At 36.0% G+C, this 70,126-nt stretch overlaps 11 protein-coding genes and 1 pseudogene across 20 annotated transcripts in view; 3 read left to right on the top strand and 9 right to left on the bottom strand.

Annotated features, from left to right (window-relative positions):
- Positions 1–2,297: 2,297 nt before the first annotated feature.
- Positions 2,298–3,613, bottom strand: LOC116006282 (protein MIZU-KUSSEI 1). Its single transcript, XM_031246593.1, has one exon. The coding sequence runs from the start codon at positions 3,359–3,361 to the stop codon at positions 2,489–2,491; it is 873 nt and encodes a 290-aa protein (XP_031102453.1). The 5' UTR covers positions 3,362–3,613; the 3' UTR covers positions 2,298–2,488.
- Positions 3,614–16,943: 13,330 nt separating this feature from the next.
- Positions 16,944–22,676, top strand: LOC116006073 (kinesin-like protein KIN-14L). Of its 4 annotated transcripts, XM_031246336.1 has the most exons (20): positions 16,944–17,068; positions 17,240–17,314; positions 17,493–17,650; positions 17,735–17,881; positions 17,997–18,252; positions 18,352–18,443; positions 18,522–18,593; positions 18,699–18,806; positions 18,915–18,989; positions 19,284–19,365; positions 19,473–19,568; positions 19,806–19,979; positions 20,068–20,174; positions 20,318–20,496; positions 20,609–20,773; positions 20,867–21,117; positions 21,196–21,359; positions 21,438–21,708; positions 21,760–22,153; positions 22,248–22,676. In XM_031246336.1, exons 2-20 carry the CDS (start codon positions 17,257–17,259, stop codon positions 22,429–22,431), a joined length of 3,033 nt encoding a protein of 1,010 aa, XP_031102196.1. In that variant the 5' UTR covers positions 16,944–17,068; positions 17,240–17,256; the 3' UTR covers positions 22,432–22,676. The 4 variants fall into 4 exon arrangements, with proteins under 4 accessions (XP_031102196.1, XP_031102193.1, XP_031102194.1 ...); XM_031246333.1 differs by having other exon boundaries at positions 21,438–22,153; XM_031246334.1 differs by having other exon boundaries at positions 18,702–18,806; positions 21,438–22,153.
- Positions 22,677–23,321: 645 nt separating this feature from the next.
- LOC116006074 (alpha-1,3-arabinosyltransferase XAT3-like) lies at positions 23,322–26,237 on the bottom strand. 3 transcript variants are annotated; one of them, XM_031246339.1, is made up of 3 exons: positions 25,566–26,237; positions 25,457–25,474; positions 23,322–24,784 (listed from the first exon to the last, which is right to left on the bottom strand). In XM_031246339.1, the coding sequence occupies exons 1-3, from the start codon at positions 25,795–25,797 to the stop codon at positions 23,496–23,498; spliced, it is 1,539 nt and encodes a 512-aa protein (XP_031102199.1). In that variant the 5' UTR covers positions 25,798–26,237; the 3' UTR covers positions 23,322–23,495. The 3 variants fall into 3 exon arrangements, with proteins under 3 accessions (XP_031102199.1, XP_031102198.1, XP_031102200.1); XM_031246338.1 differs by having other exon boundaries at positions 25,397–25,474; positions 25,566–26,236; XM_031246340.1 differs by lacking the exon at positions 25,457–25,474.
- A 7,784-nt stretch (positions 26,238–34,021) lies between these two features.
- LOC116006790 (alpha-1,3-arabinosyltransferase XAT3-like) lies at positions 34,022–35,197 on the bottom strand. The gene has a single exon (XM_031247280.1). The coding sequence runs from the start codon at positions 35,195–35,197 to the stop codon at positions 34,022–34,024; it is 1,176 nt and encodes a 391-aa protein (XP_031103140.1).
- Positions 35,198–37,955: 2,758 nt separating this feature from the next.
- On the bottom strand, positions 37,956–39,713 carry LOC116006390 (zeatin O-glucosyltransferase-like). Its single transcript, XM_031246743.1, has 2 exons — positions 39,151–39,713; positions 37,956–39,005 (listed from the first exon to the last, which is right to left on the bottom strand). Exons 1-2 carry the CDS (start codon positions 39,672–39,674, stop codon positions 38,153–38,155), a joined length of 1,377 nt encoding a protein of 458 aa, XP_031102603.1. The 5' UTR covers positions 39,675–39,713; the 3' UTR covers positions 37,956–38,152.
- Positions 39,714–42,362: 2,649 nt separating this feature from the next.
- Positions 42,363–42,971, bottom strand: LOC116006791 (E3 ubiquitin-protein ligase RNF126-like). The gene has a single exon (XM_031247281.1). It carries the CDS (start codon positions 42,969–42,971, stop codon positions 42,363–42,365), a length of 609 nt encoding a protein of 202 aa, XP_031103141.1.
- A 2,233-nt stretch (positions 42,972–45,204) lies between these two features.
- LOC116007678 (zeatin O-xylosyltransferase-like) lies at positions 45,205–46,707 on the bottom strand. The gene has a single exon (XM_031248415.1). It carries the CDS (start codon positions 46,642–46,644, stop codon positions 45,205–45,207), a length of 1,440 nt encoding a protein of 479 aa, XP_031104275.1. The 5' UTR covers positions 46,645–46,707.
- A 1,102-nt stretch (positions 46,708–47,809) lies between these two features.
- Positions 47,810–48,457, bottom strand: LOC116006792 (E3 ubiquitin-protein ligase DZIP3-like). Its single transcript, XM_031247282.1, has one exon. It carries the CDS (start codon positions 48,455–48,457, stop codon positions 47,810–47,812), a length of 648 nt encoding a protein of 215 aa, XP_031103142.1.
- An 8,196-nt stretch (positions 48,458–56,653) lies between these two features.
- LOC116006793 lies at positions 56,654–57,364 on the top strand. The gene has a single exon (XM_031247284.1). The coding sequence runs from the start codon at positions 56,654–56,656 to the stop codon at positions 57,362–57,364; it is 711 nt and encodes a 236-aa protein (XP_031103144.1).
- A 2,066-nt stretch (positions 57,365–59,430) lies between these two features.
- LOC116006794 (E3 ubiquitin-protein ligase RNF181-like) lies at positions 59,431–60,072 on the top strand. Its single transcript, XM_031247285.1, has one exon. It carries the CDS (start codon positions 59,431–59,433, stop codon positions 60,070–60,072), a length of 642 nt encoding a protein of 213 aa, XP_031103145.1.
- A 4,412-nt stretch (positions 60,073–64,484) lies between these two features.
- LOC116006688 lies at positions 64,485–66,353 on the bottom strand (annotated as a pseudogene).
- Positions 66,354–68,969: 2,616 nt separating this feature from the next.
- The window catches only part of LOC116006690 (tRNA-splicing endonuclease subunit Sen54), a 2,965-nt gene continuing 1,808 nt past the window's right edge, over positions 68,970–70,126 (bottom strand). For 4 of the 5 annotated variants that reach the window (XM_031247165.1, XM_031247164.1, XM_031247162.1 and 1 more), the window contains 2 exons: positions 69,629–70,015; positions 68,970–69,525 (listed from right to left, as the gene is read on the bottom strand). In XM_031247165.1, the coding sequence (XP_031103025.1) occupies positions 69,387–69,525; positions 69,629–70,015 (526 nt within the window). In that variant the 3' untranslated portion in view covers positions 68,970–69,386. The remainder of the gene's footprint in view (positions 69,526–69,628; positions 70,016–70,126) is intronic. The other variant, XM_031247166.1, reaches the window with a different exon arrangement.

Raw genomic sequence — 70,126 nt, forward strand, 5'->3', positions numbered from 1 at the left:
TTCAATATGTGAAAGAATTAAGTTCTCACGAAATAATTCTCAACTAAGTTGGTTAGATAGTTGGATCGGTGACCACATAATTTCAAGTTTAATTACTTATAGAAGTTGTTTATTGATTTTCTTAAATTGAACCAGTTAACTAACTATGGACAATCTAAGTTGATTTACCTTCTTTTAGTTTTTTGCCAGCTACGATTTTGAGAGATTGTTGTTATTAAGTATCTAAAATTGTGTCCATTGGCAAGGGTATAAGAATCATATCTTCTTTAGTTATATTTGATCCTAAAAATCACCATCGATCCATGTGCATGCACTATGGATTATGGTTAGTTGCAATCCACCTAATTCCCACTTTTTGTCACCAATTTGGGCAAAAGATAACTAAACAGATCTCCTTCGTATCAGAATCCAACATGAGAGTTGCTATTCTTGCCTAAACTTATGCTGACAGCCTAAGCTCTTCCTCGTACTAATGTTATATACAAAAGTGTTTTTTTAATACATAGGTTTTACAGTCAGACTAGTCAAACTAATCATAGCCTCTAGTTCCCCACTCCAAGAGTCACTAGATGATACAAGTCCTAGTAGCATTTGCATCCTTTCAGTTATCAAGCGTTATTGCGTGGAGGTCTAAAAACACATAAAGTACATTATTAATTATAACTCATAAAATACATTATTCTAAATCATAAAATATATTATCTTACCCTCTAGAAATTTCATTATTCTAACACATAAAGTATATTATATGCGTACAAAGAGTCCAAACCAAAATAGGCTTGATTAGGACCATTTTAGTTAACAATTGCATAGTTGGAAATGAAATTAGACAAGTTTAAAATGAAGTCGATGACAAAAATAGTAAAATCATATATAATAGTCAAGAGACCAAATCGGGTATTAACTCAACTTATAAATAACAATAAAAACATATTCTATTGAAGGTACTAAAACACTAACTTGTAGTTAAAAATTATGTAGTGAAGACATTGATACTCTATAACCTTATTAGGGTCTTCCTTTTGAGTTTTGACCATTAAACATAAACGCCTATGAAGACTACACTACAACATGATTAAACTGTTACTATCCAAGCTTTAATAACCTTTTGAAAAAGCTACATAATGATTAATGATGCATTTGCTTCAACGCAATGTATACTAATTAAACACATTTATTTAATTGATTACCCAATTACATTACCTTTGAGAATATCATATCCATGCATATACATATATATATATACATCTATACATACATACATATATATTATCAAATCCTTGAAATGTTGCTACTAATAAACCAAAAAAAAAAAAGATTGAACCTGACCACGATGACTCCCCAATATTCTGCCCTTAGAATATTGTTGAGTAATTAAATAAATCTCAAAATGTGTTTCAATGATTAAAAGACATAGAGAGTGTGTATATATATAATTCAAATAAAATCCACCTGCAATGGCTTGTACTTCTCATATACATTTAAGTAATGAGCATTGGAGCATTGAATTGCAAAATAGGATCCATAGGTCCAATCGTAATGTTACATTTTCTTGGCTTGGAATTAAAATGATGTTGGCCTCCCCACATAATCATGATTAAGAAACTAACGCGTTTTCTTCAATAATACTAAACTTAGGATACAAGGATTAACTTCGTGAAAACCCATATTTTCGTCACCAAACAGGGATTAGACTTTAATTTTCCTAATGATACAATCACTTTTTAGAATTCCTAATTTTGTTTATGATAATGTGAAAAAATATATATATCAATTTTTTATTATCTAATATAAATTGTTCATATTAATTTTGGGATAGATTCATAGTTAATTAATAGATATTAACCCACATTTTCATTTTCCTAATTAGACGATGCATTTACTAGTTTTTTTTTCTTTCTAGAAAATTGGAAAAAGGTAAAATAAAAATTGAAAATAAAAAAATGATAGTAAATATATTTTCTAAATTGAAGAATAGAAAACAAATGATGAAAAAAAAAAAGATAATTGAAGTAAATGCAACCTAACAGTCCTTGCCACCATGTTGGACAACCCTCCAATATTCCACAATTTTTATTCAAGTTAATTCTAATTTTAAATCTTCAACTATTTCATTTTCTATTTTTAGTATTAACTTCAAAATAGATTAGATTCAATAACCAAATTGAAGACCTTACTAGAATTAAAAATGAAAAAAAAATAAAAATTAATATCGTATTATGGAAAGAATTTGCAAAGTACTTGTAAAGAATTAGGATGAGCACCAATAACAAGGAAGGAGATTAGTATGCATAAAATCCATGCAACAAAACTATTTATATATATAAAATAAAAATTACAGAAAATATAAAAATATTTTTCTTTATCATACACAAACAGAAAATCACTACTAATAATCATCATCGTCGTCAACATACGAAGACTGATTAAACAAGGTTTAAGAAAATATATTTTTTTTCTTTTTTCTTTTTGGTATTATTATTGATCATCATATCCTGAGTAAAAATATACTGAGTTCCGGCCCGCCGTTGCCGTCGGGGTTCATCATGTAAAACGCTTCCGAGTCACGGCTTCCCACAACTCGCTCAAACCGCGCCCTCATATACAGCAACTCTCCTTCCGACGCGCCGCCGTTTTTCTCGGCGTCCTCCACCACGGGAATCACTCCGGCGCCGACGGACACGCTCTGCACGGTGCTCAGCACGTGCCAGTCCGACGGCGAGCACGTCCGCGACTGCGCGTACCCGCACTTCCGCCCGTTGCAGTACATGGTCCACACCGGCTCTTGAAATAGCTTCACGTGCCGCCCACCGCCCCCGCCGGCGCGTGAGGGCGGAGGCGGAGCGGATTTCTCGCACTCGAGCGCGATCCTAACGAGCCCCGACGACATCTCCTTCACCAAGGCGGACGTGGAAACGGCCAGCTCGATCAGAACCGCCGGTTCGGACCGGGGATCGTCCTGGACCGCGAAGCTGACGTGGCCTCTCCTGTGGCCGAATAACGTCCCGGTAACCTTCCGGCCGAGCGCCGGCGCCGTTAAGGTCAACTGCGTCGGTATGTTAAGCCATCTACACGTCGGAAGGATTGCCGGAAACGATATAATACTCAAAAGCGACCGGAGAAGCGCGGAAACGCCGCCGCTCCTGGTCTTACCGAGCCGCCGGAGCTCCACCGGCGATCCCCCGCCGGCGCCGCCTTTCCGGACCAACAACCTATCGGAAAAATCCTCCGACGTATCATGATACACAGACGTGGATCGCTGGTAATGATTCGCCGGAATTATCTTCTTGGAGCTCTTGCAGCTGGTGGCTCTCGGCAAGGCGGCGGCGAGAGTAGTGGCGTGAAGGTGTTCGTGTTTCATATCTTCGAGATGATACTGTGAAAGAGAGATGTATGTATGTATGTATGTAATGGCGAGGAAGAAAGGAAGAGAGGTAATATGTGGGTGGGTGGGTGGGTGGGAGGGAAAGGGGAGACAGTGTAATGATAGTGTTCGAAGGTGGCTAATGAAAAGGGGAACTATGGATGCTTATGGTGCAGATGCTGATCATTTCATGCCTTCATGCTCTCTCATTTATATACACACGCAAAAATTTTGTTTTCACAATATATCCCTGCAAAAACCTGCAATCCTTACCCGAAGGTGCTGTGACCTATTTTAGAAATAAGTACTTAAGACATCAACCCTAGATATAACCTATAGAGTTAGGTTCGATTAAGATTGATGATTTGATGTATACCAATATAATTATACAGTTTGAAATGAATTCCTTATGAGTATTAGTATAATAAATTCTTAGTATCTCTTATCTCGCGATTTACCTTATTTACAAGGTCCCAAATACAAGAAGACCAATAGGGTTGGCAACTTTTTTTTAGAAAGGAGTTTGATTATTTCATTAATATTTGAAAAAAAATATTACTTTTCACCATTAAATTAAAGAAAATGACACTTTGTATTACTCAATTATTTGCGAAGTAACTTTTTATCCCTTTTTTTTAAACAAACTTTTTTATCCCTTAATTGTTTACAAAATGACTTTCTTAATCTAACTCTTACAGAATTTGAAAATGAAAAAATTACTTTGCATATAATTGATGGAAGAAACTCAATTGAGCAACTCAATTAGTCATAGAGGTGAAGATTGGGCGTAAAGACAATGGATTGAGTTGCGGCAATATAAATGCTTCTGAGGATGCTTTGTTAGGGCGTGGGGGCCATTAGAATAAGAGATAACAAGTATAATTTAGGAGTGAAAATTTGTTATTCCCATATATATAATTCAAGAAACTTTGTGAATAATCAATTAATCAACATAAAATTATAAACACCAAGAGTAAATTAAAAATTACACTTTTCAATAGCATAGAGTAGGTAAATAGAGGGGAATTATAGGGTGGTCCTGCGACGTATGATCAGAAATACACGTGCAACATCGGCGATGATTGTGATCTCAAAAGCGGCCGGGGTTGCCTTTGGTAGCGTGATTCCGACGAAAGACTCTACGTGGAGATGGACGGCCAAGATTAGTGGAAGAAGGTGCATGATTGTGGCAGAGCACGGGTGTTTCCGTGGACTCTCATTGTGTGCGGCTATGATTGCATGTTGACCGGCGGATGGGTGATTGGGTTTTCACAACGGCTCGGCTCGTTGACTGTTTAGCAGTAGTTCATACACACATGCCCCACACTCGCTCCAAACGAGTGGACAACACTTTTGAACGAGTTGGATGTATTGGCACCATTAGGGTAAAAAACACTCAATTGGGATTTATCTCCACAGATGATATTAGCTTGAAAATAGAATGAGATCTTCGTAGAATCAATAAGTATGAGTGGTGTGATGAATGAAGGAGCCAGGTGGCACACGGGGAGTTGAACGAGCAACCATAAAGAGGGGAAGTCAGGCGAAATGCCGGACAAGGGAGTCAGTTGCGTGACCGAGTGGAGGAGTTAGTTGGATGATCAAGTGGTGGAGTCAATTGGATGATTGAGTGGAGGAGTTAGTTGGATGAACGAGTGGAGGAGTTAGGCAAATGATCGAATGGGGGAGTTAGGCACATGGTTGAGCAGAGGAGTCAGACGAATCGTCAAATGAAGGAGTTGGGATGGTCAAGGGGAAGAGTCAGACGGTTGGAGGAAAGGATTTATTCAGCAAGGGACCATGCTAACCCGAAGTGAGAGTTAGCAGGTGGAGCACTGAGACGGCAGGTCTGTCATCCATAAAGGATTGGTTCATCTTCTAGCATAATAAGAAAATCACTAGATATGAAAAAACTTTTGTGACAATATTTTGAACAATTTTTTAATAGTGTTGACCTACCGATTAATTACCATATAGTCATAAAATCAACATAACTATTTAGATATCATCAACCCTCGACCATGGAGGTGGCGCGTGGGAAAGAAACCTTACTATTGGGAAGTAAGACAGCGATAGTGACATGCAGGTGACGAGCATGCGGATTAAGGTCAAATGTAAAATAATGTGCCCTTTTGTCTTTATCCATTTGGAGGAATGGGTAACCCCAAACCCGTATATGAACTAATCAAACTCATTAATAAATAAATAAGGCAATTAATTAATTAATACAAGTAATTAATATGGTTATCGTATGATTCGTATCAGCTTTGGTTGTTTTTGTGGTGCACATAATTAATGTAATTAATTAGGGACGGTTCCAAACACGAGGGCCCACGCCCACTGTGTTGTAGGGGTTATGGCAATCAGATTGGTGGCCTAACCATTTTAGACGGCCAGGATCGAGTTGACACTTGACCCTTTCACCACCTCTGACGGACACGATCTTTTTTTCTCACCGGGAAATGTTGTTTATATTTGCGGCGAGTATTATTCTTTTATAATCCAACTTTTGTGACTATGCCAAACTATATATTAGAGCCCATGAACTCATTCCTGACAAATAAAGTCCAAAAAAATTGTGAATTTTAGCATGTAAATTGTGAACATTCATAATGTAAATTGTATTAAATTTTAAGATTCAATACTAAATTGTACACTTTTATACATAATGTTACGAAAAGTCCAAACCAAGCATTCAATATTTGTGACAAAAATTGAGCTCACACATTGCTGCTGAAAGTAAGTTTTAAATGAGTATTATTTATGTTATGTGATCTATATTGGCTAAATTAAAAAGAAAGAAAAAGGCGGGTGACGCTTTATAATCAATAATTGATTAACTAGGAGTGTCAATACGAGTTGATTCGTTTTGTAATGAGTTGAAATTTTTGTAGGCTTTCATGAGCCGGCCCATTAGATCCACAAATAATTTTTCTTTTATCCTAACTTGCCTTATATGGGTTAGCTCGAGAGCTAATTTTAAAAGAAAAAACTAATAAATTTTTTTGTCCTACTCAAACTTAGTTTGAAGCTCTAAGCTGGTTAGCAATTTGTAGGCCTAATAATAATAGTATAATGTGCTTAGCAAACTAAACTATAACTGCCACAATGTATATTGGACTAATAATAATAATAATAATATAATATAATAATTCTGATAAAAAATCATACTCTACCAATTTAGTCACTCCTTTCAAATAATATAACTCGTTTTTACTGCACTCCTCATCACTCTCTTCATTCTTCACAATTCTATTTTATTGCATTATTTATTTATTTATTATTTACTTTGTTTAAGGGTGTTAAATACATAGCAGCATACCACAGTCGCAAATTTCATACATCATGATTAACAATCATGGAGATCAATATAAAAATTACTAGTTTAATATGGACGGGAGGGCAATAAATTAAAGATATCATCACTATATCTTACAAGCAAACAAATTACAAAAGAAGAAAATGTTGATCTTCTTTATTATTTTATTTATTTATTTATTTATTTTTGGGTGATATATAAACGGCACCACTCCTGCGGTGACTATCTAATCCTTGCTCCTTCTACGTCTGGAGAAATTCACTCATCCCTTCTGGTGAGTCCTCCAAGATCTTAGTCCCCTAAGTAACCATTTGCCCAAGATTGGCTAGGTAATTTGAACACTACACAGTCAAACTTTTAGCAAGGAACGTACCGTCCATGATGAGGCCGGGTAGAAATAATGTGAGTTTTAATTAAATTGGTTTCCACGTATTGGATATTGAATTGTATGACACATAATACTCCAAAAAACAAAACAAGGCTACAAAATTCCGAGTGAAGTTGTCTCTTCGAGGAGAAAGGGGCTACGTGTGTTTGCTTGGCCCTCCTTTCTTTGATGTGAAGAAGATTTATGATTCAAACCAAGAAAGTTAATAGGCATGATGATCATCTTAGATATACTTTGTGCACTAATATAATTATTTATAATACAAAAATTATATATAAATTGAAATGAAATTGTAATTTGATTTGTTTATGAAGCTCCATGTGGTTGGAATTATTACATAATATAATGGTATGCATATTGGGGCTAACTAAATCATGATCGATGGAGTTGACTAATAAATTAAAGAAAGGTAATAAAACTTTTAAATCTTTTTATATATAATTAAAATCAATAATCAATAATATCTTATAATAAAGAAAGATTAGCTTGTCTCTATGCAAATTATATATATTATGGACCAGAATTCATCATACGTGTTGTGTATCCTAATTCAAATTATCACATGTAATTAATATAGTTATGTACGTGCAGATAACAACCCAAATCAAGTTGGTAAGGCAATTAATTTGGTAATTACAAGGTTTCAAGTTTGAATTTACCAGGAAATTTATTGGTCTTTTTTATTTGAGCCAGTTAACCATGGACAACCTAGACACCTTCAAAAATAAACTAAAAATATATAATATCTTAACTATATATAGATAATTTAGACCAGTGTCCACAATACGCATGGTAAATCTAGGTCCCCGATATATCAATTGGTTGTCTATTTAATAAATTATTATTGGTTATTTTTTTATTAAAGACTTGAACGATGATGTATGAAATATCAATTTATTATTAAGAGACAAGACTAATTAGAGCTTGGGAGATTAACACTTAAGCATTTGATGACATCTCTATGGCATGAAATGACGCCATCATGATTATATAAACATCCAAGATGATATAACGTTGGACTGGTCCGATCAAATGATTGCCATTTTATTATTCATAATGTTGAAAATGGGAATTAATTACACAAAATCCTTATTATAATATATACACGTAGGCCTATGATCTAAGAGTGTTTTCTTTTTTTTAGAAAAAAAAAAATTATTACGAACATAAAAGATAAAACATCAATCATACTATTATTTTTATGAAAAATTCTAAAGTATCAATAGACCCCAATGCACCAGCTGGTAGTATGATACCACTCCAAAATAAATGAGGAAAGCTTTGTGTTTGTACCAAATATATTGTGGGGACAACGGGCACCACCGTAAACTTATTATTATTATTATTATTAGTATTATTATAAATCGTTTTTCTTTTCAAATTAAAATGCATCACACGTGAAAAACAAAGTTTAATAAAAAGTAATTATCTCTACATCTTTGAATTCTCTTAATTATATTGGCACTAAACTTTCATTGAGTAGCCATTTTCTATGAAGACAACGTAACCAAACAAATAAAAAAAGGATTATCAAACCGACCACCCTAAGACCTAAAGATATTGTAAATATTAAAACTTGGAACCCCCATGCAATATATATATATATATATATATATATATATATAATGTCAAGACAATCTAAATAAGTAATCATTTATATTATTCATCAGGATTTATCCGACATGAAGATTTACAGAGTTCATTATTTACGAAGATGTTATGAGAATCTTTCAGTGTTGGGTTGGGTTTCCCTCCTATGTGGTATATAGCTTATGTTTGGACCAAGTCTCGTTAGTGTTTGGACCAAATCGGGTGTGAACCCTATATATATTTGTACCAGACAATAGCCACTAAAAATGTCATATGCTATTTTTTCCAACATGTATATGTAAATATTATAAAGGTAAATAACTTGTTTATTCATTTATATTGTTAGTGTTTTAATGTATCGATCAAATGATTAATTGATTCAATAATAACACTGAGTGATTAATTAGGATGGAATATATGAAGGGAATGATGAATTTTTGTTTTATTGCTTACTCTTTATCATTGTGCCTGGAACTACCAAATGTCCAAATGTCATGTCCAGCTTGGTAATGGTGGGGAAAACAGTAACACCAACGAAGAACCTCAACATCATAAAGAAGGGACAACTCCTTCATCCTAATAGCCCTACGTTTTGATAATGTCATCACTTGATTGCTATATGTGTTTTCATCACGTTTGGATGACGAGGGAGAGGTAAATCACATTCGAAAAATAATTTGTGGCAGGCTCGATCCGAATATCAGACTTTCATGATCATGGTTATTACGACTTGAAGATTAGAGCCTAGACCTAGATCCACAAATTAAGGTCCAATCCAAAATAACGACAGAGAAGCCTCTTAATTAAATTTTGAAAAGAAAATCAATCAATTTCCTATCTTTTTTGTACTATTGACTCTGTTATAGACAATAGAGTAGGAACCACAATTATACAGCTTGACCACAAAGACTTTAGCATCAATTTCCTATCTTTTTTTTGAAGGAAAACCCAAAAACTTTTATTAAATCAAATGCTCAATACAAGATGGAATATAATAGAAGAAATCCAAACCAGGTTGAGAACAAGCAGCTCTAGCTAACGTATGAGCAAGCTTATTCACCGATCTAATATTACTAATATGTCCAATCAAACCACTCATATAATTTTATAAGTACAATAATCCTGGCTAGAGATTTGGTTATCCAATCCTTATGTGACAAGAGTATATTTTATACACAAATTTGATCACTTACATATTGCACTTAGTCGTCACTTATGTGAATTATTACCTATCTAAAGATCTATGAGTCAGTTTACACTATTAGATAAGAGTCAAAGATCATATCAAATTAATCTTATAATGAAATATTAAACACCGTATATATTGTCCTCTTAAACTAATTAACTAATTCCACGCGACATATTTTTTTCTCTATAGTCAATACAACTTCGTACCTTAGCTTGCAAGATCAATCTCTATCCTCCCTCTCCTTATCTCTTTCTTTGTTAGGTTTAGTTTTATTTAGGGCAAATTAAATATTTATAATGTGAAGGAAAAACAAGTGTATACAACTGTACTAGGAAGCTAAGAATGTTTTTCTAGCTACTATACTCTGAAAATGATGGTCGAATGGATTAAATATGATTGTTATACTTAAAAGTTATGAGTTTGATTCTTACCAACACTTTCTCGGTTAAACACTTAAACTTGTTGCTCAATATATTTTTAGTGTAATTTGCGGGCAATTACACGACACATATAATATGCTACAATATGGAGTAATTGAAATTCTCTAGAATAACTTTGTTCCAAGCTAGATTTTGATGAGAACAATTATGTTTGTATTAGAGTTCACAAAATATAACTGTAGGAATACAAGAGTATATATACAAGAGAATCATAAGTAAACTAGGACTGAGAATCATAAGTAAACTAGGACTGAGACTTATAGTATGACTCTATTATGTAGAGTCCTAATACTCCCCCTCAAGCGGATGGTACGGAAGTAACCTGTAGCTTGTCACGTAAGAAGCAGAACCGGGGACCTGCGAGTGACTTGGTGAAAATATCAGCTAGCTGATCCTTAGTAGAAATAAAGTGCACCTGAATGTCTCCTGCAGCTACTCTGTCTCTCACAAAGTGATAATCAATTTCGACATGCTTTGTGCGAGCATGAAAAATAGGATTAGCACACATATAAGTAGCTCCAAGATTGTCACACCAAAGTTTGGGCACTGGAAGAGGTGAAAGTCCTATTTCTCGCAGCAAAGAGAGGATCCACAGAACTTCAGCACATACATCTGCAAGAGCCTTGTACTCTGCTTCAGTAGAAGATCGAGCAACAGTCCTTTGTTTCTTGCATACCCAGGACACTAGATTGGTTCCAAGAAACACAGCATGCCCACTAGTAGACTTTCTATCCGTAGGACAACCAGCCTAGTCAGAATCCGAGAATGCATGAAGCTCACCTGAACTTGACTTTCTCAATCGCAGACCCAAAGACATAGTACCTTTAACATACCTTAACACACGTTTCAGTTGTTCCCAGTGTGCAGTGGTTGGAGCATGCATGTGCTGACAAAGCAGATTAACTGCAAAGGATAAATCTGGTCTCGTGATAGTTAGGTACTGTAGTGCACCTGCAATGCTCCGGTATTGCGTGGGATCATCATATGGATCTGTACAGGTAGATATTGTCTTTGAAGTCGTAGTAGGTGTAGACACAGGTTTGCAGTCTGTCATACCAGCTCGTTTAAGTATGTCAGTCATATACCTGCGCTGAGAAAGCAACACTCCATCTGCACACTTGACTGTTTCAATCCCAAGGAAAAACCCAGGCTCACCAAGATCTCTAATCTTGAAAGTACTAGAGAGCTTGGAGAGCAAAGCCTCCAATGCACCATGCTCATTGCTCATAACAAGAATATCATCCACATAAACAAGCAGGTAAACAGTAGCCGATCCACGAGAATAATAAAATAACGAAACATCAGTTTTAGAGGCATTAAAACCAGCAGATAACAGAAAAGTGTGCAAACGAGTGAACCAAGCCCGGGGAGCCTGCTTCAAACCATACAGGGAGCGTTTCAACAAGCAAACATGATCAGGGTGCTGAGAATCAACATACCCCGGAGGCTGATGCATGTAAACAGTTTCTGTAAGATTACCATTAAGGAATGCATTATGCACATCCAATTGCCTGACTAGCCAACCAGAAGAAAGAGCAAGAGAGAGCAACAACCTGACTGTAGTAGGTTTAACCACCGGGCTGAAAGTGTCAAAGAAATCTTGACCCGGGACCTGATTAAACCCTTTAGCCACGAGCCTGGCCTTGTAGCGCTCAACAGATCCATCAGCCTTCCTTTTCGTGCGAAACACCCACTTGCAGCCAATAATATTCATAGACGCAGTGGGAGGAACCAAGCACCATGTCTGATTCTACAACAAGGCATTGAACTCCTGATCCATTGCCTCCCTCCATTTAGAGTGTTTGACTGCCTGAGTATAACAAGTAGGATCAACAGAGGAAACTTGCATAGTCAAACCCGCAACCGGAGCCACAGACCGACTCCTAGTGGCCATGGAGTGAGACCTCTCCGTGGGACGCACAGTACGACCACGTGGCCGACCACGAGGCCTCTTCTGAGCCACATCAGCAGGAGGCGAGGGAGCTACCACAGATGGATCAGCCACAGGATGAAAAACAGATTCAGCCCAAGGTCGTGCAATAGATTCTGATGGAGCCTGCAAAACAGACTTAGCACCAAAAGGAAACACAGCTTCATTAAACCGCACATGACGGCACACAAAAACTTTATTAGTACGCAGGTCCATGCACCTATAACCCCGAAACGAATCAGGATAGCCCAGAAAGACACATGGAGAAGACCTGTAAGACAGTTTATGACGATTATATGGCCGTAAGTGCGGATAGCACAGACAGCCAAAGACACGAAGAAAGGAATATGATGGCTGAGATCTGTGCACTAAGACATGAGGACTAGAGTTATGGAGAGTATGCGAGGGCATTTTGTTAATAAGGAAAACAACAGCCTCAAAAGCAAAATGCCAGAACCGAGACGGCACAGAGGCACGAGCCATAAGTGCTAGCCCGGTTTCAACCACATGCCTGTGCTTCCGTTCCACACGACCATTCTGTTCGTGTGTGTACGCACAAGATTGCCTGTGACTAATACCAAGCTGAACAAAAACAGAATGTAACTTTTTATACTCAGCCCCTAAATCAGATTGAACAGCTTTGATTTTACGATTGAAGGCACGTTCAACTAAACATCGAAAACGCTCAAAAACAGAATATATATCTGACTTTAATTTCATAGGAAAATACCAAGTATAACGAGAAAAGTCATCCACAAATAAAACAAAATAACGATAACCCTCAGAAGAGAGTACAGGAGCAGGGCCCCAAATGTCCGTATAAACTAAATCTAGCACATTCGAACTAACAGAGACAACACGTGGCAATGGGAAACGTGCAGATTTACCCATTTGACACGCAGAACACACAGTATGAGAAGTTTTATTCGACTCACTAACAGAACAAGACTCCAAGACTCGATGTAAAACACGCTGATGCGGATGACCCAAACGATCATGCCACGTAGACGCCGAAGCACGAGCAGAAATAAACGCGGAAGGTGAACCAGAAGGAACCGGCAAGGTATAGAGCCCACCGGTACTATTGCCCCGCAAAAGAATTTCCTTGGTCCGAATATCCTTCACAACAAAGAAGGAAGGGTGAAACTCAAAAAACACCTGATTATCCGACGCAAAGCGCTGAACGGATAATAAAGAGGCAGAAAGACGGGGAACATGTAAAATATGAGACAACTTAAGAGACCTAGAAGGCGTAGAAATAGAAGCATGACCCACGTTACTAATAAGTAAAGGCGTACCGTCACCAACACGTAAAGTGTCGTTACCACCATATTCTTCAGAAGTAGAGAGGGCAGCTATATCAGGTGTGGCATGATGTGTTGCACCAGTGTCAGGCAACCAGGTATGAGCAGTCACGTTATTCGCCGAATCACCCTGATGAATAAAATTCGCTTGCGGAGAAACAACATAAGGCAACTTGTAACAAGACAAAGCCGAGTGACCAAATGAACCGCAAATTTGACACTGGATGGAAGAGCCTCTGCCACGGCCTCTCCCACCGCCACGTGACTGCCGACCAGAACCGCCGCCGCCGCGCCATGCAGAACCTCCGCGACCGCGAGCAGAACTAGAACCAGCACGACCGAACGGTGCTCCGCCAGCCGAACGGCCTCCTCCACGACCACGCGACTGGCGACCTCCTTGAGCAGCGAAAGCCGCCGGTGCAGCACCTCCAGGCAATGCGTAATCATCACCGGCGATGAAGTCTTGCGCGCCCAGCAAGTCAGCAAGCTCAAGGAGCGTCACCGGATGTCCTCGAACCGCCAGCGAAGAGGTGACACCCTTGAACTCCGGTCGAAGGCCGCGGAACACGTACAGGTTCTGTTCTTCCAGCGTTACCTTCCGGCCGGCGAGAGCTAAATCTTCAACAATAAGCCGAGCTCGCCCGAGATACTCTGCCGTCGACGAATCTCCTTGCCGGAGACCATGGAGTTGGCTAAGCAAGTGAAGTTGGCGGGATTGAGAGGCGGAAGCGAGGGACTGCTCAATGGCATCCCACAACTCCTTCGATGTCCGACAGCCGACGGCGATGGAGAGCACCTCCTCGGACAGCGAAGAAACCAGGAGAGACAGCAACCCTTGATCACGGCGAGACCACGCAACAAACGCCGGATTCCGAACGCGGGCAGCAGCAGCGGACGAGGTAGCAGCAGACACGGCAGGGAGGAACTCCTCCGGGCAAGGACACGATCCATCAACAAGATCAATGAGATCATGGCCACGTAGAAACGGGAGAACCTGAGTACGCCAAAACAAAAAATTGCGGTGGTTGAGTTTGATGCTAATGTAGTGATGAGCAGAAGAGAGCGACGACACTGGAGCCGGCGCCGCAGAACTCACAGCAACATCTGAAAAGGTCCGCCCAGAGGCAGAGCCGTCATTCGTAGCCATGGGAACAAGAACGAAACCCTAGCGACTGATACCAGATGAGAACAATTATGTTTGTATTAGAGTTCACAAAATATAACTGTAGGAATACAAGAGTATATATACAAGAGAATCATAAGTAAACTAGGACTGAGAATCATAAGTAAACTAGGACTGAGACTTATAGTATGACTCTATTATGTAGAGTCCTAATAATTTTAACATGTGGTGTAATTCGTTTTGACATTTGGAATTGTCAAAGTATTCCTCCCAAAAAGACGATGATATCAAATTGTAATAATTATTATTACTATATATATATGCAGTAATATACTTATAATCAATATACTTGGTCTTCGGGACGGTCTTATCATTACAAAAAATTGAGAATTCACTAAAATCATTCCTGAAAGGCTGAAACGGACTCAGAAGCTATTGTTCAGGTTCTAAGTAACGAAGTGCAGCTTCAAGTCTGGAAACCAACACCTTAGTTACCGGCTGCAGGAGACTCATGGGTCATTTTTGTTTCATCAAGATCATTCATGTCTTTCGTGAAGGTAACCAGTGCACAGATTTCTTAGCTAATATGGGTCAAAACGTTCCATGGTGTACGACAGTTCTGAAATATCCCCCAGATGGTTTGAACGAGTTGAGCTTCTGATTCGTGACGCTTCGAATTTTACTACTAGTAGACGTCACTAACCTCTCGAGGCTTTCAGTCCCCCTCTCACCGAAAAAAAAAATAGAAATTTTGATAATAGATACACGTTTTACATATGGCAATGATTATAATTAAGTTTCAATGCTTTAAGTCATTATATAAGTGGAGCAATTAAAATATATATGCTACAATTATTTAACTTAAATGTTAGGGTGTTTGGTTTATGTATCAGGAATGTGAATTAAAATCATATTTGTTGTTTGGTTGACAACTTTTTTAAAATACAACTATAAGATTTGATTACTCATTCAATTAAAAACATCATTCCCTATTTTCAAAAAAAAAAAACATCATTCCCTAATTAAAAACGGATATCGTTCCATTTTATCCTTCCTCATCTGTCACCTCCCAATTTGCCGCTTCCTCACTCTATCCCTTAGATTTTTGTTTTAATTTTTATGATATTGATGCTTTGGATGTCTTTATATTATGATCAATTGCTTTGAACTTTTTTTTTTTTTGTATTTTTAAAACCTTTATTCCCATAATAGGATCATACATAACCAAACATCAATACTGATAATCATTACAATTTCATCCTACTACCAAACATGCAAAATAATTTGACAAAAACTCATCAAGTATTTGATCTTCATTCAAATTCCAATTTCCATGTGCGAACCAAATATGCCCTTAATTGTTAGTCCTTCAAATTAGAACATTTCCTTTTCGAAATGCAGTATAGTATAGTAAACTCATCATCAATATATGAAAATGGAGTGTGTGTGTCTATATATATATATATATATATATATATATATATATGAAACAAAGACAGGAAATAAATCAATTAAACAACATATAGTATTTGTAAATGCAGCACCCACGCAAAGAGGATTCGAACACCCTTTAACTCTCCAAGACGTGAAATTCATATGAGAGTTCTTTTAAGAATGTCTAAAAAGTCAGTACAATAATTAACTTCTCGATAAATGTACGTAATGATACGTTGCCATTTCCCATTCATTTCTAATGGGTTTGACAATGTGCCCAAATGAGTCCATTTTAATCATCATGTTCTCATACATTATATTTTCAAGGCTAAAAAACTCAAATAAAAAAAAAATTCACCAATATTACTTGTAAAAGTCAAAATCATGATATCTTCTTTAGTAAATTGGGGTAACATTGTAAGAATTATAAAGTCAATCTGATATATAAATGACATAAAATTATATGATTAATTAATTTCCGTTTATTTTTAATTTAAGAAGTTACAAATTCAAATTTTTAATCTCTTCCTAAGATACACTTTAGGCAAAAAATCTGTCATATATATATATGCAAAATTAGATTATATTTCTTACTAATAAACATTAATTACAGCTAATGTTTTATTTTAAAAAAATCCCAAATATAGTAATGAAAAAAGATCCATTGTGTCAATGGGTAGCGATTGAAATCGGGTTGTGCAATCGGACGCTCCAGATTACCCATCTCTGCTGGCCCCACCAAATTGAATTCAAATTTGAGAACGTAACGTTACGCTTCCGGAGCCTCAGGCTCGGTTCCGAACCTAAAATTTCCCCCCATATCCCAACGTTAACAAGAACAAGAACAGTGTTGCCATCTTCAAGAAAGAAAAGATTTCACCTTTTTATAGCACAAGTACCCCTCTCTTTCTCTCTTTTTGCTCGTTCGAAAATCTAGGGTTTAGGGTTCACTTTCCTCTGTTTTACCTGAAAGAGAGAGAGAGAGAGGTAAACACTTGGAAGTGTGTTCTTGATTAGTTTTCTCTCTCTGCATCTTTTGTTACGTGTTTATATTTATACAGAGCGTATAGTTATTTATGGAGTATGAGTTTTTAAATGAAGAGATTCTTGGAAGGTTTGTATTCTCTGGGTGTCTAAGTGTTGATTTTTGAATAGCAGAAAGATTGGATTTTTCAATGGGGGATAGAGGGAGACACGAAATCGACTTAGCTTCAAGAAAAGCTGAGGAAGCAGGTTGGTGATTTAGTTTCATGTCTTTTCTTCTTCATTTTCCCTGGCTAAAATGGTTCTTTTTTATGTGTGTTCACTACTTTTCTTGATTATTGATCATTTGATCCAGAATGAGTGTAGAGTTCTTGATGGCTGCTCTTGATTTTGTAAATTCATTTGTGTTTTGCCAATAAATTCGCAGCGCTGAGACGATATCAAGCAATCCACTGGCTTGATTATTTAGAGGGGCCATTGGGGATTCCAAGCCAGGCATCTGAGAGAGAGTTCCTTGCTTGCTTGAGAAATGGCTTGATTCTTTGCAATGCGATGAACAAGGTTAAGCCAGGCTCAGTTCCTAAGGTACATTGCCTTTTCTAGTGTGTGAAAATTGTCCTTTATAGTCATTTCAGATTTCAGATTTTCACTTGTGCTTGTTCTTGTTAGATTGTTGATAATCACTTGCCTTCACAATCAATCATCTGGGATTCCCAGCCATTGCCAGCATTTCAGTATTTCGAGAACATTCGTAACTTTTTGGTAGCTGTTGAAGAGTTGAAATTACCAGCTTTTGAGGCATCTGTTTTCAATAGGGTAAATTTTGTAGCATTGTAGTAATATTGTATGTTGATCTTCGAATTCTATTAAATCCTGATTTACAAGAGTGATAGTTAATCATTTTGGGGATTTTGGTCCTATGCCTTCTTAGGATAATATAGAGGCAGGGTCATCAACAAAAGTCGTTGATTGCATTTTGGCACTCAAAGCATATAATGAATGGAGGCAATTGACCGGAGGGAATGGATTTTATAAGCCTCCTAGGTCTCCACTTGCTATAAGTTCCGTTGGGAGGATCAATGCTCGGGCTCCAGTTGTAGTCAATTCTGATAGCCGGAGGCGTTTAGACATGTCAGTTGGCTCTCAGAAAGAATTAACAGCAGAAGTTGATACCAAGAATCTTGAAGGTCTCTTTGTGCTTATCTTCTTTGTATATTCCCCTATCAATTGTGAAAGGTAAAAAAAAAATTTGAATAGCTCTAAATGAAACTTTCTTGCACCTATAGGTTTAATTGTCAAGTGTCTGGCTGAACGAATGGTCGACATGAAAGAAAACGTCAACGATGACATCTTCACTTCATTTCATAGAGGCAGTGTGGTATATGTCTAATCCTTTTCATAAACTTTCTTGGATCTAACCAATATGGCGAGATATGAACAATTTTTCTTTGAACAGAATCCAATAGACATATTCAGCAAGATATTGTCTTGTTGTGTTGAGGAAAAACTCCAGAACAAATTTCCACAAGTAAGCTGGTTGATTATTTATATATTTAGGCTTTTTAGTAAAGATACTTAACTGTTGGAATCTCAAATGTTGCAAGACAAACTAACGTAACTCGTGTTCCTCTAGAAGCAGTTGGATTCGGATTCGTCAAACTGCTGTGATGAGACACGGAACTCACAGGCACCCTCAGTCTATACCCCCCTTCAGGAGATAACCATCCCTGAGAATCAAAAGGTATGGTTTTATCTTTCGAACACATTAAATGTACTTACATTTGGAATATTTGCATGATTTTGAGCTAAATTTGTTACTTACGAATTTTGTGTAACATCAAATTCCCAGGTTTGTAGAGCTTGTTTAAGAAAAGGAAAATGCAACCATTGGAATCAAATTACAGTGCATGAAAAAGAGCTTTCGGTAAGTATTTCTCTTTAGTTTCATATTTAATTTTGGACATTATATTAGGTTGTCAAGTTCTCAAAACATTTTCCCTTTGATAACCTGGAAAATATCCCACATGCTGTTATCCCCACCGAGCAAAATAAAAAGAATTCCTTTATTGTTTTCTTAATTTTAATTTTTATAAACTTGGAAAAACTACTAGCTTTCATGATCTTTGTTAATAATAACTCGCACCAATCAGCAAAATGTTTATTTTTTTCCTTTTAAAACTTGATTCGTTGAGTGTTGACTAATATTGTAAGCTGGCAGAACCTTAAGGTGTTATTATCAAGTGCAAAGAGTGAGCTCAAAGACCTGCAATGTCAGTTACAAAGCGATCTTAAACTACTCGGTACAGTTCCTTTATTGAAACTATTGCAACTTTTTGTTATGGACACGAGAAATATAAAATATCATCGATATCCATCATAATGTGACTTGATTTTACGCAATTTTTAGGTGATCAGGTCCTCGAGATGTCTACATCTGCTCTTGGATATAAGAAGTTGATGAAAGAAAATAGGAATTTATATAACATGGTTCAGGATCTTAAGGGTATGTCAATAACCAGTTTCATCTTATCCACTGCTTCATATTATTTGACTATTTTCGGGCAGTAATTTTTATCTTAAAAAACCACCATAATAATAAACTTAGAGCTGCTGTGATGAAAACGTAGAAATCCATATGTTCAGATTATTAACTGGAAACAAGCTCAAATTTCTCTGCTTTCAGAAAATATCTAGAAAAGAGCTTTTAATAAGTTCTAAAATCTATTTTTCATATTATTAGGGAGTATTCGAGTTTACTGCAGAATCAGGCCTTCCTTCCTTGCTGATGCAAAAAGTGCGATAGATTTTATTGGAGAAGATGGTTCTCTTGTGGTAGTTGATCCGCTCAAATCACAGAAAGATGGAAGGAAGAGCTTTCAGTTTAATCGAGTATTTGGACCAACCGCTACTCAAGGTTACCTAAACTACATTTCAATGCTTTGTTATAATGCAGTCTAGTTCATCTTTCATTAAATTAATCGTTTTGTTTTTTCCTCTTGCAGAAGAGGTTTTCATAGACATTAAGCCTCTTATTCGATCTGTGATGGACGGTTATAATGTATGCATTTTTGCTTACGGTCAAACTGGATCTGGCAAGACTTATACAATGGTAAGGTTCAGAATTTGGTTCCTGGCAAGACGTATACAATGGTCTTTTACTGATATTTTTTGCTCGTGTTCTTAGCTTGTATTGTAGTTCATGTATCTCATAATATTTAAAGTACCCTGAACCGATATTTTGCTCTATTGTAGTCTGGGCCTTCTGTTCGATCGATAAAGGAATTGGGAATCAACCATTTAGCCCTCAATGATCTATTCCAACTGTCATATGAGAGGAAGGAAATCATGAATTACAACATTTCTGTGCAAATGGTTGAGATATATAACGAGCAAATCCGTGATCTTCTTGCAGAAGATTTGTCAACTGCAAAATATCCTTTTCCACATTTGCAAAGTTTTCAATTTTTTTCTATAGATGCATTCATAGAAGAAATTCATATAAGCATACCATTGCAGCTTTTTGAGTCCTTCACTTTGACTTACATTAGAGATTCGTAGTTGCGTGAGTGACACTGGATTGGTTCTTCCCGATGCTACTCTCCACCCCGTGGCATCCAGCGAGGATGTTCTTAGCCTGATGCAGTTGGGAGAGGTGAACCGCGCTGTTGGCTGTACTGCCATGAACACCCGAAGCAGTCGTTCTCACAGGTTATTTATTTCTTATTGCAATTTAGCTAAAGCGAAGTAACTGAGTAGTACTAAAGGCCTGACATGTTTCGATGAAAATGCCTCGATTTGTAGTGTGCTGATTGTGCATGTGCATGGCGAAGATACGTCTGGAAACAAGCTTCGGAGTTGCCTCAATTTGGTGGATCTGGCTGGGAGCGAGCGAGTTGATAAATCAGAAGTTACAGGAGACGGGCTCAAGGAAGCACAATATATCAACAAATCGCTTTCTAGCTTGGGAGATGTTATTACGGCTTTGGCACTGAAGAACTCTCACATCCCTTACAGAAACAGCAAGCTCACACTGCTTCTGCAAAACTCGTTAGGTAAGCTTGCAACTTGCTCGGTTTTATCCTCGTTCACACTCGGGAGGAATCACGAGATGAGTTTTTGATGTGGTTCAGGAGGACAGGCGAAAATGCTCATGTTTGCTCATGTGAGCCCCGAAGAGGAGTCGTTCGGGGAAAGTTTGAGTACTCTGAAGTTTGCTCAGAGGGCGTCGACTGTTGAGCTTGGCGCAGCTCGTTCGAATAAAGAGAGCAGCGAGGTTATAGAGCTGAAAGCTCAGGTAAACTTAAGAACCACTCGAGTTTGAACTTTGTGGTTATGGTAAATAGATGAAGTTTTGAACCAATGTGTGTTGTAGGTTGAGAGCTTGAAGAAGGCATTGGCCAGCAAAGGAGCGCTTGGTTCTCAAGCTATGAAACCGAGAGAAGCCAGGACACCACCGCCATTACAGAAGCCTCGAGCAGGCCACGAGAGGACTACTCCACAAACCAGGAGGTTGAGCACTGAAAACTGCATTGCTGCTAAAGTAGAAAAGACCACGACGCCTTTGGTGGTGAGCACACGCCCCAGATCACGAAGGCTAAGCCTAGAAGGGCCGAGAGGCGTTGGTGCTCCTCGAAGTCCTATAGGAGGATCTGCTGTCAAAAAAGACGTTACTCCCCCTCCTCGAAGTCCTATAGGAGGATCTGCTGTCAAAAACCAACTTACTCCTCCTCGCTCGCCTATTTCTGTTTCTGCTTTGATGGCTCCTCAAAGTCCTTTAGATTCTGCTGTCAAACGCCAAGTTCCTCCTCCTCGCAGCCCGACCAGTTCAGCTTCCAATATCCTTTTCGCTCCTCCTCGTAGTCCAACATCTGCTGCATTCAAGAACCGAGGAGCAAAAGCAGCAACAACCCAACTTCCCAAAACGCCTGAACCAGCAGTGTCGTCTAGAAATGAAGCCTCCCGGGGGATCTTAAGCGAGCGCACTGTTTCTTCATCACTTCAAACGCCCGCCCTGACAGTCAGAAAGACTTCTCAAATCAGAAAATCTCTCAGGACCATAGGAAAGCTCATCAATGGATCCGATAAAAGGTGAATCCTCGTCTATGTATCCTCAAAGAACGCATATCTCTCACCACACTTTTACTGATGCTTTCATGTCTTCATTCTCGGGGTGAAATTGCAGGAGCCAACGTAGTAAGATGGAGGAAACAGCACCCGTATCACCATTGAAAAACGCCATAAGAAGCAGCCTAAAGGATGCAAAGTCACCAATCGCTTCTAGTGCAGCAAGAACGCTAAGAAGGCAATCACTCACTGGCATCCTTCCACCCGAGAATTCAAGAAGATCTTCACTTGGCTGGAAATAACCAACAACTGTTGTGTCTTATGAATGAACCAAATGAGATTTTGCTCTCTTCTTGGTGGCATCACTTACATAGTTAGATTGAAAGCTAACAAAAATAAAAATCTCTTCTTGAGTTTTGTATTAATTACTACTGTATTATAACACTGGAATATTATTAGAGTATTAGTCCTTTTACTTGAACCTATAGTTCAAGTTGAAGAAGCTGCTTCTTTTTAAGCAAAGTGTTGAGCTTCAGTCTTTTGACCACTCTATACTACTGTTTCCAGTTTTTTTTTTTTTTTTTAATAGAAACCCGCAACCACTATTCGAGGGTGTGAACTGGGTAAATTTTGTCTTATGACCCTAACTGGCAAAAGATCACAAGAAGGTAAACTAGCCTAGGTTGCCACTCCCACTGGGAGTTAAACTTGTAATCTTGTAACCTTGTGGTTATCGAGTCAACAAACCAACTTAGAATATGTGTGCTAATTTGGTTTTGGGCATGTTCAACTATTAAAAATATTATTTGAATCAAATTCGGGTTTAGATTCCTGAGCTAAACCTGTACTAAATTACGTTTCATTTTTATATTTATTTATTTAAATGTGTATATTGTTGTTGACATAATATATATTCTTCCCCTTTCCCCCACTCAAAGCCAACAGATTTAGTCAAAAGCAATGCTTAAATCAGCACAATGAAAGGTCACCAGCAAAGAGAAATGACAGATGATTGTGCCAAAGAGGCATGTATCAATCACAAGTATACATACAGGGAGAAATTCTCTATTTTTCTCGAGAAATGGAAAACTGGAGAATATTTTTCTCGAGAAATGGAAAACTGGAGAAGAGAAGAATATAGAATCCGTTTAAGAGAACGCAATACAAAAAATGGAGAAAGGAGAACAGAGAAGGAAGTGAATGCAATCTTTTTATTGTTTTTATACACTGATGTACACAAAAGGCAATATTGTTTCATTAGTCTCTACAATAGTTACTGTTTACCTCTGCATAGTAATATACAACAACACTGAAAAGAATGAGATGAATGTATGGCAAAATCCCAGAAATGAGACAAGATAAGAAGCTACTGACTTTGATGATTTCTTTTCATGGCAATGGTGTAGTAATAGGCACGCAAGAGGCGCTTCCGAAACCTGCCAGGATGCAGCCTCACATTCTGGTGATCGAGGTAGATCTTCTTGGTGAATTCCCAGCCCTTCTTGTTCACGCTGTCGGGGTCTGTGAGAACAGCGTCGTTGCTGTCATATTCATCGTACAACGAGCTCTCGTTTGGGAGGATTTTGTAGCCAATGTACCTCAATCCCATCTTCTTTGCTGGCTCGCCATAGTAAGCCTCGGCTGCCCAGTCTGTTCCCAGGGGGATGATTTGGATGAAGACAGACTCGGGCTTCAAGAAGAGGAAATGTGTCATGGCAGCCCCGTGAACTCCAATCATAACATCGCTTGAATTGAGAACTTTGTAAATTTTTGCAAGCTCTGTGGTCCTTGCAGGCCTCAAAACCTCCACTTCAAATCCAATTTCTTCAGCCATTTTAACCAACGAGCCCTCGTTAAGTATTGCTCGTGAGTCGTTCCTAGCTACTATAACCAGCTTCGGTGACTTTAAATTTTGCTTCTGCACCTTTATCTCGGTTTTGGAATTTGGTGATGGGGACGAAGCAGATTTTTCCATACTCAATTGAGCCTCGCGTTGCTCTTCCTTAATAAGGCCTGTAATTCGAGGGAGATAAGCTCGGTCTAGGAGCTGCCTAAAGTCTCTAATGCTCTTGTTCCCTTTCATCAACGAAGGATCGATGGAGAGCTCATCATGGATCTTTAAGCCAACTATGACTTCAGGGAAACAATGAGTTCTGTTATCTCGAAAATCCACTGCAGGATACTCAGAAAGGCGAGAAAGGATGTTTTCGTACTTGGAAATCCACCAGTCATGATATTCAAGAATGACAAACACAACCTTCCTATCGAAACGCTCAGAAGTGATGTAGAGAGGCAAGATCCCATCGTTGAATTCGTGATACACATTCCCAGTATACCCTCCCGTCGAGAACACAACAGCAGGGACATCATGTTGTACATCACACGTGTGATGAACCCCGGAATCCTTCTTATTCTTCACAACAAGATCTAATTCGTCAATCGTGTCCATCACACTCGTTTCCCATTTCCTAGTATAAGGCTTGATCTTTTCGACTGGAACCGCCTCATCGTTGTCACCAGACAACCCCAAAATGTATCTGTTATGACCATAGCTTCTGTAGAGGGCAATTGAAGATGAAGCAGGATCTGTTCTTACATCCCCTTTCATTATACACACATCCGATCGAAAGCTACTTCTATCACAACAAATAGTACCTGCAACAAGATCAAATTTTTTTAAAAATGGCATAAAACCAGCACTTGATATTGCTATTATACTGTTCCATTACTATTCCCACAGCTTCCCTTCTAGAAATACAAGAAAACAAGAAAGTTCTCCTAGACAAACTTGTAACATGTAAACATGGAAAAGTTCAAAAATTTGAATCCACTTTCAGATACTATGCAAATATAATGAAATTAATCAACAAGGAGAAAATTCCAGCTCAATGACAAAGATGGCAATTTCCATATTAGCTTCAAAAGTGACACAACTTCCCACAAAAGGTACCTAGGCCCTACACCTCAACCAGACAGATAGTAGAGAGATAAATCAGGGTAAGTCAACTCAATTGCTAGTTAGGTGGGAGGACCAAGGCTCAATGACTCAAAGGTAACACTACTGTTACAGCCAAATAATTTTTGGGGAAAAAAAATAGAAAATATGGAAAAACAGTTGCAGATGTACCCAAAAAATAACATGAAAATCATGCATCTACAGACCAAAATAGAGGGGTAATAGAAATAAATAGGAACACACACACACACATACACACAAACACAGAGATTAAAGCTATGAAGTGGAGAAAAAGCAGAGAGAAAATTAACCATTAGGGACAGAGGAACAAAGGGAAGCATATAAATCAATTTCAGAAGCAAGTCCTTCACCTTCAAATCCAAACGAATCTGCACCCACACATATTTGTCAATAAACAATCAAAAACAGGAAAATCTGACAAGCAAATGGAGCAGAGAAAGAGAGGTGAGGTGAGCTTACACGAGAGAGAAAAAGTAGGGGGAGAAGCACTGAAGAGATGAGGTGCAAAGATAAAGCTGCAAGACAAGAGAGAGAGAAAAAGGATAAACAAAAGATTGGGCTTTGCTCTCTTGTTATAGCCACTGTTCCCCCACACCAAACCCAGAAGGTGATGATGAGATTCATCCTCTTCATCACCATCAACCAACCCTCCTTTCTTCACCAGCACATGATTTCTCTGGTAGTGCACCATCCTATATATATATATACAGAGAGACAGAGAGATGGGGTGATAAAAAGAGCTGTTTTTGTATGGAAAACGGAGTAAAGGTGAGAGCTTTATATGCAAAAACGCATATATTTCGAAATGGGTTCGTGTGATTTTGGTTCAGAGAAGATTCTTTGGGTATTGGGCGGAGCAGAGGTGTTTTTAGAGGAAGAAAGACGCAGAGAGAGAGGCGGCGGGGAGTGGGTAGAGAAAGGCAGGGAATGGACAGAAGTTCATAGATTTCTCTGAGTCATTTGCGTGTATTAATGGGAATGGGAATGTGAAGTTTTAGCGGTTTGAAACCTGGTACTGGGTTGGCTGTTGGCTGGCTAAATTTTATTGGCAACTTTCTTTCCTTCTGGCTTCTGCTCTGGTCTTTAGGTCATATTCGGTGGCGATGGATTCTGTAACCTCTTCCTTCTATATACCACCTTACCAGAATCCAAATATTATTGTAAAAGATGGACAACCCACCAGATTTATAAGATTTTTGATTTAGTAATCACAATGTTTTAAGTTTGACTCGTGTGGGAAATATGATTTATTAACTTTTTTTATTTGAACCGATCAACTATGAACAATCTAAACTAATTTACTTCTTTGTGGTCTTTCCCTAGCTATGATCACTACCTCTTTGTAGTTCTTCCCTAGCTATACACAAAAGTACAGGAGGATGTGTACTGATAAATTGCATTTTATGTAATATTCTATAAATCACATAAGAGATATCATATTAAAAAGATTTTGTACAACAGACTCAACTTAAAGAGTGTAGTGTAGGCCTATAAAGGTCACCTTGAACAAGATTTTCATTCTTATTTATAGTAGTTGGTATTATTATTATTTTTTGTTCTGTGAATTTTATCTGGTAAATATATAAAATATTAAAAATACTGTAAACATAAATAATAATGAAATGAGGAGAAGAGTCATTATTCATGGTGTAACATAACACGTTTAGTGCGTCAGGGGGAACATGGATTTACCAAATTTAGGATTTTTTTATTATTTCTTTTTTTTAATTTTAGGTTTGAGAAATACGCGTAATAATGTAATAGTCCGTATATACGCATAGGCATATAGCCTCGGAATTTGCGTGTGGGAAGATGAGAGAGAGACCCGTTGCTTTTCAGAATTTGCTTCCGCCTTTGGAGTTTGGACTGCCTTTTTTCTTTTTTCTTTTTCTTTTTAATATCGTTTTCTTCATTTTACATTTAAAAAATTAAAAACTTTATAATGCCGATCAACACTACCTCTTAAAAACTTTTGGATAGAACTTTATGCTTAAGATTTGTATTTAGTATAAATTCAAACGTTTTTTATTCACGTTTGAGTTACATCTGATTTAAGAGGTATCGTTATTAGTCTACCGACATATTATAATTCTTTTAGGGTTTTAATTTTATAAAAATATAAAGTGTACTCTAGAGAAGTCGTGTGTGGTCATTCGCTTAATTTCTTAATTTCAAACTATTTTAATTAATTATTAGTCAAAATTATTTTGGTTATTTAGATAACTTTATACATGATTTAAAAAAAAATGAGCTACCACTACTCCATAGAACCAATAATTAATCAATAAATTAAGAAGTTTAAAAAAAATAAAATAAGATATCTCTTAGTCAAACACGCCACACGATGTATTTACAGTGCTATTTATCTTTTCTAAGTAGTTTACGACTTACGAGTTTTACACATGAGGAGGTTTAGCTAGTACATACTCTCATGTACTGAATGCGAGTTCCTCAACCATAAGCCGAAAGAAAAAACAGTAAAATAAGGGTATTATACAATACAACTATTTTTCAATTTTATTATGTAAAGATTTAAAAAAAAAAAGGTTGACTTTCAATCTTCTAACTTTAATTAAATAATGTCATTTTATTTTTAATTTAAAACATCAAAGTAATTTACTAAAAACTATCTTTATTACATTTGAGAATGTTGTAAACAATTTTAAATATTCAAAAAGTTGAATACTAAATATATAAAAACACGAAGCTAAATTTTATATATAAAAATTTTATTATAGTCGAAAATGAAGATGCACACTTTTGAAGCACGTCTTTGTAATTCTAACCGATAAAAGATCATTAAAAATAAACTAATTTAAATAAAGAAACAAATTTAAAATCTTGTAATTATCAAGTTAATTGATTGATATTTTCTTTTATAAATTTAAAAATTTTGTAATTATTAAGTTAATTTGCTGAAATTTTCTTCCACATGCCAAAGCTCTTCACTTTTCCATGACTTGGCAATTTTAAAGTGCACAAAGAAGTTTTATTCTTTTCATGTGCAGAGAGAAGAAGGCATAGATGTTTGTGTCGGGCATGAAAAGCATTAATGTTTTTAACAACGTTTGATTAATTATCCAAGTATGTCTATAAAATAATTAAATAGCAATATAATAATATACATTCATAAAGCAAAGGCCAACACAAATCAAGGCATCAAAGCCAACACCGGCGGCGTCTTGGCAATATTTTAATTTAGTTATATTAGGAATCTATCCAAATTTTATTTTATTTTAAAACATTATTTTCCCTTTTAAATTAACATCCTAATGTTTACCTGACAACAATTTTTTTTTTAATATTTAAGTTATTTGCATATTGTAAGTTGAATATATACTATCCTATTTTGGTTTTTAAAAATACTCCGTAATAATTAGGCCCGATCTTCCTAAATAATGACAGATAAGATATAATTTGTGTCGAGTTTGCTAAGCTAGCTTGCACAATATTGCATGAAAAGTCATGTCGGCTTTCCATTCCCACCGCTTACGAGTGTGTGAATGTCCCTATCTAGCTATTAGTTGATCGTGATTTGTTCGATCTTACAATGAATTTTCTTTAAAGGAGTTTTTATGAACAAATATTATCAATTAATGTCACATAAAGAAGTGAATATTAGGAGAAAAATGTAACATTGCTCTTTTAAAAATTTGTAATTTGATTTTTTTTTATTTATTAATACGTGATAGAATCAATCAATTCATGGTAGTTAATAAAGATAAATAATTTTTTCAACTCAAATAATGTCATGATACCAACCTATCATGCAGTGAACATTAGAAGTTAAAGCATATTTTAATAAAAAAAAACATATCTCTTTTAAAATTTTAATAATCAAAGTTTAAAATTAAATTAAGAAAGTTTAGATGACACCATAAATAAAGCATCAGTTTAAAAAGAATTGAATAAATTCCTATATAAAAATTAAGAGTAATGTTTTTTTTTTTTTGTGAAAAAAATTAAGAGTAATGTTACTCACTCATAAAAAAAAAAAAATTACTCATTATTTTCCCTCCTGGCATGATATTGTTTGATTGGTTACTTTTTTTTAAAAAAAAAATATTAAAAGTTAATGGTGGCCGTGAATTCATGACGTCTAATAATTATAAGTCATGTCATGAAAGGAATTTATGAGAGAAAAAAATTAAGAGAGGTGAGAAGAGTTTTTCATAAATTAATATAGACAAATAATTGGTAACCACAATGTTTCTGTTCGACTTTTCGTAGCAGTCTAACTATTAACCATCTTGATTTGAGCTGATTAGCAATGATTCAATGATGAGTAACTTAAATTCATTATCTTCTTGTTATCATTTACTGGCTAAAATCGTTAGACAATCTTCATCCATAATGCACATTTGGATAATGGTTACGTACTTTTTGTAAATCACAATAATTAATTGTTGAGATAAAATGAGGATAAGAGCGTATATCTTTGAATTTAATTAGGTTGGCACCTGTCATTTTCCCTGACCTCCATTTTAAGACTTTTGAAAATATTATTGTATATAGTTATATACCCTTTTACAAAATAAAAATAAACAATAAAAAATAATAAAGAGTGAAGTAGCGTCCAAAAATGAAATGCTAACTAACAAATACAGGTATACGTTTATAAGTTAAATATACAAGTTAGTTATACAAAACTAAAACAAAACATATATTTAGTCAAACACTCAATTACAATAATGTCATCAATGTTTGTCAAATCAGTCTCGATCAACTTGCCCGTTTAGCTCGATTTTTAGGCAGGTTAGGTCGACGCTAGGCTTGGCCCATTTAGCTTGCGGGTTATACAGGCTAACGTTTATAACCCGCCTCCATCTCATTCTCAAATTTATCCAAATATATTTTGTAAATTGATTGATTTGTAATTTTGTATTAGTATTTAAAAATATTGTGTATGAAAAAAAAAATTGAACTCTTAGCATTTTAATTAATCTAACCCTAATAAAACTAATCATGCTAAGAATATTTCATAAACTTTATTTGTACAATTATATATTTATGTTTATGTCACTATTCGAGGACGGGTATGCACACGATTACTCATATATATATGTAATAACTCGCTAACGATATTTTTGTATTTTATTATTGTGTTATATACTTAAATCTATTTTGATAATAATTGATTAATTGTGTGAAAATAACTTGACTACAATTTATGTGATTTTCTCCCGATTATATCTACCTTTTCGTTTCTTTGTATCTAAAAAAAATCAAATGAAAACTATGCTAATAAATAAAGAATCAAAAGAAAATAAAAAGGCATTTAAACTAACATAATAAAAAAAGTATATATACTACAAAGTCAAAGTATCATCTTCCAATTAATTGCTAAACGTTATTTGTGCAATTTGTTAAAATTTTAATTATAATTTATTGGCATGAGCACAATTTTCAATACTCAATAGCCTTATAGCCCCAACCCTAAATTTAAGTTTGGTAAATCCTACCTTTAACTTGCTTAACTGACATAATAAATTAGGCTGACATTTATGTATGTGTATATATAGATAATAACTCAGGTATTTTAGTTTCGCCAAAATACATTATGGAGTTCATGAGTTAGCTCCTAAGGCGCATGAAATGATAAATTAACATGGCCAACTTCAAGACCAAACACCAAAATATATAATTTTATGCACAAAAAACTCAACACAACCATAGTTCATATATGGGACAAAGAAGCCCAAAAACTGGTAAATGACATGCTATGCAAGTCATTTACTGTTCAGGAGAAAATTCGGCAACGGTTCGCCTTCCCAGGAGGAAGATGACCAAATGTAAAAGTATTACATTTATTCTAAAAAAAAAAGTATATTTTTCCCTTATAAGTAATATTGGCAAGTGTTTGTTACTTATAAGGAAAAATGTAATACTTTTAAATCAAAATGTAAAAGTATTATATATTTTTTAAAAAAATATTATACTTTTCCATATAAATAATAAATATTTTATTCTTTATTAGTATTGCATTTGATATTGACCCGACCCCATATCACAAACAAGAATTCATAAGACGGTCTCACGTAAGTTTTTATAAAAAAAAAAATATATAATATATATATATATATATATATATATAAGATTTCCTCGAGCAGATCTTAGGAAGATATATATAATAGAATATATGTATTAGATGTATACAATAGACGACATTACATTGCACAGATCCCCACTGCCTCTTTGCAAATTGCAATGTCGCAAATTAGAGTTGGACCGCAAGGTGGCAGAGTCACATGACTACATGAGACAGTTTCCCCCTCACTTCACTGCACGTGAAACCGTAAAACAATTTTGGATATAAAATAATAATCATATGATATAATGATAATAACAAAAAAAAAATTGGAAAAGAAAACTAAAAGTATAAAGTATAATTTCTTAAGTGTCTATATATATAGGCTAATGTCGAAATGAGACAACATCTTCTCGTAAAAATATGTGAAACACAATATGAATGCACACAGTCTATTACACGAGTGCACACAAACTAGAATATGTGCAATTACACAACATGTGTGCTATAGATTAATAGAACGAGAAGGAAGGAGTTTTTTTTTTTACTCTATCTTATTAGATCAAGCAACATTTTTTAGGAGAATATACTCATTTTCATTATTTTTTACAAGTTAATTACATATATCATTAGTATTAATACAAAATATTTATATTTGAATTAATATATTATTTGGAGGAATTCAAGATATTTGTCTCATATTTGTAGACTTGGGTTACAATGATAATCAAGTACTCTATAATATAATTGTGTTCAGCTCGTGATTCATACGCTGTATGTATGGAATCTGTCAAATCTTCCCAATGTTTATTTGTGGATTCAATAAATCTTGAAAAAGAAATGTTTGTAATCGTCAAAATTTAATTATATTGATTAGGTTCTACCACTGATTTAGATAATATATTTATAATTAACATATTATACACTTAGAATATGCTGACCACTTGATCACAAGCCTCCAATATGATGTGATGGTGTTGGAAGATCTTCCATTAAAGCCTCTATCATATCACAAATACGACACCCTAAAATTTGGAATGTTTTGACTTTTACCAAAACAATGCCCCCCTTGATCACGCTTACCGCCTTCAATTTTTGACAAATTCGTTCACAACCTCCAACATAGTACAATGGTATCTATATATTGTCAAATAAAATTAATTCAATAGTCTTAATTGGTCCCCTTCAGAGTTACGTTGCTATATATATATATCAAAACTACTGAGGAAAAATTTAAAGAAAAAGGTTATCGATTTTCTGTTATGTATATGAAATACTGAAATTGAAGAGATTATAAAGAAAAAATATAATAAATTACTAAAATGTGCATGTATTATAAAATTTTAATGTAGTTTAATAATTTGTTACTTTAAGGTAAAAAGTGTAACAATTTAGAAAACTAGAAGTATAGTGTAACTACAAAAAGTTATGGATTATAAATTAGTAAATAATAATTGAGTGGTTAAAAATATAATTTATTGTATAGTTTAATTATATCATCTGCTCCGTGATATGTATGGGCAGGGAATTGCCCATCACCCCTTGGCTCCAAAATGTCTCTTCATTTCCATATGAGGGTCACATGCATGACCTTTTTTCTTTTTCTTATTATTATTTTTTTTGTATTTTTCATTTAAAAAGCACATATTATTAATTTGCTTTACAGGAAGATTTCTCGCTATTACTCAAAAGTGTATTTTTGGATGAAACTTGCCTGATAACCTTAATCAATATGTAAAGAATCGCAAAGAGTTAAACAAGTTTAAGTTGTCCATAATATTAGTTTGCTAGTGCATAAATAACTTATAGTATAATTTACTCTTTTTCTTTCCGGCGTAACTGTATGTGAGACTAACATAAAGCTAGGCAAAGAATAATCCCATCCACTTTTATGCACAAATTGAATGGTATACCAAGTACATTAGAGTATATGTTCAAATTAAATGACTTTTTGGCAAAGAGAAATTTTAGTTACTCTTAGGTAAAGGGGGAGATATTTTGAGTGTAGATAGTAAATAGGTTCAGTCCAAACTATTCATGATTCACAATGCACATGGTAGATATGTCCAGGTTATATATTTTTAATTAATATATTATGTACATTTAGTTAACAAATTATGTACGTATCTTTTGTTGTTAACATATGTATCTGCAATTTATATATTATGGACAGTGAATTTGAATATAATCACAATATTCCAATTATGACTGTTCTAGTAATTGTCATTGAGAGACTAGACAAAAGAGAAGTAAAAACAAATAAGAAACAAATCTTAAGCCTCTCTTGATAGCTAAGGAATCCCCTTCATCATCTCTTAACCGACTTGATAATGGAGGGTTAGACCTAATTAGTTATGTAACCTATTGTTTAAGTTGGTAACAACAAATGTGTCATGTCCTCGTTTTTGATAATAGAGGGTTGGACCTAATTAGTTATGTAACCTATTGTTTAAGTTGGTAACAACAAATGTGTCATGTCCTCATTTTCAATAGCTATGACATTGTCCGCAATGTATACGGTTGATCATGAATAAATGTTCATTTTTAATATACTAAAAATTTATCTAAATTTTTTAGATAATACATCTAAAAATGATCGTCAGTACCCAAAAAGTAAATGTTCAAAAAAGATAAATATTCAATGTACTAAAAATAAACTTTGGGTATACTAATACTATTGGACATTGTGACAAGCACAAGAAGATGAAGTTTCTGTGTTTAAAGAGTGGATAAAATGAAAAAAACATCAATGATCAATACATGCAAAATATGGATCTGGGCCACAGACCATAGCCACCAACATAGGAAGTCCAAACTCCAAAGGAACAAATTAAATGGGCTCAAAAACCTTAATCTAATCAAAAGCTCAACCCGACAACCTTAGCATTCACGAATCTACTTTCGACGACCCATTTAACTTACGAACAGCATAGTAATAAGCACGCGTCAATGGCGCCCGGAATCTCCAAAGATTCAGCCTCACATTCTGAGGGTCAAGGTATATCTGCTGGGTATAATTCCACCCTTTCCTATTCACACTGAGAGTGTCAGTAAAAACCGGATCTTTTTCATCGTATTCATCGATCAAAGTGCTCTCATTCGCGAAGATGTAGTATCCGATGTATTTCATCCCCATCTTAATCGCCGGCTGCTCGAAGTAGGTCTCCGCCGCCCAGTCTATTCCGATGGGGACGATTTGGATGAAGGCGGAGCCTGGCCGGAGAAACAAGAAATGCGTCAGGGCGGCGCCGTGAACGCCGACCAAGGCGTCGGTGGAATTTAGAATCTTGTACATTCTCGCCAGCCCGGTCGGCCTGTTGGGCTTTAGAACCGAGACGCGAAACCCGATTTCTTGGGCCATTTTGATCAGATCGCCTTGGTTTAGTATCTTTCTTGAATCGTTCCTCGCCATTATTACCAGTTTGGGTTTCTTGGATTCTTTTTCCGGCTCAAAATGTTTTGGTTCCTGACTCAATATTTCCTTAATTCGTGGCGCGTAGGCTCGGTCCAGGAAATCCCGGAAATCTCGGATAGTGGTGTTGTCGTCCGTCCAGGCGGGGTCAATTTGTAGGTCGTCGTGGGCCCTCAGGCCCACGACGGCGCCGGGGAAGCAATGGGTGCGGTTATCTCGCCGGAAATCGATGACGTCATAATCCGACAAGTGGGCCAGGATTTCGTCATAGAACGTGAACCACCAGTGGTGGTACTCGAGGATTACGAACACGACCTTGCCGTTATAACGCCGTGAAGTCATGTACAGGGGGACTATGCTGTCGGCGAATTCGTGGAAGAGGTTCCCGGTGTACCCTCCCGTCGAGAAAAATAGGCCCGGAGAGTCGTGCCGGACGTCGCAGCGGTGATTCACGGCGGAATTGCAGACCTTCACGACCAGCTCGAGCTCGTCAATGGTGACCATGATGCTGTTAAAGAGTTTTCTCGTGTATGGCCTGATCTTTTCGCGCTGGATTACGCCGTCACCGTCGCCGGACCCGCTGCCATTAAACTTCGTCCCGTACACGATAATCGACGACGACGAAGGATCTGTCCTTACATCTCCCGTCATATTGCATATATCGGATCGCACAAAACGTCTGTCACAAGAAATCGTCCCTGATAAAAAAACATTAAAATTATCAAACACCATCCAACGACACTGCAAAAAGAAATTTCAAGTCCAGCAATCCCAACCAGGTTAATCAGCTGCGGGGCAAATCTAGAAATTTTTTTAAGTAAGAGCAAAGTACTCAAATAGTTAATTTAGTAACCACAGAGTTATAAGTTTGATTCTTAGTGGGAATAGTCTATTGATTTCTTGGTTTGAGCCGATTAATTACGAGCAATCTATACTAATTCATCGTCCTTGTCCAGTGTCACAAAGAGAGATTTATCCCGTGTACACTGATGAACTATGTACAACTTACGCTGTTTTAGAGATCTTTTACCACTTAAAGTCACAAAGTCAAATTTATCCAATGTACACTATCTGTAGTGACTAGTGACTGCGAATTTTTCTCATGCGTCCAAAAAAAAAAGGAAAAAGGAAATTCCAGATGAGAACAAAACCATTGAAGACAATGTTTCCACTGGAAGCATTTTCATCTGCTTCAGATGCTTCAGAAGCAAGCTTTTCATCATCTTCAAACCTAATAGAATCTGCAAATAAAACAGCAAAATTTACACAAATTCATAACACCCAAAGAAGAACATCAGGTTAAAGCTTTAAACATGGAATTGAAGCAAATAGGGAGATCAGAAGCCTACAGAGAAGGGAGAAAGTTGGGGAAGAAGTGAAGAGGTGTGCTGCTAGAATAAAGCTACAAGAAATGAGAGACAGGAAGAGGAGATAGAAAAGCTTTGGTTTAACTATAGTCATATGATTAGAACTGCAATCATCATCAATATCAGCCTCTTTCTTCGTGGACTGATAGCTTTTCATCATTTTTCTTTACCTCAATATATATTCTCATCTGTGTATTTATATTTGTGTTATGCATCTAATGCAGTCTAAAAGGATAGAGATTTATATGTAACATGAAGTGAATTGAGACGTAGAGTAATGCGTATTGCCCGATTGATACCAACAATTCCTTTTGTATATGGAATACAATTATTACACGATACAACTATTATATTGTATCTGGTATAAAAAAATCATACATTGTTGTTGGGAGCTGCATTCGACATTCCCTATAAATTCATCTTATTTTATTTGCAATAATCACTCTTTAGATGTGGAAAGTGAGTGCACTAGCTAGCTACCATTTTCTAGTATGTATACTTTGGTACTCCAAAATGTTGCAAAAATGGCAAATGAAAATTACAATATTAGAATTAATAAGATTGCCTAAATTGAATTGGTTCTAAACCAAAGGTATTTGGAAAAGTGAAGTATGAATAAGCTAAGTATACATCCAATGCATGGGAAAGAGTATATGCTACGTTGTAGTCATTAGTAGAAATGAAAAAAAAAAAGTCTATTTCTTAAAAATGATAGGTTTGATACATGTATCTACCACAAAAAGTAATAATTGTACTTCCATATACTAAAAATATACATTTTGATTTACTCCTTAGCTCCTACCTAAAGATGATAATATGGACTAGACTGACATACGTAAAAACGAGTCCAGTTGACATGAGTTAGGCCAAGCATGACCCATATGTTACTATGACTACTAGACTTGCACGACATGGTCTTATATATGTGGTCTTGTCAAACCGCCCTCCATATAATGTGGATTGTATTAGGCTAGCTAACTAGGCCCACATTACTATAATATCTTTTTGTTTCAAGTATTTTTCTTTCTTTTTCTTTTTTAAATTCTTTTGTGTTATTACTTTTTTATTTAAGTTTGTAACCTAAAAATGTATTGGTTGTAATTTCTTTTGCATAGATGAGTTTAGGGTTTAGGGTACTATTAACTCAAGTAAAATGTAATAAATTAAACTTATAATTTCATATATATATTGTTTTGTTTTGTTTTGTTTGAGTATTATTGACTCTGTTATAATTTTATATTTAAAATTTAAAAGTTAACAAATAAAACTGGTTGGGCCGAGTCGGGCCAACATTTGTAAAATATGGATTAAGTCAGCATGACCCACATTCTAATGTAAGCTAACACAACATGTCGGTCCATGTGAATTTGGACTGAATTAGCATAACAATATACACTTGTCATCACTATTTATACCACACAATATCATTAATTAATTATTTACATAATATACTTGCAAATGATGTGCTTTAATTTTAAAATATTATTTATATGACTTTGTTATAGTTAGGGACTTAGGGACAATCAAGAATGAATGAGATCTAGAAGTTTTTACATTCATCACCACCCAATTGGCCTTTACAAATTCACCATCACACTCCATAATAAGTTTGACTATTAAGAGCCAATAATAAAACAAAGACATTAATATATGCATAACTCATAAGATTCCAACAAAATGCCAAGGCCACAGACCATAAATTCCAACCCACATGTAATTGAATATACAAAATTTGGCTCAAGCTTTGCTCCACGTGGTTGGACTTGATATTTGATGTTCCAATCAAATTCCATCCCATCATGGGTGAATTGGATTGAATAGTTTCAAGTTTGACTGTTGTGTGAGATGAAAGCTATTTATCTTTTGAATTGATCATCTAGGCTAATTTATTTACTTGTAGTCTGATGTTTTGCTGGCTAAACTTATAAGATAGATTGGTACAAAAGACACAAATTAGGTTGATTTACTTCATTAGTTGTGATCAATTGTTAATCTTTTTGTGATATTTTACCGACTAGAATCACAAAACGGGCTGGTCCAAATTAAAAAACACAAATTACCTTTTTATTCTAGTTGAAAACTAGTATATCATAAAAATAAACAAACAAGCAACTTTCTGAGCTTGTGAGTTATGATGACAGATGAGCTACAAAGCATTATTAATTATATTGAAGAGCACAGTTACATGCAATATAATGCATGACAGAATGTAAAATTTTACAGTAAAAATGAACAGTGCCTATCTGGTGATATGGGCAATGAAAGAGTCGAGTTCCATGCGAGAAACACCCCCTTCTTGTGCTGATTTTCTAATGGTTTCCCCAAGCTCTTGAGCTTTCTTCCTGATCTCATCTCCTTCCTCAGACCCCATAAGTCTCCTCACCACATTCTCAATAGCCCATGACTTCACCACCTCTCCCCGTTTCCCCCATTCCCTTACAATCAGGCCGGTTTTCAGTATTCTAGCCACCAAAAAACTATTCATTGGCTGGTCAGAGTGCATGGGCCAAGCAGCCATCGGAACCCCGAGAGTAATGCTTTCCATGCAGGAATTCCATCCGCAGTGACTCATAAACCCTCCTGTAGCCCGATGACTCAGGATCTCTGGTTGAGGCGCCCAGTCACGGACCACTAACCCCACTCCTTTAACCCTCTCTTCAAACCCTTCCGGCAGCTCAATCCTCCTTGATTTCCCCGAAAAGATGTTCCCTTTATCTGCATCCCTTAAAACCCATAAAAACCTGTGTTTGCTCAGCTCCAACCCCATAGCCAGCTCCCTAACCTCCTCATCCGACATTGAAGTCATCGTACCAAACGAAACAAACAAGACAGAGTTTTGAGGTTGCTTGTCAAGCCAAGCTAAACATGGGTTCTGTTCCTTTGATGAGATAATCATGCCAGGGAGTATAGGACCAATAAACCATTGCTTCATCTTCTCCACATATCCATCTTTCTCAAATAAATCAATAAATTGACCCTCAATCAACCTGTTGGTGTTATGAATATCTCCCCCTCTCAACTTTTGATACTCTTTATGAGCCTCTATAAACATGGCAAAGCTCTCGGTCATGCATCCTTCTGTAAGATTTTCCCTAATAATATATATTACGGAGCATATATTAGTGTCAGTTGATTAGTTTGGTTGGATTGAATAACAAGACTCTGTGCTTAATATAAACTTCTGATACCAAATGTTAGATATAACTATACTGAATAATAATCTACTAGAAACCTAACCTGGGCATTTCCTCTTCTTCAATGGCGATTTGGTTTCCCAATCCATTGGATAAGAATGACAGTAAAGAGAAAACCGATAAGCAATTAAATGCGTAGGACTCAGCGTTACTGATTGATTCCACATCCTGAACAACCAAAGCCATCAAACTGTCATGAATAATCACAACTCTTCTGGCTTTCGCCGCCAGGTCGCGCAGAACGGCGGCAATGGGGTGGCGGAGAAGCTTCGAGGCGTCGAACGCTGGCTGCAAATGCGCCGGAAACCTAACGGACGCGTTTGGATTGGGAGAAGGGCAGTCGAAATCGGGAAGAGGAAGATCGTGGAAATGGACTGTGGCTAGTTTCTTCGGGTCTAATCCGTTGGCCCGAACCCGAGCCTGGTTGTTATGGATGGCGGATCCGACGTAGTGAACTGGGAGGCCATAGGAGGAGATTAAGCAGCTCAGCTGAAGAAGCTGGTTCAGATGGCCTTGAGCTGGAAGAGGGACCATAACCACACAAACATCATCGGCAGCAGTTCCCATCTGAAATTGCTGTTTTTCTGCAATTTTTTTATAGTGAATGTGGTCGTGTATATATATGTATCTTTAATCCGATAACAATTACATATATATATATATATATATATATATATATATATATATATATATATATGTAAACTTTCGTTAAGACAATAATGGCGTCAACATCAAACTGTGCCTGACCCAAATGGTCTGGAAAATAATCAAACAATGAAAAGTCTGAAAAATAATTTTCAAAAATCAATTTCGCCGCAGTTCTCAAATGTAGACTAAAATTTTGGCAAACAATGGCTTCTTCTGGTGTACTTGTTGTTTTTTCTTAATTATCATTGTTGTCATTATTAATGCACTGAAAATAACACTTACTAGTTTAAGGACGTAAACCAATAGTTTTGTCTGCAACGATGGCTTCTAGATAAGACCATCATTATACCATGGTCCACTTTAAAGAATGTGCCAAAAAGAAAAATGAGCTAAGGAAAGAAGAAGCTTAAGCAAAATGAGCTGAGTAGATGCATGCAACTAAAAGAATTTGAACCCTTAATGTTCCACTTAACTACACCAATCAATATGTATTAGAGAGTATGAAGCTCCACTTATGTATGGAAGTGCGTCGAGAGTAAAGTAGTGAGGACACATGTGTAATCAAGAGTGAAGATAGTTGATAGACGTTGCACATTTGGCGAGCATTTGGAGGGACGACTTCTACACAATAAATAGACACCATCCCGGGATTCACTAAATCCCCCTTGTCCAGTGACTTGTGATCCTAACTTCCAACAACAACACTAGAGTTCAATTCCTCACAACTATAGCATGTATTAACTGATCCCAACAAAATCATCAGACATAATGTTTAGTTTTGGACTTTTAGTATATTGAAGGTTCATCAAGTAAATTCAAAGTTAATTTTTAGTGTACTAAACAAAAAGCCTTTCTCTTCTGCTGCTCAACTTCGGCTTCCATCGACGGCCTCCGACCGGAGCTCTAATGGAGCTTTGAGCCGGCGGTTTTGGTCACCTTTTACATTTGCTCTCGCTCTTCTTTTGTCTCGACCACCGTCGCAGCTCCGTCCGCCTCCGACCACCGCCACAGATATTCTTCTTCCGTTTTCTTTCCCTTTGAATAAAATAATAGTAGGTAGGTATTAGGGTTTGTCTTGGTAGTCGTGAACTCCCAACCCAACTTTGGCTTTACCACTTTTTATTTTCTATATTATTGTGTTTTCCTCTCGTTATTTTCACGGGCTTTTTTCCCCTCGTTACTTTCACGAGCTTTTCATTATCATTAGCATAAATCGTTTAGTTTGGTTTCGGCAAATGCTGATCTTATCCTGGGCGAGCAAAAAAGAATGATGACGAAGACCCATATCTTTGATGAAGCTTTAAGCTCCTTGAAGGAACATAGCTTCATTGTTATGAAACAGTCTGCGATTCAAGTTTTCTATAGCATAGTTAGAAAAGTTGTTTCTATGTCTGAATGTAAGGAATGGTTTACCATTTCATTCATCGTTGATGTAAACGCTTTATGTTATGAATTAATGGAATAACTACGTTTACCTTAAAAAAAATGTTTATTTTTTGATATATACAATTCATAAATGAATTTTATGTATACTAAAAATAAAAATTTATTAACTAACTAGTGATTCACATTGCAATATAAATCATAATCTATGGTATAACTTTGTCTAGATAAGACAAAGCATGACCCACATTTGTGCATGCCTTTAAAATTCCACGGAGTATAAGATTTGTAGCTGCTGATGGCCAATGGTAGTGAACACGAAATTAAAGGCTTGTGAACATGAAGTTAAAGGATTAATTGGTTTTATTGAAAAAGACAAATAGTAAATCCTTATCACCTTTGGTTCACGGAATGAATTTGGAGGGAATAGAAATGTTATTCCATAGGAAATGGAATAGGTAAGGAATATTACAAGATTTATATTCTATTGTTTGGTTCGTTAAAGGAATAGATTTTAAAAATTGTATTCTAGTGTTTGGTTGGTTAAAGGCATAGAAATGAAATAGGTTTTAAAGATATAAATACCTTTATACAAAATCATAATAATAATAATAATAATAATAATAATAATAATAATAATTTTTTAGGATTTGGATGCAAAGGGAAATGCAAACTAAAAACAAGAAAACTTCAATAATAAAGGATGGTTTCAAATTAGGGGTATTGCTTTCTTGATACTTATACTACTTAGAATTAGGAAAGAACAATCTATCCAGGGGATTATGGCAATGCACATAAGAATTTTAGTCTAAGCCACATTTGTAAACAATAAACAAGAATTAGAACAAGTATTACCCCACTGTCACGGTGTATCAATCCAAGCTCTTGAAGAATATAAGCATTATAAGTTTACCCCTATTTTCATAGATGAAAAATGGGTTAGGCTTAAGTCTTCCATCTAATTTCCATTGAAATGAAAACCTCTCCAAAACAAGCTAACAATGGCTAGGTATCAATCATTAACAAAAGAATTTAAGAAACCAATTCAAACAATTAAAATTATAAAAGCTACTGTCCATAAATTCTCTTTTCATTAAAAAAAAAAAAAACAAACAAAATCATTTTTGCAGTAATAATTTACAAACTTTAATGAATAATGTTATAATGGAATCCTGTTTCATAAAGAATGTATGCCTTGAAGAAAATAGCAATTGAGAAAGCCCTTTAAGAAGAAGAATCGGAGATTTTGCGACGGCAGAGAGGGCAGGAAGGGCTTCTCTCCAGCCAAGATGAGAGGCAGTCGTCGTAAAAGGAGTGATGGCCGCACGGCATCACAGCCACATCTCTCCCCGTCGTTAACTCCTCCAAGCAAATAACGCAACAATTACCGCCTTCCTCTATTCTCTTCCTCTTTAACGACTTCACTAATGAACCACCTCCATCGGAGCCATTTACTCCAAAATCATCTTCTAAATTTGGTATGAGAACCGAGCCTATGTCAACCCCAAGATTACACTTAAACTGCCTTGCCTTCTCGATCACTTCCTCGAAGATTTCCTGGAGGGTGTCGCCGTGAATAGGCCAGTTTAACGGCAATTCGGAGTAGATGAAATTCCAGCAGTCAAACTCCGACCCCTCCGCCAGCAAGTCATCTTCCAGGCATATGGTTCGTGATTCTACCTCCTCATTCTCCGCTGTGTAGTGAGAGAAACGGACGTGGATGTGAGACGGCGCAGAAGAGATGCCGGCGCAATCGAACGAAGCTGTGGGATACGGCCGCACAGTATAGAATATGTCATAGTCCAAATAGTCGTCAAGATTAACCTCCGCCATTAATCCTTTCGATCTTCTTCTTCTTCTTCTTCGATCTTCTCTTATACGCAGCTTGCGGATTAGGAGACGTTGGGGTAAATGACTTGCTGTAGGGATATATATATATATAAGATTCCTAAATCCTTATCCGACTAGAATTAGGGTTGTCCAATTGAAACTTACAAATTTTATATTTTGTATTTTTGTGTGGTTAATTAAGGATGCTAATCTTAGCACATGAAATATTTTAGTCATATAAAAAATCAGTTTCATAAGTCCAATAATATGACCCATTTAAGATTATTTTTTGTTAAAGAAGTCATGTGCAATAAAATATACATGAAATTTATTTGTAAGCTTATTTTAGTATTTTTTTTTTGTTAAGTTTTTAAATAACTTCTTAAAATATGTTAGTAAATTTATTACAAATAAAATATTTTTAAGAAAATAAATAATAAAAAAATAAAAAATTACAATAAATATTATATTATAGATATTATATTGTAGCGTAAGTATATTAATTATTTTCAGTTGGAATTTAGAAATAGTGGATATTGAGATTTGGATTGATTGCATGATGTTAAAGTTTATATTTATTTGTGTAAATCTTCTAATTTATTTAAATTGAAAGTTTAGAATATTAATATAATTTGAAAATGTCTAAAGTTATTGATGAACCCGATCAATAAGCTCGACAGTTTGAGGTTTTTACGAGTAAGGCCAAGAATTTTGAACCCAACCCAAAAAGAAAAACAATAAGTCCCAACTGATAAGCCCGACAGTCCACTAGGGTTAGCTCAAAATTGAAAGGGTTGGCTCAATTGACATCCTATGATTAATGTTATTAATTACTTTTTTATAAATAAATAAATTTTAGGTCTATTAGTATTTTTTTTAACAGATATAATGCGTATATAATATATGTATGTCAATGTATAGGGATTAACTGAGGCGAGCTGAACTTGAATAAACAAAACTCAAAATTCAGCTTAATTTAAAAAAAAAAATTTAAAGTTCAAGCTCAACCAATTTTTTATTTTTTTTAAACTTTCCAAACTCTCTAATTAATAAGATAGATAGTTGATAATATGACATGGGTATGCTAAATCGGTAATAAATTTGAGAGGTAATGAAAGTAGCTAAATCAGTATAAATATATTAATTTAGATATCTTACCGGCAGTGACTTGAGTTTGGAATGAGTAAAAGTAGTACGTAGTAATATTCATTTAATACAGAAATAAGTAAATAGGGAAGTATTATATATATAAAAATAAGGGCAGACAGCATAACGGAAAAAGGACAGATAGGGGAATTAGAGGAAGCACAGTAAAAGGCAAGCGGTCAAGTTCACTGAAGCAAGAATAAAACGACACAAATGGTGGGGGAGACAAAAAATGGCATGACTGAAGGAGTCGGACCAACCAGATTCAGTTGGGTATAGGAGACACTCTGGATACTGTGCCGGATTAGAAGGTTAGCCAGTCTACCAGAAGAAGTCGAGTGATCAAGTCAGTCAAACAATTGGAGCGAGCAACATGGTTACCAGAACCATTCGGATAAAGAGCACGGGTGCACTAATCGGTCGTCCTAACGGTTACTAAGTGGTCATGAAAGAAAGTTGTAACAAGGAAAATCGTTTAATTTAGAAAGACACACGACAACATGTGAATCAAACGAGGGAGAGACAGCCCGTCAAAGATCAAATAATGGTTGAGTTAACAGGTCATCAAGAATCGAGAAGGACCGACTATGTGAAGGAGGGAGCCGCCCAAAGAGGGCAGTGAGCACAGTAATCCGAGCACCTGGGGGAAGCAGAGTAATGAGGGTAATCGGTGCGGAGTTATGGGCAATAATGAGGACAACCGTTGTGGAAGGCGGTCTATCTAGCGTGGAGGAGTTGGAAAACAGGCATATATAAATTCTCATTATTAAGGCACATTTATATCTTCATTTATAGCATTGATGATAAGGTGACCGTTTCAATCATTCTTGTACATGTATAAAAAGTAGGTAAAAACTATGAGAAGAGTGTTAAGCACTTTGAATATACACAATGGACAATTTTTCAACAAACTATTAACTTTTCCAATAGTGTTCCTGCCAACTGACTGCTTTAGTGGTCACAAAACCAACGCACCTTAAAATTTTTTGACTTTTTTCATATACTAGTTGAAAAATCACAAAGCATTGTTGAAGAACACAGTTTCACAACAGAAAGTAAAATTATGCAGTAAAAATGAATTGAAAGATGTCTATCTAGTGATATGGGCAATGAAAGAGTCGAGTTCCATACGAGAAGTACCCCCTTCTTGTGCTGATTTTCTAATGGTTTCCCCAAGTTCTTGAGCTCTCTTTCTGATCTCATCTCCTTCCTCAGACGCCATAAGTCTCCTCACCACATTCTCAATGCCAGATGACTTCACCACCTCATGGCGTTCCCTCCATTCCCTTACAATCAGGCCTGTTTTCAGTATCCTGGCCACCAAAAAACTGTTACTTGGTTGGTCGGAGTGCATGGGCCAGGCGGCCATTGGAACTCCAAGAGTGATGCTTTCCATGCACGAGTTCCATCCGCAGTGACTCATGAACCCTCCTGTGGCTCGGTGGGCCAGGATCTCGGGTTGAGGTGCCCAGTCCCTGACCACTAATCCCATTCCTTTTACCCTCTCTTCAAACCCTTCTGGCAGCTCAATCCTTCTTGATTCCCCGGAAAAGATGTTTCCTTTATCTGCATCTCTCAACACCCATAGAAACTTCTGTTTGCTCTGCTCCAACCCCATCGCCAGCTCCCTCACCTCCTCATCCGACATTGAAGTCATCGTACCGAACGAAACGTACAGGACAGAGTTTTGAGGTTGCACATCAAGCCAATCTAAGCAGAAGCTATGGTTATTTGAGATTAAGCCAGGGTTTGCAGGGAGTATAGGACCAATAAACCATTGCTTCTTCTTCTGGCCCTGTTGACCTGCAGCTTGAAGAGTGGAGTCCAGCATCCTGTCATCGGGCCCTGCCGGGCCCAATTTGTCTTCCTCTAGTAAATCAATAAACCGACCTTCAATCAATCTACTGGAGTTGTGAATATCTCCAGCTCTTAGCTTTCTGTGCTCTTCCTGAGCAGCCCCGAGCCTCCTGATTTCATTCGTCGCGCATCCTTCTAGACAGGGCATTAGCTCTTGCAGCTCTGCTTCCATGGGGAGCTGCTTTCCCAATCCGCCATATCTGAAGGACAGCAAGGAGAAAACCGATATGCAATTGAAGGCATAGGACTCGGCATTAGGGATCAATGCGGCATCCTGGACAACCATGGACATCATAGGATCATGAATGATCACCACTCTCCTGGTATTAGATGCTAGCTCGCGTAGAACGTGTGCAGTGGGGTGGCGGAGAAGCTGTGCCGCCTCCCAGGTCGCCTGCAAATGAGAAGGGAACTTAATCGAGGCGGTGGGGTCTGGGGAAGGGCAATCAAAATCAGGAGTAGGAAGATCATGGAAATGGATTTTGGCTAGTTTCTTGGGGTCTAATCCATTCGCCCGAACTCTAGCCTGTTGGTTGTGGAGGGCAGATCCTATGTAGTGAACCGGGTGGCCATAGCTGGAAACTAAGCAGCAGAGCTGAAGGAGTTGATTGAGATGGCCTTGAGCCGGAAGAGGCACCATAACAACAGCAACATTATTATTGCAGCTATCCATCTGAATTTGCTTCTTCTGGAGTGATAGATAGCACAAGAAACTTTACTTATTTATAGCAGGATGCTGAACTCGGCCCTCCAAGCCGCTCAACATATAGACTGATTGCCAAGTGTTGCTGTTGATTTACCCTTTTGTCTAAAGTTGTTGTCATCATTGATCTGCCAAAAACAACAGACGTAAACATGTCTTGACCTTTATGATGATTACTGCCGAGGGCTTCTAGATGAAACTATGCAAAAGTTACACAAGTACATGTTTTTCAAGAAGACTTGTTTGGCAACAGCTGGCACAGAAAATGGAAGGGTCTTAATTTTATTGAAAAAAAGAAAAAAGAAAGACATAGTATGAGTCCATAAAATCACTTCTTTTGATGGCCAGCCTAATCCAAGTTCACTTTAATAGTTTAACAGTCTATATATTGACTAAGAGTAACATAGACTTTGTTTATTTTCTTGTAGTCATTTGTCAATTAGGATCACAAGATGAAATTGATCTCGTACGCATTATCGAGTAGTGATTATGAGTTTCCACCGTAACCAAAAAAAAAAAAGAAGAAGAAAAAGAGAGCCAAGATTTAGTGATAGAGTTTCAGTTGAACATTAATCATGTAAATGAAGTGATAAACTAAACACAGCAAGAATTGTCACAGACAGACAGGGAAATGCCCTTAGCTTGATTATAGAAAGGAAAAGTTTGTAATTTATTACTAGATATATTGAAAAAGACAGATAGTGTAAATCCAAGGCAACGTGACTTTTAACAACCAGGTTGATGTTTTTGAAACAGAAGAATACAAATGAGTATTGTCAAGTAATTTTAAAAATTTATTTTAATTTCATAATATGTGAAGTATACCAAAATAAATTTGAAAATACTATGATATCTTTAATTTATAAAAAAGTTTAAAATTTTTATTTGAAAGTATGTTTTGAGTGAATTCAGCCTCGTGACTCTAATGGGCAAAATACAATTATAGTGGTATTTAATTTAGACTAAGAAATGTTTTTTCTAATATTATGAAAAAACAATTATAAAAGCTGTCCAAAATTTTTCTCATTTTCCATTAAAAAACAAAATCATTTTTGCAATAATATTCTACAAACTCTAACGATGAATAATGAAATCCTGTTTCATAACAAATGCATGTCTTGAAGAAAATAGCAATTTAAGAACTGGAATCCGAGATTTTGCGACGGCAGAGAGGGCAAGAACGGCTTCTCTTGAACCAAGATGAGAGGCAGTCGTCGTGAAATGAGTGATGGGTGCACGGCATCACAGCCACATCTCTTCCCGCCTTTAACTCCTCCAAGCAAATAACGCAACAATTACCGCCGCCCTCCTCTATTCTCTTCCTCTTTAACGACTTCACTACGGACATTCCATCGGAGGCGGCGGGGGCGGCGCCATTATTTACTCCCTCCGCTGCCGCTCCGAAATCTCGATCCTCCTCGTAATCTCGTATGTGAACCGTGCGTATGTCAACCCCAAGATTACACTTAAACTCCCTTGCTTTCCCGATCACTTCGTCGAAGATTTCTTGGAGGATGTCGCCGTGAATAGGCCAGTAAAACGGCAATTCGGAGAAGATGAAATTGCCGCAGTCGACCTCCGACCCCTCCTCCAGCAACTCGTCTCCCACGCATACGGTTCGTGATTCTTCCTCGTATTCTCGGTCATCGTCGTCAGCTGTGTGGTGAGAGAAGCGGACGTGGATGTGAGACGCCGCAGAAGAGGCGCGGCGGCAATCGAACGAATCTGTGGGAAACGGCCGCACAGAATAGAATACGTCATAGTCGGAATAGTCTTCCGCCATTAATCCTTTCTTAGCTTCTTATTCGATCTTCTCTTCTCCTTCTGCGCACCTTAAATATAATTGCGGATTAGGACAGGTTGGCCTTGATGGGTAAATGGCTTGGTGATAACTGTGAAGTGTTTAGGTTAGAGGGTATAAGTAGGTATATATAAGTTTCTTAAATCCTTATTTGATTGGAACTAGGGTTGTGTAGGAAAAATTGAAAAAACTTTAGGGTTGGGACCAAAATATTTTAATCACATAAAAAATCAATTTGATAAATCTAATAATTTGGGCCATTTAAGATTATTTTTTGTTAAAGAATTGATATACAACAAAATATATATGAAATTTATTTGTAAGCTCATTTTATATAGCAATTTTTTATTAAGTTTTTAAATAAATTTTTAAAATATATTAATAAATTAAATTTATTACAAATAATTTTTTTTTTATGAAAATAAGTAATAAAAAAATTACTATAAATATTATATTATACGGAGTAGTATATTACGGAGTATATTGTAGTGTAAATGTATTAATTATTTTTAGTTGGAATTTAGAAATGAAAATTGAGATTTGGATTCATTGCATGGTGTATAAGTCTGTATAAAAAACTTGCATAAACTTTTATCAACTTTTTTATTTTAAAAAGTCTACAAAAGTCATTAAAATTCTAAATTGAATACATCCTTACAAACTTTCATAAGCAATTCATAACAATATTAAACACTAAAATTTATAGTTATAGAATTGTTCAAATAAAATATTTAAAAATATAATTACTTTTTCTTGAGAAATTAATATTTAAAAAATAATAATTACTAGTTGCATAAAATAAAAAAAATTAATAATATATATATATATATATATATATATATTATATTTGATATACTGCTAGGTATCAAGCAAAGAGCTATTATTTGCAATAACAATATGTGACTGCTAACAACAACAAGGTGCTTCTCTTTGTAGCCTCAAATTGCTATTGCGAACAATAGTTCACTATTCGTAATAGCATGTTGTTAAAAAGAAAAAAGAAAAAATATATTACGAATAAACATATGAATATTATGAAACATATAGTAAAAGTTGACGGTGATAGATAAAAAATTTTTTAGAGGAAGATAGATGCTCTGTTCATGTATTTAGGAGAAAAAGTTTAGAAGTTAGGGATAAAAAGTTCATAGAAAAAAAATCAAAATATACAAGCAACAATGAAATAAAAATAATATTATTTTGAATTTTTAGAGGAAGATTGTAAAGTTTAGGAGAGAGAAAAAAAATTGGTAGAGTTTAGGTATGTAGAAAATATAGGATAATGAAGAAAAAATAATTTATTGAATTTAGGTATAAGATTTATAAAGTTTAAAATTTTAAATAAGGAGAAAAAATAGAGTTTAAATAGAGAGAGATAGAGAGAGAGAGAGAGAGAAAACTTCAGTGTTGGTAGAAAGAAAATTTTGAAATCTTGGAGTTGGGGGTTGGATTTCAACTATTTATATTTGAGAAGGAAAAGTATATAAAAGTCTACAAAAGTTCTAAAATTAAAAATCCTTACAAATTCATAACTTTTTGAATACCACATGACTTTTAAAGATTCTTGAAAAGTTTTAATTGAATACCATGACTTTTAAAAACTCTTTAAAAATCTTGATTGAATACCGCATGACTTTTAAATACTTTCTAAAAGTTTGAATTGAATAACTCCAAACTTTTAAAGTTCATAAAAGTCTTTAAAATTCTATGAAAGTTATGATTAAATACACCCCTAAGAACGAGAATTCGCCACCGCGGCGGTGGCAGCAGAAATCTTGCGTCGGCAGAGAGGGCAGGAAGGGCTTCTCTCCAGCCAAGATGAAAGGCAGTCGTCGTGAAAAGAGTGATGGCTGCAAGGCATCACAGCCACATCTCTCTCCCGCCGTTAACTCCTCCAAGCAAATAACGCAACAACTACCGGCGCCGTCCTCTATTATCTTCCTCTTTAACGACTTCACTATGAAACCGCCATCGGAGGCGGCGGCGGCACCATTTACTCCACGCGCCGCCGTTCCGAAATCTTCATCATCATCCTCGTACGTTTCTTGAACATCGTCGGAACCTCGTATTTGAACCGACCGTATGTCAACCCGAAGATCACACTTAAACCGCAACGCTTTCTCGACCACCTCGTCGGCGATGTTAAGGACGGTGTCGGCGTCAATAGGCCAGTAACACAGCCCTTCCGAGAAGATGAAACTCCGACATTCATCTCCCGATTCCTCCGCCAACACGTCGTCGCTCAGGCATATGGTTCGTGATTCCACCTCGTATTCTCCATCGTCGCTGTCGTCAACTGTGTGGTGAGAGAAGCGGACATGGAGGTGAGACCGAAACGCCGTAGAAGAGGCGGCGCAAGCGAACGGAGCATCATCTTCTCCGACGGTGGGATACGGCCGTACAGAATAGGTTGTGAGATAGTCGGAATAGTCGTCAACACCACTCTCCTCCATTAATCCTTTCTTCTTCGATCTTCTTCAATTCTCTTCTGCGCAGCTTAAATTACGGATTAGGAGACGTTGTTTCCTAAATCCTGATTTGACTTGAACTTGAGTTTTAACGGAAACTTTCTTGAACCTCAAGGTACTAGAAATCTTAGCTTATCTTATAGTTTGTATTTTTATAGGGTAATTAGGGATATCAATTTTAACCTGAAATTGATGGACTAGTTTGATAAAGATTAAAACAAAAATTTAAGGATAGGGCTAAAATATTTTAACCTGATAAAAAATCAGTTCAATAAGTTTAATTAGTGGCCCGAACCGACTAACTCTAAATTTAGTGGGCTAGCCGGATAGTCTAAGTCACTTAAGACTATTTTTTGTTACATAAGTAATATACAACAAAATATATTAGAAGTTTATATATGTGAGCTCATCTTTAATATTTTTTATTTAAACATTAAATAAATTTTTAATAATATATTAATAAATTTATTACAAATAAAATAATATTTTTTATGAAAATTAAAAACTTAATATAAATAAAAATATTGTATTGTATTATATTATATTTCAAGTATATTAGTTATTTTTAGTGGAAATTTCGAAATGTAAATTAACGTTTAGATCGATTGAATGAAGTAAAAGTTTATATTTATTATTGTAAATGCGTTAGTTTATTAAAATTGAAAATTTAGAATATTAATTTTTTTTTTGAGTACTACTGACTCGGTTACAATTTAGTATCTTTCTCAACCTAATGAAGCACAAAGAGTCATCCATGTGGGAATATTAATTGGGACACTGGATGCCACTAGACCACAAGGTCTTTGGCTAGAATATTAATTAATTTGAAAATATCACCGTTTTATTTGAACTGACTTATAAGCACGGCAACCCAAGGTTTTATGGTTAGGGTCAAGAATCTTCTGCCCAATAATAAAAATAATAAGTCAAAATTGATAGACCTGACTATGCATTAAGGTTAGCTCAAAATCAAACTAGTTGGCCTGATTGACATTCCAATGGTTAATGTGATTAATTACCTTTTTATAAACAATTTCTTTTAAGGCTATTATTAATTTATTCTTTTTACAGATATACTCCGTATATAATATATGGACGTATAGGGGTGGGAAATTCGGTTCGATTTTTTCGAACCGTAATATACCGAATAACCGAACAGTAATGAATTCTTGTATATCGAAAATCGTTTGATTTTTTAAATTGATTTCCTCATGACTACTTGTTCTCTACTTTGCAGATTCTTGTATATCGAACAATTTGGAAAGTTGTAAGTATTTAACTTGACCTGCTACATAGATTCTATCTTCTTTTTTTCTTTTTTGAAAAAAAAAAAAAAAAACTAGATTCTAAACTTGATTAATAAATTAAGTATATATAGCATAAAATCTTTTTAAAAAAAATGATTAATGACATTGACTACAGAAATGTTAACGAGCAATCCATGTATTAAATAAAAAATCATATTAGATCAACTAATAAATTTTGGTAATTAAGATTTGCGTTGACTTGAGGGGCAAGAAACCTGGAAACTTATAGTTGGAATCAAATAAGGATTTAGGAAATAAGGATTTAGGAAACAACTAAATCCCCAACTATAAATCTTACGAAGTTTTCGCAGCGGCTATCTTCATTAATTTAGACAAAGAGAAATTAAGTTCTATCATATCATATCAATGGACGCCTACTCCGACTATGACACAAGCTTCTCCGTGCGGCCATATCCTTGCGACGGAGAAGATAATGCCTCTTCTGAACCGTCTAGGCCGCCTCACATCCATGTCCGCTTCTCTCATCACGTTGTCAATGCTTGGATTGACGACAGCGACGACGAGGAGATAGAGTCGCGAACCATATGCCTCACCGACGATTTACTGGCGGAGAAGTCGGGAGACGATTGTCGCAATTTCATCTTCTCCGAAGCGCTGTGCGACTGGCTTATTGACGTCGGAACCCTCGTCGACATCGCCGACCAAGTGGTCGAGAAAGCGCGGCGGCTTAGGTGTGATCTTCAGGTTGACATACGCTCCGTTCAGTGGTGACCCTATTACATTGTTGTATTTGTTCATTAGGCTCGTTGTTTCTTATATTTTACAAAATCAGCTTTCTTTATGGCACTAGTACTTTACATATTTCTGTCTAGCTTTTTTAATTTACACGTTTTTGTTCAAATAATGTCAAATTCACGCAATTATCGCAATGATTCTCAAACTATATTTTATGTAAGTTTTACGTATTTTCAAATTCTACTTTTTTTTTTTTATTTTCTCCATTATGTGACAAACAAGATGATATTTTGATATGTCGGTTTAGGAAAAGTGTCTACATAGAAGGAGTATGTGTTATGAGTAAGAAGTTAATTTATCATTGAGTAACTCTAGTCCCTTAAAATTTTTTGTCACAATTTTCTTTCTTAGCTTGAAGTTGTACTATCTAATTAGATTGTTTAGTATTTCATTAAAACTATGTACAGTCTGAGAATAGAAAATCTTTTGAAAAGAAATAGTATTTTCCTTTAGACAAACAAGGTGAAGAAAAATGCTACTCTACTATACTAAAATCACTTAGCTTCATAATATTCATTAGAGTTAATTACACTTTTGGTCCTGTGACTATTGGGGTCCTGTTAATTTCAGTACTCGACTTTAAAAACTAACAATTTAGTCCCCTAACTATGTAATTTTTAACATATTCGGTCCTCCCGGCCAAATCACCGACCAAATGTCGCCGGAATCTTTTAATTTTATTTTATTTTGTTTAATTTGGGGGCAAATCGGTCATTTATTGTTTGAGTCACCGTTCCATCGTTTCCGACGAGAACCCTGTTCCATCATTTCCGGCGAGAACCCTGTGCTTGTCCTTCCTCGTAAAGTTTGAGTCACCGTTCCATCATTTCTTGGGGAGGATTTCCCCAACGTGCAGGTTGATTTCACAATGGAATTTATTTAGATTTGTTTAATCCATGGAAGCTGCCCTCAATTTATCCCCATATTCATGCACAAAATTTAAATCCCAGATTCGAAATAAAAAAAAAAAACAGAAATACAAAAGCTATAAAAAAAATTCAAAACTTTTCAAGTAAAGCTTCAAAAGAATTTTAAAAATCCAGATCTTAAAACCATACAGGAAGCCAAAATTCAAAGAAAATCAAAACAAAAAAGAGAGAAACCCAGAGGTTTGTCACAAGCTTTTAAGAGCTCCTGGAATGTGGTGGTGGCTTCAATATTTCAATATTTCATAATTCAATTACTGAACTCTTTTCTTAATTATTACTTTGAGAAATTAAATCCGTTCGGCCAATTGCTATTATGAGGTATATACTACTTGTCAAAGAACATAACACCACCACCGGCGGCGTATGTTTTTGAAGAAGGACGAAGGAGGAAGAAGAAGGAAAAACAATAAATGACCTATTTGCCCTTAAATTAAACAAATTAAAATAGAATTAAAAGATTCCGGCGAAATTTGGCCGGGAGGACCAAATGTGTTAAAAATTGTATAGTTAGAGGACTAAATTGTTAGTTTTTAAAGTCAAGTACTGAAATTAACAAGACCCCAATAGTCACAGGACCAAAAGTGTAATTAACTCTATTCATTATTTCAGATTTACTTTACCTCTTCACATTGATATTACAAATTTAAAAACATTGCTGCGCTTTTACAAATTTAGTTATATATATGTGTGTGTAAGGCATAATGGATATGTATATTTTGAATTTTTTTATAATCTATGTTAGTTGGAGTCCAGTTGAGCTCAAGCTCAAAAAAATAAAATTTGGTAGAGCTTGTTAAATTTTTTTTAATTGAGCTGATTTTCGAGTTTTGTTTATTCAAGGTTTCAGCTCGCCTCAATTAATCCCTATGCATACATATATTATATGTCAAAAACTTGTGTGAGACAGTTTTGCGGATCTCACGGGTTGGATATTTAATTAATGATGTCAAAGACTCTACCTATTAATAAAAAATTTGACCTCGTGTTTCACGGATTGAGCCGCATAAGACGGTTTCACACAAGTGTTACCCATATTATATACAGATTATATCTGTACAAAGAATAAATTGATAATAGCCCTAAAATTTATTTTATAAAAAAAGTAATTAATAACATTAATCATAGGAATGTCAATCTGGCCAACTAGTTTGATTTTGAGCTACCCCTATTGTATTGTCGAGTCTATCAATTTGGACTTATCATTTGTATTATCGGGTTGAAGATTCTTGGACCTAACCGTAAAACTTTGGGTTGTCATACTTATCAACCACGTTAAACTAAAATTGCTTACATTTTCAAATTAATATTTTAAACTTTCAATTTTAATAAACTAATAATGCAATTACAATAATTAATATAAACTTATACAACATTCAATTAATCTAAACCTCGATTTACATTTCGAAATTCAAACTAAAAATAACTAATATGCTTGCACTATAATATAATATAATATTTATAATAAAATTTTAAATTTTCATAAAATTATTATTTTATTTTAACAAACTTAATAATATATTATTAAAAATTTATTTAAAATTTTAATAAAAAATATTAAAGATGAGTTTTCATATATAAACTTTTTTTTCAAAGTATATTTTGTTGGGTCCACGGCGTAACTACTTTAAAAAATATATTTTGTTGGTTATCAGTTCTGTAACAAAGAATAGTCTTAAGTGATTTAGATTTTAGACTACCTGACTAGCCCACTAAATTTACAGTAGTTACGCCGTGGACCCAAGTCCACCTTGCAAGGTGGACTTGGGTCCAATACGACGTCGTTTTACAATTTTATTTTTTTAAAAAAAAAAATTAACGGCGGCTCCTCATCGCAACAGAACACAAACTCTACATTCACAGACCCTATACTCCATATCCACAAATTGAAAACTCCACGTTCACACATTACAGGGCTATATGTTTAGTAACTATATTACCACTTTATGCATTCACACATTCAAAGCTTTATATTCACAGGTCCTATACTCCACATTCACACATTACAGGACTACAAGTTGCTATAACTCTGTTAACTCTAGTACAGATTCACACATTCATAACTATACATTCACAAATTCTATACTCCACATTCACAATTTGAAACCTCCACATTCACACATTTCAGGACAGCTAGAACTCTGTTAACTCTACTACAGATTCACACATTCATAACTCTACATTCACAAATTCTATACTCCATATTCACACATTCAAAACTCTACATTCACAAATTCTATACTCCATATTCACACATTCATAACTCTACATTCACAAATTCTATACTCCATATTCACAATTTGAAACTTCCACATTCATATATTTCAGGGCTATATGTTTAGTAATTTTATTTAATTTTTTTAAAAAATATAGTGGAATGGGACCCAGGTCCACCTTGCAAGGTGGACCTATCAAAATGATTTAATTGAGAGGGGTAAAGATGTCATTTATTTAAAATAATAAAGATAAAGATTGAAAAAAGTTAATAAGCTACTAATTTATTTTAAGAACATTATCCAACAAAGCTTATATATGATTATAGTTATTAAATAAGCTATTAAAATATTTTAGCCATAACCCTAAAATTTGGCAACTTGAGGATCACGCAAGTTTCCTTATATAAAACCTGAACAACTGAAGTTCCAGTCAAATAAATCCAGGATTTAGGAAACCTCTCGTAACCCGCAATTTAAGCTGCGCAGATCGAAGAAGAAAGGATTAATGGCGGAGAGTACTATTGACGACTATTCCGACTATCTCACAACCTATTTTGTGCGGCGGTATCCCACCGTCGGAGCTCCGTTCGCTTGTGCCGCCTCTTCTACGCCGTCGTCTCCGCCTCACGTCCATGTCCGCTTCTCTCACCACACAGTTGACGACAGCGACGATGGAGAATACGAGGTGGAATCACGAACCATATGCCTGAGCGACGACGTGTTGGCGGAGGGATCGGGAGACGAATGTCGGAGTTTCATCTTCTCCGAAGGGCTGTGTTACTGGCCTATCGACGCCGACACCGTACTGGACATCGCCGACGAGGTGGCCGTGAAAGCGTTGCTGTTTAAGTGTGATCTTCGGGTTGACATATGGTCGGTTCACGTACGAAGTTCCGACGATGTTCAAGAAACGTACGAGGATGATCGAGATTTTGGAGATGCGGCGCGGGGAGTAAATGGCGGCGCCGCCGCCTCCGATGGCGGTTTCACAGTGAAGTCGTTAAAGAGGAAGAGAATAGAGGAAGGCGGTAATTGTTGCGTTATTTGCTTGGAGGAATTAACGGCGGGGAGAGATGTGGCTGTGTTGCCGTGCAGCCATCACTCTTTTCACAACGACTGTCTCTCATCTTGGCTGGAGAGAAGCCCTTCCTGCCCTCTCTGCCGTCGCAAGATGTCTACTGCCACCGTCGCCGCCGCGGCGGATTCTCGTTCTTAATTACGCTTCAAGGAGTAGATTAAATTCTCAATCCAAGGACCCCAGGACCCCACGCTGTGGTCCTAAACCTTAAAACCTAAACCCTAAACCCTAAGGCATCTGGAAATTGTAAATTATGATAACTCAAGTAATATAGTGGTTAGATATTTTTTTACCATTTTGAGAGGTTATTCCACTTGTGAATTTATTGTATTTTCTGGAAGACATGCATGTATTGTGAAGCAGGATTCCATTATTCATTAGAGTTTGTAACATATTACTGCAAAAACAATTTTGTTTTTTAATGAAAAAAGAAAAAATTTACGGACAGCTTTTATAATTTTGCTCCCACCACCAATATATGATTCTGTAATTACCACCAGTGTTTAGATTGTTGGAGGATGATGCAGCAGGTAGGCTTCCCAGTTCCCACAATGGCGCATGCGTAGCTAGTTCTAATTAGCTGATTGCTTTGTTTTACCGGGTTTCCCCCTTCCACCCGGAAATAAAAAGAAAATATTATATACGGGGTATATCTATAACCTAAAAAAAATACTAATAGTAGCAGTAATTTTTTTTTATTCTTTTAAAGGTAATTACTCAAAAAAAAAAAAAGTAATTACTTACATTAACCATAGGATGTCAATCGGGCCCATTCGTTCAATTTTGAGATAACCCTATTAGGCTGTCGAGCTTATCAATTGGGACTTATATATCTTCTTTTCTTTTTTTTGGTCGAGTTCAAAATTCTTGGCCTTACTTAAAAAAACTTTAGACTGTCGAACTTATTGGCCAGGTTAAACAATTTGACATTTTCAAATTAATATTCTAAACTTTCAATTTAAATAAACTAGCAGATTTACACTAAGGGTGTGTTTGGAAACCCGGAAAATGATTTCTGGAAATCATTTTCCGGGTTTTTGGTGTTTGGGAAGAAGGGGGGAAATAGAGTCAATGGAAATGAACTTCTTGGTCAATGGAAAATAAGCCCAATTTTATGGAAAATGACTTCCCCTTTTTTTTGGGGGAAGTCATTTTCCAAAGTTTGCTTCTTCCATCTCCTTAGGCCTCCTAAATGCTTTAACTTCTTCATATTCATCCCATCTTCTTGACATCTTCAACTTTTTCTTTTTGTTTTTAAGTAATAATTTTTTTTTTATTATGAGATAGATATTATGAGTTTTGTTTTTTTTATTTGACATCTGAAACCAGTCGGCCACTTTTATTTTTTATTTTTTTTTATGAGATAGATATTATTTTGTTGTGATTTTTTTGTGATTATTTTATTTTTTGGATTGTATATTTGTTATAAATGTTGTTACATTTAAACAAATTAATTAAAATATTCAATTATATAATTATGTTCATTTTCCTATCCATTTTCTGGAAAATGAGCCAAACACACCAACACAGTTTTCTGTTCTGTAGCCAAACACAAGAAAGGAAAATATTTTCTGGAAAATGTGTCATTTTCCAGAAATCATTTTCCAAAAACTATTTTCCTGCTTTCCAAACACACCTAAATATAAACTTATACACCATGCAATGAATCCAAATCTCAATTTTCATTTCTAAATTAAATTCCAACTAAAAATAATTAATATATTTACACTACAATATAATATACTATAATATAATATTTATAGTAAGTTTTTTGTTTTTTATTACTTATTTTCATTAAAAAAATTATTTGTAATAAATTTAATTTATTAATATATTTTAAAATTTATTTAAAAACTTAATAAAAAAATACTATCTAAAATGAGCTTACGAATAAATTTCATGTATATTTTGTTGTATATCAATTCTTTAACAAAAAGTAATCTTAAATGGCCCAAATTATTAGATTTATCAAATTGATTTTTTATGTGATTAAAATATTCTGATCCCAACCCTTGATTTTTTTCAATTTTTCGTACACAACCCTAGTTCTTGTCAAATAAGGATTTAGAAAACTTATATATACCTACTTATACCCTCTAACCTAAACCATTTACCAAACAAGCCAAACTCTCCTAATCCGCAATTATATTTAAGGTGCGACGAAAAGAGAAGAGAAGATCGAAGAAGAAGCTAAGAAAGGATTAATGGCGGAAGACTATTCCGACTATGACGTATTCTATTCCGTGCGGCCGTATCCCACAGATTTGTTCGATTGCCGCGGCGCCTCTTCTGCGGCGTCTCACATCCACGTCCGCTTCTCTCACCACACAGCTGACGACATTGACGACGATGGCCGAGAATACGAGGTAGAATCACGAACCGTATGCGTGGGAGACGACTTGCTGGAGGAGGGGTCGGAGGTCGACTGCGGGAATTTCATCTACTCCGAATTGCCGTTTTACTGGCCTATTCACGGCGACATCCTCCAAGAAATCTTCGACGAAGTGATCGAGAAAGCAAGGGAGTTTAAGTGTAATCTTGGGGTTGACATACGCACGGTTCACATACGAGATTACGTGGAGGATCGAGATTTCGGAGCGGCAGCGGAGGGAGTAAATAATGGCGCCGCCCCCGCCGCCTCCGATGAAATGTCCGTAGTGAAGTCGTTAAAGAGGAAGAGAATAGAGGAGGGCGGCGGTAATTGTTGCGTTATTTGCTTGGAGGAGTTAAAGGCGGGAAGAGATGTGGTTGTGTTGCCGTGCACCCATCACTCATTTCACGACGACTGCCTCTCATCTTGGTTCAAGAGAAGCCCTTCATGCCCTCTCTGCCGTCGCAAAATCTAGGATTCTCCTTCTTAAAGGATCAGAGTTTCTCAATTGGTATTTTCTTCAAGACATTCGTTACGAAACAGGATTCCATTAGAACATTATACATTAGGGTTTGTAAAATATTACTGCAAAAATTATTTTGTTTTCTAATGGAAAATCAGAAAATTTATGGACAGCTTTATTTATAATTTTTTTTCATAATATTAGAAAAAAAACATTTCTTGTTCTAAGTTAAATACCATTTATTCATTTCGTGTTTGTCATTTGAGTTTGCACGCTCTTCTTGTTGATTTGTTGAATCGGTTTCCTATAGCAATGATGAATCAGACAGTCTTTTTCATGGGATGCCCCAGATGTAAGAGCTTGAATGCTCCAAACTGGGTTATCAAAGCTTAATGTCCTTTATTGCTTTCTCATGGGTTACTTGTATTTTTAATTGTGCGAACTATGATATTTGAATAACTGTTGAACTAGATCAAAAAGTTGTCATTCAAGAAACTATAACTGCTTAAATGAGTTTGTTACTTAACGATTTAATTAACACTTAAAATTTTCGTTAAGTAGTTGGACTCTGGGGTTGAATTGATTGCAAATTACACTATCAAAATCTTAAATCATATTTATTACAAGATTTATAATATGTCCAATTTTAATAAATTTTATCTTCAAAGACACTTAGATTTAGTTTGTTTTTTGTTTTTTGTTTTTTTTCAAAACAACATGTTCTAGACTCTTAAATAAGAATTTTAGTGACGTTTGATGCAGCAGATAATTTGAGCTTATTAAAGTAATATTGCATCAAAATATTACCTATATATTAAGTATCTGCCTTTTTTTCTTTTCTTTTAATACGTTAGGTTTCTCATTCTACACTAAACTAATTCTATGCTCTTAAAGTTACTGTCTTAGAATCGCTAGAGCAAGTAAATTGTGAGTCGTCTTTTCAATTCCAAAATTTTCACCCTACTTGTAAACTCTGGCACTCTACACACAATGGGTCTTCATCTCCTCTGATTAGTTAAGGTCTCGAATGACCTCTAGCTTTCCAGTGAGATTCAAACTCCAACATTATCGTTGGAGTGACACGTTAATTAAGATGATCAATTGAATTAATTTATGGGCAGTAGAAGAAAAAGGTTTTGACTAGTAAATTATTTATGAAATCTCAACATTTTTTAGTAGGTCTTGTGCCAACCCCTCTCTATTGATTTTATGACTTGTGAGAAGTCAACAACTGATCAATTGCTATCATTAAAATAATGAGTATATAAAAATATTAAAAAAATATAGAGAGAATATAATTTAGAGATAGTAAATATTTTGTATTATTGAATATTGGTTGTCCTTTCTCATGTATGAAGGTTTATTTAATTATACAAGTAGGCTTAGAGCCTTAAAAGAGAATAAATTCCTAGGATGCCTGATATTAGGCCGTCACCAAGTTGCTTTCACCTCCCGAGCCCCCTTCCCCTCGCTGTTGTCCCGCACCTGGTTGTCCCGTGCCCACTAGTAACACCTAAAATGTGCACCTTCCTCACTTTATACAATACAATAGTGACTTTATGAACCTACTCCTAGTGACTTTATGTAATTGTAAATTTATTTTTTTTAAATATCAATATTTTTTTGAGTACTTCTAAAATATCAATATAACTGTAATTTTAAATTGAAACTTTTTAATGATATGCTCTATATATAATTTTATTTTTATAAAAATACAAATAAAAAAGAAAAATATTAAGTTTGAAAAAAATAGAGAGAAAAATTACGGACCACTTGTGTTCATGTTACTACACGTCATGGCATAACTATTATGTTTACTGCAATCTCTTTCGAAGGGTATTTGTCTAAACCAGTGTCCATAGTGAGACATAAAATTAATACTAAATTGGACTAATAGTTAATTTAATTACAATTACTTAAAAGATGTAGAAAATTTTCACATTCATAATAAGCAAGAACTTCAACTTTTTGAATTTTGAGTAATCAAGAGGTGATGGTATCGTCAAACTCATAATATAATCGTTATTTCATTCACGCCCTTTTAATATAGCAGCTAATAATTAAATTAATAGAAAATTTAAGAAGCAATCTATGTATAAAATATTTTTTTAAAGGTAAACGTAGCTATTCCATTAATTCATAACGTAAAACGTTTATATCAATGAATGATCAATGAAATGGTAAACCATTCCTTACAGTCAGACATAAAAACAACTTTTATAACTATGCTATAGAAAACTTGAATCGCATACTGTTTCATAACTATGAAGGTATGTTCCTTCAGAGAGCTTAAATTAAAGCTTCATCAAAGATCTGGGTCTTCGTTATCATTCTTTTTTGCTCGCCCAGGATAAGATCAACACTTGTCGAAACCAAACTAAACGATTTATGCTAATGAAAATGAAAAGCTCGTGAAAGTAACGAGAGTAAAAATGCTCGTGAAACTAACGAAGGAAAACACAATAATAGAGAAAATAAAAAGTGGGTAAAGTCAAAGTAGGGTTGGGAGTCAATACCTACCTACTATTATTTTATTCAAAGGGAGTGAAACGGAAGAAGAAGATCTGTGGCGGTGGTCGGAGGCGGACGGAACTGCGACAGTGGTCGGGGCGGAAGAAGAGCGAGAGCAAACATAGAAGGTGACTAAAACCGCCGGCTCAAAGCTCCATTAGAGCTCCGGCCCGAGGCCGGCGGTGGAAGTCGGAGTTGAGCAGCAGAGAAAGGCGTTTGGTTTTAGAGAGAAAAGGAGGCAACATTTATGTATAAAATATTAAATCAACTAATAAGTAGTTATGAAATTTTCTAATATTTTTTTTTTTGACAAAATATGAAATTTTCTAATCATTTGAATTTTAATTTCCAAATATAATCCATGTTCGAAAAGGATTAGGAAAAAAGTGGGCCAGTCTCCTATCCCAATTTGTTACAGAATCAACTGAGCTACAGACAACTACATATATACTTGATCATAAGCATGCTACTAGCTACGAATAAGAAAACCCTAAAGAAGAAGAAAAAGACACTAATGGAGAGGGGTATTATTGACAACTTTTCCAACAATGGCCCAACCTCGTCGGCGGTGCAGCTCTACCGGCCAATCAATGCCGGAACCCTCACTGCCATCGCGGGCGAAGTGATTGATAGAATCTGCCGATTTGTGCGTAGTCTTGCGGTTCGCATACGCTTGATTTGGTCATATAATCCCGACTATAATTCTGATTCTGATTCTGATTTTCTTCTAGACGATGAAGAAGTAATAATACATATTTCCGAAGATGATTCTGTTCTCGACGATGGAGAAGTAACATATCTTTCCGACGATGAAGAAGTAACATATCTTTCTTACGCTAGTGGAGAAGCGTATCCTCGCATAGTTACCGTAATATACGGCGAGAATTCCGGAGCGGCGGCGACGAGGGGCGTAGATCAGAAGAGGCAGGCGGCGATCAAGTCGTTGGAGAGGAAGATAATAGAGTACGATGAGAAGGGCGGCTGTGGTTGTTGCGTTATTTGCTTGGAGGAGTTAACGGCGGGGACAGAGGTGGCTGTGATGCCGTGCAACCATTGTTCCTTTCACGACGGCTGCCTATCAACTTGGCTGGAGAGAAGCCTTTGCTGTCCTCTCTGCCGCCACAAGATTTCCGGCCCGCCGCTGCCGGAGCCTTCTCTAGAGCTGTAGAGCATGATCAATACATATCATGATATCCATGCGGACCAGTTTTTTTTTTTTTTTTGTTGTAATACATACACAGTTTTTTTTTTTAAAGGCAAACCAATAGTTAAGAGTTGCATTATTTTTGTAGATTTTTAAAATTTTAAAAATGATAAATTTTAATAAGACTTTCATATAATTGTTTTAAATTTTTATAAACTTTTGTTAGAGTCTCACGTAAAAAGTACAATAAGGTTTGTAATAATTGGATAACATGTGTACGGGACTGTCTCACGAATCTCAACAGCTGGGTCGGATATTTGATTAATGAGTCAAATCAAAGACAATAAATATTCTATGATAATCAAAGATCTTACCGGTCTCACTGATTGAGACTAGTGAAACGGTGTCAATCAAGGGTGTCAATCAAGTTTTTACCGTAATAATTATATATAAATTAACCCATTGTTATACTGTGGACCATGGTTCACAGTGTATTGTGGACCATGGATCATGGCTGATACTGCAGTTGTGTTGAAATGGAACTGCAGTTGCACAGAACAGAAGTCGTGTCATCCGTCTGGAACTGCAGTTGTGTTGAATTGATACTGCAGTTGTATTGAACGGATACTGCAGTTGTGTTGAACGGATGAACGGTCTCTATTCCGCGCAACTGCAATTTCCTTTCAACACAACTGCACTATCCGGTCAACACAACTGCAGTATCAACCATGATCATGGTCCACAATATAATTCTAGCTAGAATTATTACTAACCTCAAGACAATAAATATTCTACGATATTTTGCCAAAATACAAAATTATTCCAGCATTATTTTGACTTATCATATATTTTGCCAAAACACAAAATTACTAGAAAAAAAAAATTTTATCTGCTAATGTGGAGAATGAAGGAATCCAACTCTTTACGCATTCCGCCGCCGTCCATCACCGATCTCTTGATAGCGGCGCTTAACTCCGCCGCCTTTCTCCTCATTTCTTCTCCTTCCGGCGTATCCATTAGCAGTGCAATGCACTGTTCAATTGTAGCTGACGTCACAACTTCTCCACGGCGCTCCCAATCCCTCACTAGAATTCCGATCCCAAGAAACTTGGTGACAAGCACGGAGTTTCTGGGCTGATCGGAATGCATCGGCCAAGCCACCATGGGAACTCCCATCGACATACTCTCCATGCACGAATTCCACCCACAGTGGGTGACGAAACCGCCGGTGGCCGGATGTGCGAGGATGTCGAGCTGTGGGGCCCAGTCTCGTACGATGATTCCTCTTCCTCGGACTCTCTCCTCGTACCCTTCCGGCAATTGGTCGGATCTCCGGCCGCCGGAGTCGTCTTCGTCGTTGCCGGAAAAAATGTCGGCGTTATCTGCGTCTCTCAGGACCCACACGAATTTCTGCCGGCTTTTCTCCAACGCGTTTGCCAATTCTTTGATTTGTTGGCCGGACAAAGTGGTGGTTGTCCCGAATGAAAAGGAATACGACGGAGTTTCGCGGCTGGTTGTCGAGCCAGCGGAGGGATTCATGGCGGCGGTCGGAGTCCCTTCGCTCCGGTATTATCTCCACCGGATTGAAAGGGCCAACAGCCCATTGCTTTAAGCTTCCAAGTACACCTTCCTTCTCGAACAAATCAAGAAATTTCCCTTCGATTACCCTGCAAGTAGAGGTTTTCAAACAATTAAACGAAGTTTTTAATATTTTAACCGTTAATCAAACTGAATTTTATATTACAGAATTAATATATAGAAGCTTTTTTCTATTAATTGATCAGTTAACTAATTAACAGAACTATTTAAAACTAAAATTTTAAATCATAAAAATAATAACTATAACAATAAATTCAATTAACATAATACATATAATAATCTATGGATAAGAAAATATGCAAAAACAGTACCATAACAATACTACAAATTTGCAGACCCTACCTGCAAGTATTGTGCAGGACACCGGCGCTATTCCCAATAAACTTCTCTTGTATATGCCAATACTCCCAAAACTCGTCGGGAAAAGTCCCGTCCAGGGACGGGATTTCCCGCAACACTGGAGGCCCATCGGCGGGGAAAGCCTTTCCGGCGGCCTCCATGAAATAGGTGTAGATTTGGAAGGCGGAGACGCTGTTGAAAAAGTAGCACTCCGCGTTCGGCAGCGAGGGAACGTCCTGGACGACCCAAGCCATCGCACAGTCATAAATCACGACCACTCTCCTCGCTTCTCCGCAGAGGCGGCGGACTAGAGCTTCGACAGGGCGGCGGAGATGCGACGTGGCGAAGAACAACGGGATGAATTGGGCGGGGAATTTATCCGCGGAGGAGTCGGGATTGGGCGGCGGCGTTGATTCGAAAGGCGGCAAGGAGAAATCGTGGAAATGGAGGTCGGAATCGGCGGCGAGATTATCCCAATTTTGGAGGCGCAGCCGGGCCTGGCGGTTGTGGGTGGTGGTTCCGGCGTAGTGGACGGGGATTTTGTAGGAGGAAATTAGGCGGGAGAGGTGGAGGAGCTGATTCAGGTGGCCTTGTGCCGGGAGTGGGACCATCACCACCGCTATCTCCATTTTTTTTTATTATCGGTGGAGAATTTTTTTTTTTTTTTTTCTTTTGGTGTTATAAGTAATATAAATATAATGTGATATATATAAGGAGGGAGGTTTGGGAAATAAAGATATAGAACCCAAATAAATAATATTAGTTTTGTGGACGACGGTCGATCAAAGTGTATATGTCACTAAGTTGCTATCAATGGATGACTGTCTTCCCAATGCTACGCTAGCTGGAGCCTTTTTCTAAGATTTGACACGGTAGGACCCTCTCGCCTTCTCCGTCACGTTCATCACACAAATTGCATAGATTTAATGTAAGATTAAAGCTATTTATTAGTAGCTCAACACTCATCTTTTAGTAATTTATATCAATGTTTCATACTTATATGTAGACATTTATTATATATAAGGGGACGAGGGTAGGCGTACGGGGGACTACATGCCCCCGCTGCCTCGCTCTCCCCACACAAATATGCTCTTGCCTGGTATTCACTTTAATGTTATAAACTCATGTGTCAATCTACGTGTTAGCTACATAAATAGTAACCTACTAAATAGGTTGCACAAGAATTTAATTGAACATTTTTGTTAGTTTAAAGGGTTTGAAATGAGCTTGTTTGCTTGGGGAGTCCAATGAATTGCATTATTCTGTCAACACAAGGGATTTATTTGACTAGTTTTTTATTTTTTATTTTTAAATTTCAACTACTCAAAAACAAACATTATAAAGAATAAGGAAAATGAAATTGAAACTAAATCACTAGAAACAACTAATTTATGTCTTAAAACCTAATTTTTCAAGATTAACTTTGTAAATTCATTTCACTTTTTCTCATCTCCTCCCATATGTTATTCCAATAGATGAACTATTAAAACAAAACACCTAATTTTTCCTCAAATCTGTGACTTCAACCAAAATAATTTGAATTCATAATTTTCCTTCTTAAGAAAAATGAGAAAATTAAAATGAATTAACAAGTTTACTCTTGAAAAATTAAATTTTAAAAATAAATTAATTGTCTCTAATAATTTCGGTTTTTGATAGAGGGGAAAAATACAACTAGCTATATCCTAATAATTGGAGGGTTGAAATTGAAAATCTTTATAATTGGGGTGTGTGGGGGTGGGGAGGGGGGCAGAGGAACTGATTTGACTACACCAATTCAAGCTTAAAGACATTTTATATTCCAAAAAAAAGAATACTCATTTGTCTGATTCATTGTCGTGCACGAGAAGTTGGTTGGAGATTTCATTTTCGTATGGGCATATACTCCATGATTCATTGTCCTTTTTTTTTTTAACCACGAGATAAATTTGCAATTATTAGTAAGTTCCGTATGTGACTTTTGTTGATATTGTCCATTGTCATGTTCAGACAAAACATTGGCGGCGAATTTCATTTTCGGACGGGCATATTTTCAACGTGGTTCCCCACTTTCATTTATTATAGCCCAACAAAGATCCATGAACTAGTTACCTATAATAAAAATAAAATTAATATTTGTTTTAAACTTGACAAGAAGATGGGGTTCAATAATGTAAAAGTTGAATTGAATTCGAAAATTATTTTAAAGCAATAATGCATAATTAGGGGAAACTTGAGAAGGGGTGCTACCCCTCTCATAGTAGACCATAATTAGGAAGTTAAAGGTTGAATATTTGGGAATTACAAAATAGTCATTTAATTTTCATAAAGACAATAAATGTTTGATAGGTCGGGTTTTGATTTTTTAGACCGACCAAGTGATGGGCTTTAAAGCCCGTCTAGTATGAGTATGTGTGTGTATAGATTTTTTTTTTTTGAAGTGTATAGATCTGTTTAAATGAGAATAACGTTTCCTATAAAAAGTGATAATGAATTCCAATTGTTTTTCATAATTTATCAATAGTTGAGGATTTTAGTAAAAAAAAATTACGAAATCATTTTTTAATTATCACAAACTTATAAAGAACTTTGCACTTTTTCTCTTTATTTTTTCATGAATCAACACTGATACTAATTGTCAAGATCAAGTGAATATTATTAGGCCAAAAATGTAAGAGTTGGTAAAATTAATACTCGTTATCTTCTCAATCCCATGATGTCCAAAAATGTAAGAGTTGGTAAAATTAATACTCGTTATCTTCTCAATCCCATGATGTCAAAAAATGTAAGAGTTGGTAAAATTGATACCCGTGATCTTCTCAATTTCATGATGTCCAAAAATGTAACAGTTGGTAAAATTGATACCCGTTACCTTCTCAATCTCATGATGTCCAAAAATGTAAGAGTTGTAAAATTGATAGTGCGTTCTTTATATGTTGTGGGTCGAATGAAGTTGCAAATTCATAGTTGTAGCCTTAAGAGGAAGGAGTTTGCTATTTTTTAGCAATAAAAAAAATATAGACACAAAGCAAATTATATAAGCATGTTACTCTAATACTATCAGTTGTTATGACGGATGGGTCTCACCTTATCGCAAGGAGAATTTAGAATTTCCAATACAAACAATCTGCCATTTATGTCTGTCACAATTCAGTTAACACTTCCAAGCCTAAAAGTATCATTAATTACATAATTAAGTCCATCATTTGATTTACAAAAAAGACTGCAGCTGCTACTCAAAAAAGCATTCTAAATAAAACTCGCTTTTATGATCTTAATTAGTCGGTAAAAAATTATAAGAAAATAAACCAATTTAGACTACTCATAACTAATCAGGTTAAACCGAGAAAGATCAATAGGCAACTTTCATAAATTTTGTAGTTATCAAGCCACCGCGGGAGAAGCAGATGAAGTTTCTTCATTGGTGGCGTTCCTTTACTTTCTGGCTGCTTCATATATTACGCCTGCAGGCTATGTGCTCACGGCGGATATACAATCAACAGCAGCTACAGACTGCTTATAGTTCAGCCTTGATTCTTTAGTCTTCAATTACCAGTAAGGATTCAATAAAAGAGTAAGATATATACATTCCTCCTAGGAGCTTTGATATCAAGAAACTAAGAGAGTAATGCTATATTCCTCCTCCTAGGAGCGATAATCAAGAAACTAAGGAGTGGGAGTACCGTTTGCATTTGTGCTTCTTTTCTTTCCCCCACAAAGAACACACAGCTATTATGTTGCCATGGCAAGTAGTTCAGGGAAGAGTGGGAAGCTCCACTCTGTTGAATGTGAAGAAACTGACACGTCCATGTTCAACGTTGCATAATTTCACAGGACTGCCATTGCAGCGTCTCTCTACATCTTCAATCCCTTGTTTGGATGGTGGAGAGCCTCTGCAAAAGAAGATGCCTCACATTGTGAATTCTTCATCGAGTTATTTTAAGTAACAGTCTTCGCAGAAAATCCTATCTCGATTATTTGATGAAAGGAAATTACCTAGTGAAACACAGGACAAAGCATGGGTCACCTGGAGAAGATTTTCTGAATTTGGCATTAGGAGGGTAAACATCAAATACTGGTTTAAGTTCATCAATGCTCATACTGCTGAACATTTCAGAGATGTGATGCCCATCTTCTGATTCTGTTGAATCAACTTCTGCTATGTCTTGGTCGGCAGTAGTGCTCATTTTAGATCTCTTCACAGTCCAAGGAATACCATGGCGTCGTATAATGTATCCAAGGCACTTCAAGTGCCTGTAAGCTTCAAAAGCTTCCCAAGAACATCCATTCTTTGCTTCTGCAACCTTGTTATATATGTCTTTAAGAGAAATGGCTGCATCGTCGTTATCAAGGAGATGCATAGCCCCAATTTCAGCTAAATATCTACAGCAAGTAATGAAAATGAAAATCTACAACATTAGTGGTTCGTCCACATAGGAAAATCAAAACATAATTCATTAACTGTAATATATAGCTTCGATATCAATAATAGTA

Source organism: Ipomoea triloba, chromosome 15 (genome assembly GCF_003576645.1).
Source record: "Ipomoea triloba cultivar NCNSP0323 chromosome 15, ASM357664v1".
Lineage (NCBI taxonomy): Eukaryota > Viridiplantae > Streptophyta > Magnoliopsida > Solanales > Convolvulaceae > Ipomoea > Ipomoea triloba.

Excerpts from the sequence above, each read along its gene's own strand:
- LOC116006282 (XM_031246593.1), bottom strand. The coding sequence starts at position 3,361 with ATGAAACACGAACACCTTCACGCCACTACTCTCGCCGCCGCCTTGCCG.
- LOC116006073 (XM_031246333.1), top strand. The coding sequence starts at position 17,257 with ATGGGGGATAGAGGGAGACACGAAATCGACTTAGCTTCAAGAAAAGCT. Across the intron at positions 17,315-17,492 it reads AAGAAAAGCTGAGGAAGCAG|CGCTGAGACGATATCAAGCA; the intron begins GTTGGTGATTTA and ends ATAAATTCGCAG. Across the intron at positions 18,990-19,283 it reads TGCATGAAAAAGAGCTTTCG|AACCTTAAGGTGTTATTATC; the intron begins GTAAGTATTTCT and ends GTAAGCTGGCAG.
- LOC116006074 (XM_031246338.1), bottom strand. The coding sequence starts at position 25,797 with ATGGTGCACTACCAGAGAAATCATGTGCTGGTGAAGAAAGGAGGGTTG. Across the intron at positions 25,475-25,565 it reads CCCTACTTTTTCTCTCTCGT|ATTCGTTTGGATTTGAAGGT; the intron begins GTAAGCTCACCT and ends GTGTGGGTGCAG. Across the intron at positions 24,785-25,396 it reads TTGTTCCTCTGTCCCTAATG|GTACTATTTGTTGTGATAGA; the intron begins GTTAATTTTCTC and ends ATCTTGTTGCAG.
- LOC116006790 (XM_031247280.1), bottom strand. The coding sequence starts at position 35,197 with ATGACGGGAGATGTAAGGACAGATCCTTCGTCGTCGTCGATTATCGTG.
- LOC116006390 (XM_031246743.1), bottom strand. The coding sequence starts at position 39,674 with ATGGGAACTGCTGCCGATGATGTTTGTGTGGTTATGGTCCCTCTTCCA. Across the intron at positions 39,006-39,150 it reads GAAGAAGAGGAAATGCCCAG|GGAAAATCTTACAGAAGGAT; the intron begins GTTAGGTTTCTA and ends ATATATTATTAG.
- LOC116006791 (XM_031247281.1), bottom strand. The coding sequence starts at position 42,971 with ATGGCGGAGGTTAATCTTGACGACTATTTGGACTATGACATATTCTAT.
- LOC116007678 (XM_031248415.1), bottom strand. The coding sequence starts at position 46,644 with ATGGATAGCTGCAATAATAATGTTGCTGTTGTTATGGTGCCTCTTCCG.
- LOC116006792 (XM_031247282.1), bottom strand. The coding sequence starts at position 48,457 with ATGGCGGAAGACTATTCCGACTATGACGTATTCTATTCTGTGCGGCCG.
- LOC116006793 (XM_031247284.1), top strand. The coding sequence starts at position 56,654 with ATGGCGGAGAGTACTATTGACGACTATTCCGACTATCTCACAACCTAT.
- LOC116006794 (XM_031247285.1), top strand. The coding sequence starts at position 59,431 with ATGGCGGAAGACTATTCCGACTATGACGTATTCTATTCCGTGCGGCCG.